Source organism: Lissotriton helveticus, chromosome 12 (genome assembly GCF_964261635.1).
Source record: "Lissotriton helveticus chromosome 12, aLisHel1.1, whole genome shotgun sequence".
In the NCBI taxonomy this organism is placed as follows: domain Eukaryota; kingdom Metazoa; phylum Chordata; class Amphibia; order Caudata; family Salamandridae; genus Lissotriton; species Lissotriton helveticus.
The window spans coordinates 24851541-24922667 of record NC_136073.1 but is presented as its reverse complement, the minus strand read 5'-3'; the positions used below and the strand labels follow the sequence as shown (position 1 = coordinate 24922667).

At 46.2% G+C, this 71127-nt stretch overlaps 3 protein-coding genes across 4 annotated transcripts; 2 read left to right on the top strand and 1 right to left on the bottom strand.

Annotated features, from left to right (window-relative positions):
• Window positions 1–5221: 5221 nt before the first annotated feature.
• LOC144798786 (transmembrane protein 221-like) lies at window positions 5222–18831 on the top strand. Its single transcript, XM_078669834.1, has 4 exons — window positions 5222–5486; window positions 8759–8776; window positions 11411–11496; window positions 18024–18831. The coding sequence occupies exons 1-4, from the start codon at window positions 5224–5226 to the stop codon at window positions 18575–18577; spliced, it is 921 nt and encodes a 306-aa protein (XP_078525960.1). The 5' UTR covers window positions 5222–5223; the 3' UTR covers window positions 18578–18831.
• Window positions 18832–26632: 7801 nt separating this feature from the next.
• LOC144799902 (BLOC-1-related complex subunit 8-like) lies at window positions 26633–39114 on the bottom strand. Its single transcript, XM_078671515.1, has 4 exons — window positions 39029–39114; window positions 34065–34177; window positions 33641–33705; window positions 26633–27440 (listed from the first exon to the last, which is right to left on the bottom strand). The coding sequence occupies exons 1-4, from the start codon at window positions 39063–39065 to the stop codon at window positions 27329–27331; spliced, it is 327 nt and encodes a 108-aa protein (XP_078527641.1). The 5' UTR covers window positions 39066–39114; the 3' UTR covers window positions 26633–27328.
• Window positions 39115–42794: 3680 nt separating this feature from the next.
• Window positions 42795–61597, top strand: LOC144797829 (DNA-binding protein RFXANK-like). Of its 2 annotated transcripts, none has more exons than XM_078668636.1 (9): window positions 42795–43016; window positions 48585–48812; window positions 49927–50007; window positions 51132–51197; window positions 52310–52410; window positions 54736–54861; window positions 57601–57667; window positions 59364–59444; window positions 60623–61597. In XM_078668636.1, the coding sequence occupies exons 2-9, from the start codon at window positions 48596–48598 to the stop codon at window positions 60673–60675; spliced, it is 792 nt and encodes a 263-aa protein (XP_078524762.1). In that variant the 5' UTR covers window positions 42795–43016; window positions 48585–48595; the 3' UTR covers window positions 60676–61597. The 2 variants fall into 2 exon arrangements, with proteins under 2 accessions (XP_078524762.1, XP_078524761.1); XM_078668635.1 differs by having other exon boundaries at window positions 49924–50007; window positions 60623–61594.
• The last annotated feature ends 9530 nt before the right edge of the window (window positions 61598–71127 follow it).

The following is a 71127-nucleotide window of genomic DNA, read 5'->3' as shown; positions in this document are numbered from 1 at the left end:
TGAAAATAGCGAAATTAATAGCTTTGTTATTTACAATGCCAATAGTTTTATCTTTCGCAAATGTGACACCTATTGTAACACAATATGTGTTGTGAGGGTGAGTGAGGGTGAGGGGTTGAGGGTGAGTGAGGGTGAGGGTGAGTGAGGGTGAGGGTGAGGGGTTGAGGGTGAGTGAGGGTGAGTGAGGGTGAGGGTGAGGGGTTGAGGGTGAGTGAGGGTGAGGGTGAGTGAGGGTGAGGGTGAGTGAGGGTGAGGGTGAAGGGTTGAGGGTGAGTGAGGGTGAGGGTGAGTGAGGGTGAGTGAGGGGTTGAGGGTGAGTGAGGGTGAGGGGTTGAGGGTGAGTGAGGGTGAGGGTGAGTGAGGGTGAGGGTGAGTGAGGGTGAGGGGTTGAGGGTGAGTGAGGGTGAGTGAGGGTGAGTGAGGGTGAGTGAGGGTGAGGGTGAGGGGGTGAGGGGTTGAGGGTGAGTGAGGGTGAGGGTGAGGGTGAGTGAGGGTGAGGGGTTGAGGGTGAGTGAGGGTGAGGGGTTGAGGGTGAGTGAGGGGTTGAGGGTGAGTGAGGGTGAGGGTGAGTGAGGGTGAGTGAGGGTGAGGGGTTGAGGGTGAGTGAGGGTGAGGGTGGGTGAGGGTGAGTGAGGGTGAGGGGTTGAGGGTGAGTGAGGGTCAGGGTGAGGGTGAGTGAGGGTGAGGGGTTGAGGGTGAGGGGTTGAGGGTGAGTGAGGGTGAGGGTGAGTGAGGGTGAGGGGTTGAGGGTGAGTGAGGGTGAGGGTGAGTGAGGGTGAGGGGTTGAGGGTGAGTGAGGGTGAGGGGTTGAGGGTGAGGGGTTGAGGGTGAGTGAGGGTGAGGGTGAGTGAGGGTGAGGGGTTGAGGGTGAGTGAGGGTGAGGGTGAGTGAGGGTGAGTGAGGGTGAGGGGTTGGGGGTGAGTGAGGGTGAGGGGTTGAGGGTGAGTGAGGGTGAGGGTGAGTGAGGGTGAGTGAGGGTGAGGGTGAGTGAGGGTGAGGGGTTGAGGGTGAGTGAGGGTGAGGGGTTGAGGGTGAGTGAGGGGTTGAGGGTGAGTGAGGGTGAGGGTGAGTGAGGGTGAGGGGTTGAGGGTGAGTGAGGGTGAGGGTGGGTGAGGGTGAGTGAGGGTGAGGGGTTGAGGGTGAGTGAGGGTCAGGGTGAGGGTGAGTGAGGGTGAGGGGTTGAGGGTGAGGGGTTGAGGGTGAGTGAGGGTGAGGGTGAGGGGTTGAGGGTGAGTGAGGGTGAGTGAGGGTGAGGGGTTGAGGGTGAGTGAGGGTGAGGGTGAGTGAGGGTGAGGGTGAGGGTGAGTGAGGGTGAGGGTGAGGGGTTGAGGGTGAGGGTGAGGGGTTGAGGGTGAGTGAGGGTGAGGGGTTGAGGGTGAGTGAGGGTGAGGGTGAGTGAGGGTGAGGGTGAGTGAGGGTGAGGGGTTGAGGGTGAGTGAGGGTGAGGGTGAGGGTGGGTGAGGGTGAGTGAGGGTGAGTGAGGGTGAGGGTGAGTAAGGGTGTGAGGGTGAGGGGTTGAGGGTGAGGGGTTGAGGGTGAGTGAGGGTGAGGGTGAGTGAGGGTGAGGGGTTGAGGGTGAGTGAGGGTGAGGGGTTGAGGGTGAGTGAGGGGTTGAGGGTGAGTGAGGGTGAGGGTGAGTGAGGGTGAGGGGTTGAGGGTGAGTGAGGGTGAGGGTGAGGGTGAGTGAGGGTGAGGGGTTGAGGGTGAGTGAGGGTGAGTGAGGGTGAGGGTGAGTGAGGGTGAGGGTGAGGGGTTGAGGGTGAGTGAGGGTGAGTGAGAGTGAGGGTGAGTGAGGGGTTGAGGGTGAGTGAGGGTGAGGGTGAGGGGTTGAGGAAGTGGTGGTGGATGTGTTGGATGTGGTGGTGGATGTGGGGTGATTGCGGCTTGCAAGCTTATTCCGCTCACGTTATGCAGTTTGAAACATGATTGCCACTATTACTCTCAAATTCACTTGGCAGCAAACTGGTGAACTAATTAAAAGAAAGTCGCATTCAGCGTTATGGCCGGTACTTTATTCCAGCAAAGTGGCAAGCCAGTACACACCAATGAGCTAGTAAAGCTAAAAACACACCACATGGCACAATTGCTGGCTGAGCGAGCAGAAGTAAGCCAAACAGCTTTCCCGTAGCTAAGGAGAGCTGAGCTCTTTTTGTAGCAGCACGCATAAGAAAAGTCCCGTATTTTCACCAAAACACTCTCTGATAATGATCAGCCGAATTCAGAAGGCTTCCTGCCCTCATATATTCCCAAGAGAGCAGTAATCTTATAAGGAAATGCTGTCATCACACCTAAAGCTACGGATGAGGAGAGCTTGCTGGAAGACATTCAATTAATGAAAGAAAAAAAAAGAAAAGGAGACACGGCCGGCCGGCCGTGAACTGAAAGCACGGCCGGCCGTGAAAAAGCCTTTGATGCCGCAGGGGGTAATTAGGGAAGGAGAATGGCTGGGCTGAGGCACAGCGCCAAGCCTTTGATGCAGCAGGGGGCGGAGCGGGAAGAGCTGCTGGCGGCACTAAGCTGACGATTTGATGCTGTGCACGCGCATTTTAACTAATTGCGCTTGCGCATTGAGTTAAAAGTGCACATGCACTTCATCAAATCGCCAGTGAATCGCCAGTGTAGGTAAGCTTTGTTTAAGCCCCCATAGTCTCGCTCTGCTCAATGCGCATGCGCATTGACAGGCGAGACCTAAAAAATGTGTCATTTACAATACCAATAGCTCAAACTTTCCTAATGTGAGACCTATTGCATTGCAAATGCTTGTGTTAGGAGGATATGTGCTAATGTGATCTATGTGGTGCTAGGAAATGTGATTGCTCTGCTATAATTTATGCACCCAGTTTTACGCCTCTAAATGTGGTTTTATGATTGAGGTTTTGCATACTAAGTGTATGTTTGAGTTAGTCTCTACTGTGGTTTAGGTATTTGGTTATTTGGCTACTGTGGTTTACGCTAGTGAGATTATTCCCTAATGTGAGTTATGCTTAGGAGGTTATGGTCTAATGTGTTTAGATTTATGAGATGATTGTATAATAGGTTTAGACTTATGAGGATGGCGTGGGATGTATTTTACGCCAAAATGTGATACTGTGCATAATATGGTTTATGTTACAGGTTGATGCTGGGGACAGTGTTTGCCAGTAATTACTGGTTGTGTTCTACGTCTATTATATGTTCTACATTTACTATCTTTACTAAGTGATGGTGCTGGCAGTGGACCAAGTGGCCCTGTCAGGTGTATATAATCCCCTGTAAATTTTTCCCGTGCCAGTTGGCACAGTGTATATTGTGTGATCACTATTCTGATGTGTTTTATGATAATACAAAGGCTATTTTTGATCTAACCTTATGTGGAATTCCTTTTGTGGTGCGCCTAGTATGTTGTTGCTGTGTGTGTGTGTTGGGCAAACGCTTTACACATTGCCTCTGGGATAAGTCTGACTGCTCGTGCCAAGCTACCAAGGGGGTAAGCAGGGGTTATCTGTGGCGTGTAACTCCCTTGCCCTGACTATAGTGGTGGCTTCTTCCTGGCTTAGGCGCAAGCCTTAGCCAACCAGAGATCCCATTTCTAACACTCCTCCAGTGGCCTTAGTTATGGTGGACGAGTGCACTAAAGACCCTGACCTGTCCTTCTGGGAGCTAGGTTAAAGCGCCTCACATTTCATTCGTGGATTTTAGGCATCTGTTTAGTTCTTCTGGCTGTGCCTAGGCTCGCACCGGTGCCCTGCACTCAGTTATTTATTAAACTTTAAATGAGATGCAGTGACTCTTGGATTAGTTGAAGTCTCTGGCGCATCACCCATATTTTTTTGCACCCACCACTCCACCCTCCTGCTGTGGTAACCCCCTCCCCCCACCCATGTTCCTTCGCCCCTCTGGGTTGACCTTTGACTGAGACGCCTTTGCCCCCCCCTGTGTTGAATACCTCCTTTCCAAGCACAGATGCCATCAAGTGCGTTAAAAATGGGTCACTATTGGATAAAAAAATGCTGTTTTGAAATGCACCTGCCGCTGGGGCGGGGGGCTTCGAGCGCCCAGGGCCCCCCCCTCCTTTGCTTTCAGTTTCCCTTGTGCTGCTGAAAGGCTGAGCCCCTGCCCCCCCTCCCCGGAGCCCCCACCGCCTGCTCCCACATTCCAGAGAACAAAAGTGCCGTGGGGGCGGCGGTAATCCCCCCTCGGAGGGTCACATGGGCTCGGCCGGGCACCAGGAGGAGGCAGGACAGATCCACCCGGGAGCAGCACGGCGCCGGGGCCCGCTCTGCCTGCTCGACCCCCGGAGGATGAGGAGGGGAGAGGCCCGCACGGCCCGGAGAGAGGGGCAGCCGGAGCGAGAAGAGGAGGCGGGGTCTGAAATCAGGGCTCGGTGTTAGAAGAACCTGAAATCAGGACACGGTGTTAGAAGAACCTGAAATCAGGACACGGTGTTAGAAGAACCTGGCGACGGTCCTCGGAAGAGAGCGAACTTGGACAGCGCGGAATTCATAACTTTGCGAACTTTGAGCGGGCGTTTCGCGAACTTTTACGCATCTTTCCTGCGCTGTGATATCTTTCAATCGGTGGTACATCTGATGCGCAGACTTTGGGCTCTTAACGGCGAATACAGTGGCGTCATCGTGCCCCACAGCCCCCGTGTGCCCAGGCATTGAAACCTCTGTGCCTGGGGGGCTGTCACATGTCCCCCGAGGAGGGCACCCCCGCGCCGGTGCTCGCTGCAGGACTTTCCCGCGCCCCGGCCTTTGTCCTGCCTGCGGACTCTGAGTGGACACTGGCCCTGGAGTGAGGGGCCCGGGGCCTGCAGCTGGGGGTTTGATGCCCTCTTAGCACCTCCCACCTCTGCTCTCCTAGGACTGGACCCTGCCCCCCCCCCCCCCCCCCCGGGCCTTGGCATCGGACTGACCCTGCAGGACTGACCCAGTCTCCAAAGCAGGCACACCTTCCAGAACCCCTGATTTCCGCATCTCCTGGGGCCCGTGACTGAAAGGAGTGTTTCTGCGGCTGGAGTTTGGCACCCTGGTCTGTGTGCCCCCAGTCAGTGCCCTCCCACCCCTGGCCTTGGCACCTGACTGACCCAGTTTGCAACACTTGTGAACTTTCCAGAACCTGTGACTGTGCTATTTTTCCGCATCTCCTGGGACTAGTGACTGAAAGGAGTGTTTGTGTGGCCCCTCTGCTGGACGTTGGCACCCTGGTCTGTGTGCCCCTGCCCCCAGTGCCCCCACCATCATGCCCTCCTCGGGGTACAGCCAGCGCTCCCTGACCGTGCTGCTGCTCCTGGGGGTGCTGGCCGCCATCATGTCGGTGCTGGCCGCCACCCTGGTCTTCCAGATCCAGGCGCAGCAGGGGGCGGTGAAGGAGGCGCCCCCGCTGCCCCCCGGGGTGCTGCTGCCCGCCTGCACCGGCCTGGCCGCCCTCTGCCTGACGCTCAACGCCTGCTGCGTCATCGTCTGCCTGCTGCATGCCTACTTTAGCACCGAGGTGTGCCGGGAGCAGGGCCCGGGGCCCGAGAGGTGAACACTGCGACCGCACTGCGGCGGGCCGAGCCGAGCCCGTGTCCTCATAGGGGTGCACCGCACCGGGGTGACAGCCAGGGACAACTGAGCTGGGCCCAGCGCCTGCTCAGGGGGTTACACAGGGAGTGATGAAATGCACAGGGAGTAAAGTCACATACAACATACTACAGGTGTAGAATTACACAGGGAGTGGAGAAATACATAGGGAGTAAAGTCACATACAACATACTACAGGTGTAGAGTTACACAGGGAGTGGAGAAATGTGTAGAGCAGATCACAACATGATAGTACATGCATACAGTACACAGGTGGTTTACACACCATTCTTCTACCTGTAGTAATACAGTGCTGAATTTGACCGTAGGCCAGCCACATCTACAGTTACATAGGGAGTGGTGAAATGCATAGGGAGTAAAGTCACATTACAGCATTCTACAGCCGTACAGTTTACACAGGTGCTTTACACTCCATCCTTCGACCTGTAGTAAAACACAGTGCTCATTTTTACTAAAGGCCAGCTAGGTCTACAGTTACATAGGTAGTGGTGAAATGCATAGGTAGTAAAGTCAAATTACAACATAGTACATGCGTATAGAGTTACACTGGTGGTTTACACACCATCCTTCAACCGGTAGTAAATCCCAGTGCTGGATTTTGCCGTAGGCCAGACAGGTGAACAGTTACATAGGCGGTGTACAATGTATCTTTCTATCTATAGTAGAACACACAACACAGTCGCATGTGAAGTTTGTATAGGCATAGCTAGAGGAGCTTGGGTTACAACTGTACTCACTGTATATATAGGGAGGCTTTGGGTACCGCTCTACTCCCTATATATATAGGGAGAACTGGGGTACCGCTCACCTCCCTATATATATAGGGAGAACTGGGGTACCGCTCACCTCCCTATATATATAGGGAGAACTGGGGTACCGCTCACCTCCCTATATATATAGGGAGAACTGGGGTACCGCTCTACTCCCTAGATATAGGGGGGCTTGAGGTACTAATGTTGTGTTTGTAGAGGGGCTTCGGGGTACAGCTGTAGTTCCTATAGGTTGGGGGTACAACTGAACTCCCTAGGGAGGCTTGGGGATCCACTGTTCTCTCTATATATAGGGATGCTTGGGGTACCATACTCAATAACCTTCCCGGGATCCCATTGGCCAGCTCCTCATTTGGGGGGTTCTGCTAAGAGGATGGAAGTAGTTACTATAAACACATCCACCTTCAATGACGAAGAAGAGGCTTTGGTTGCTCCTCAAGGAGAATTTAGGAGTGGACGCGACACTGAGTTTGCGGTGGTCTCGGCACTGGGTGGGTCAGAGGGGCTGGGTCTGAGGAGGTCTCTCCTCTTGGGGTCGATGGACCTTTAGAGTGGCCCTAGAAATAGTCGATCGTTCCATGTCTGTCGATTGGCTATCTGCTGCAGGTATCGGAGATAAAGCGCCATATTGGCATGCCTCGTATGGGCTAGCGCTTGTAGGGAGTGCGGAACTGTTGTTTGAATGGTTTAATGTGCATGATGTGGTAGTTAGGAGGGGGTGTTCAAGAGGATGACTGTGTGTGATCTGTCCAGTCCAGGGGCGGGGGTTGGCTGGGAGTAGAGTGATCAGAGTAACTTCGGCAATTTCGCATTACTCTTTGATCGGAATTTACCATTAATAATGTATTTACACCTACTAGCATAATTAAGAGTAATTTTGGGAAAAAAATCCTACAGTGAGAGCACATTTATCGAATGTGAGTGGCTACTCGCACTGCTGTTTATGTTCTGTTGCATGTATTGCTATATTCTTATTGCAAAATGCATCCTCGCATTCATTTTGGGGGCCATGTTGTATCTTGCACTAAGAAACTCGTGCTAAATGCCGGGAGTAAATTGGGGGAAAATCCTAACCCAAGTGCACCTTTAACGACAGCAATCGCCTGCCAGCGCTGCTATCCATGTGCTATCGCAGTTAGCGCTGCTTCTTTGTGCAAAATGCATTGTCGCGTACGTAATGTCGCATGACTTTACTACATGGAATTACGAAAGTTACGCCCACCCCTAGTACTGGGGGGCAACAGGGGATGAAGGTGAATACGAAGCTGTGGGTCCTGGGCGACACATGCTGCCTGATGTCTTTGGGTACAGGCAGGCCCCCCCTGGAATTATGCGATTGTGCGGCTGCGGCGATTTACGCATAGTTATAGATTTGCAACATAATTCATCATCTGCCGCATAATCTTCTGATTTTAACAAAAAAAAATGTTTCTACCTCAAACAGTTCAAAAGTTACTAAAAATGTAGCAACACGTGTTGCAGCGCAGAGGAAGTCCCTTTAGCAAAGCTACCCTGGCCACCTTTCTGTAGCTTAATGCTATATTTGATTGTTAAACGGGTACTAATGAAGTGCAACTTATACCCAGACAGTGTTACCAATTTAAAAAATGCTGAAAAAATGAAGTCATACTATTACAAAATGTGCAGCATTATGCCGCATATTGGCTTTTTCTGGCTGCATAATTTACTCAACCCTGCCGCATAATTTGGCCCTACCCTGCCACATAATTCCAGTGGCCCTGGCAGTCGATGAGTGCTTCTAGGTGCCAACAATGCATTTGGAGACTGTGGGTCACCTCACCCCACACCTGACACTGAGGGTTCACTGGCACTGAAGGCGGGGTGGACAGGCCTGCTTGAAGTTACTCAGAGACAGTAACACATTCCAAAGCTGTGATGCATGCTGCTGTCACACTCAACGGGGGAGTTGTTAAAATTCAGCAGCTGCAGGTGTGGCATTCGCACCTGTGTGGTGTGACGTCACACTGCTTGTTGGAGATGCCGGCACCAGGTTCTTGATAATACCATATATTTGGCAAAGAGGTTCGGCTGAGATTCTCAACTCCTGAGATGTGGGACACACACAGGTATGTTGTGCATGAATGTGCCCTCAACAGGTGTGTGGGAAGATGGAGCCGCCTCTAGGCGCTTTCCTGCAGAGCCGCCAGTCTCTGCCAGCTTCGGGGTGCATGTATTTACTTTACCGGGACGCCCCTTTGCTGGGGCAGCTGTGCGCTATACAAGTCCTGATAACATAACATAACATACATAGATTTCGGTGCTAATGCAGCCGGGTTCTGGTTCACCGGTCTCTCCAGTGGTTCTGGTTCACCTGTCCCTCCAGTGGTTGTGGTGTTGCCTGGCTCCTACACTTATATGCGAAGTCAGGCAGGGGTGTGTGAGGGCACACTCATGGGTGAGCAGACCAGAGTCTGGGATGCACTCTTCCCTTTCAGAAGCTGGCTGAGTTTTTAGGACCCGGCCCAGTCCTCTCCACGGGCACCCAGCGAGCTCTTCACCCAGCCTTGCATCCCTAACAATCCTCAGCCATAGGCATTCTAGAATGCTGCTCTCTTCAATGACCCCGGGTTGGGTTTGACAGCTGTGGTGACATCATTCACCTGATGGGCTGTTTAAAAGTTAATATCTGTTGTCAAGTTTTCTCCAATATCTTTCGCGTCATCTGGTTGACTGCAGCACTACACGTCAGGTTTAGAAGCCAGTTATATATGTTGCGAGGTTACATCAATGCTATTTGTATAGTACATGTTCTTATTTATTTATTTAGAAAGTTTTATATAGCGCAAACATGACCACCAAGGGTATCGGAGCGCTTTACAGATTATGCGTCAAACGGTATAAACATACAAAACACTAGGGATGTATGACGTTACAACGCACACTTTTACAACGCATACCTTTACAACGCATTTTCTACAACGCAACATCCATTACAACGCATTCCATTACAACGCATGCTATTACAACGAAATTTTAAAAACTACATTTACAACGCATTCCATTACAACGCATAATACCTTTACAACGCATACCATTACAACACATAACATTACATTGCATGTTTGGTAAGTGTTGGATAGTGTAGGGGTAAAAATTACTATTCTAACTCCAGGGGGTGCAACAGTAGGGTAAATGTTGGATAGTGTAGGGGTAAAAATTACTATTCAAACTCCAGGGGGTGAAACAGTAGGTTAAGTGTTGGATGGTAATGTTATGCGTTGTAATGGTATGCGTTGTAATGACTGAGTTGTAATGACACGCGTTGTAGTGGTGTGCGTTGTAATTGCATGCGTTGTAATGGATGTTGCGTTGTAAAAGTTTCATTGTAATGGTAGTGCATTGTAAAAGTTGCGTTGTAAAGGTTGTTTCCCAAACACTAGCATTGCTTCAGTGAGGTTTGGTAAGCCCGGGGAGACTGCATTCAGTCTTCTGATTTTGGACATTACTTCTTCCATATGTTTGACTTATGTTCGTTACATGGCCTCCATATAGGGGGTTTTGTATTGTCACCCTGTGGTGTCCTGGACAGTTTTAGAGGGACTCACCCCTACTTGCTTCATGGCATTGATTTCCCTCTGTTTCCACAGAGTGGCAAAAACTGCACCAGCTCTAATGCAAGAGCCAAGGGGCAATATAAAACACATGCGTTATTGTAATGGTAAGAAAGTGAAACACTGACTTTAGAAGCACCAGGAGAGAAGCCTCCCCCACTCTCTCATCCAAAGGCCCTTCAATGGGCCTGTCAGCGGCAAGTGACTACCCATAAATCTGCATACATTACCCTTTTGCTCCATTGTGTCGGCCATGTTTGAGTGGTGTCTTTCTGGAGAGGCCTGCTCTCGCGGGCTCATTAGCCTCGCCGCTCACGTCGGCCCTGTCGTTCCCACGTCTCCTGTCTGTCACACTGAATTACTGGCCTACATTTCTGCGGCTTTGGTGAATATACTGGGGAGAGAGTTGCACAAAAGCTGATCGCTGTTCGATTGTGCGACACCGCAACAAAACAAGCTGCTGCTCCGCTGTCCTAGGCAGTGGTGCCAGAAACTACAGCTGACGCAGAAGGGGTTCAGGAGTCCCAAAAGTGTATTTAATTGGAAACCCCTCCATACACAGGTGTTCGTATAAAAATATTCTGTGTACAATAGTTCCACAAGACTTTTTAATCTTTGTCTAATGTTGACACCTTTTACGCAGGTCTGACCTGGAGAAAAACAAGTCTTTTTTTTTTTTAAATATCACATCATGTGGTTAGTAATGAAGAGAACTGGTTTGGGGGCCACTCTCTTAAATAGTCCTTTTATTGGGGGTATGGATGCACGCACCAATTTTCGTTGAGATGGTACAAACCTGTTTTAAAAAGGAAGCGTGGAGTGTGGCCATCCCAGGAATTGGCTACTTTTAAGATTGCATGATCTTTTTTGCACCTTGCAGTTACTTACAAACATATCTCGTGTAAAGCACAGGATTTCGAGTCAGGTTCTAGTCCCATGGGTCCAGGTGACGCTACGTTACCATAGATACCAGTTGATGGACCTTTGGTGGACGCGGTTGGACGTCTCGCTAATGACTAGCTCCACGATATGTGCTTGAAACAGCAAATCTTTTCTCTAATCTCTGCCTCGTTAGTTATTCCTTCCTCCTGAAAAGAGTGCAGTCTCTGTCGAATGGTTGTCGGCTCACCTCCTGAAGGTTGAGCGCCGGACCAACGACACTGTCCTTGTCATCATCTTCAGGGCTCCACGAAAACTTCAACAGAACATTTCTTGGCCAAGAAATAGTTGTACTATCATACAGTCAAACATGCAACTACTTTTTCAATTCTTTAGGGGGTGCTGTGCTCCCTAATGTTGTTAGAATGGAGCACTGGCATTTGTAAAACAGGGACCCTCCACGCCGCTACATAGTTCACCAGCACCACCTCCCCACAGCGATGAGTTCCAAGTATATGCTACAGACCACTTTGTTTATAGCTTCATCATTATATCTGAGAAGGGAAACAGAACTCAAAACAACAAAATAATTAAGTTTTTCTTCTTTGTTTCAATGTTTTAGGGGCGACTGGTTCCTTTTGGACACTCGTATTATTCGACACGTAGCGGTCGGCCTCTTCTGCTTCGGCGTGGCTGTGTATTTGGCAGGTAAAAGTTTGTTAATTTCAAAGACTTGCACTGTACAATCCCTTTCAAACCAAACAAGAGATGTCTGAATGGCAGGAAAGAGTGGTACTGGGCATGGAGAAAGATGTCCACGTTTAACGGTGGAGAAAGACGGTCACTCTTTGAGACTGACCTGTAGGAAAACAGGATGAGACGTCATTCAATTTACTCCAAAGAAACACTGTTGTCATTTAGAAACACCATACCCACTGGTGTCTCTACATATCAGACCATATCTTTATGGAACTGATGGAACACCAATGAACCAGTCATCTATTTCCTTTATTGCTTATAGTTTCCATATTCCAAAGATTCTTCTGCACAACATCCAACATGCTTTAAAGGGGCCTTTCAGTGAAGAGAAAAAAAGGCAGTTCCATTTAGCCACTCCTAAACCACCCACAATCCCTAGGAGAAGGGATTCTAGAGTGTGTCTTTAATTGAAGATGTCTTCTTGGGTTCTGGACCGACTGAAGCCTTACTCTTCCATTAAAGGCCATTTCCGCTTGTCTCATTTGTTTGTTACTGATCTTGTAAAATTTATCACAGAATGACCAACTTTATTTGAAATTTCCTGCAGTAGAAAATTCACATCTTAAAAAGTTGGTATCCGCTAAATCCTAAAGATATATTTTTCAACAATCTCTTTCCTTCCTTTAGGAATACTGCATAACATCATACACTGTTCACATCCCGCGTGGCTAGAAACATACATTCTTTGGAATTTCTATGTTCTAATGATCTCTGAGGTTTCATTGTAAGATTTCTCCTTCTAGAGATAAGCAACATTCTCAAAAATTGCTTCCTCTGTCTCCATGAAGATGAGGACACAACGTCTTGAAGTTAGTGAAATTGCACATTTTCCGTGCCTATATTTGCCAGATAATACAATACACAAAATTGAATTTTCAAATGTATTATTCATAAAATACTACTACTAAATAAATGTAAAGTTAGTTACTTAGTAGTTGCAAGCTAAATTCGGACACTTATCCTGTTGGGCAATATGTTGTTTTGCCTGATAGTAAATGCTGTACGTCATCTCCTCGTCTCAACGTATTAACTCTTCAAATGGTCTCCGTATGGTGATCTTCCAAAGCCATCTTGAGTACATGGCGGCCATTTTCAGATCTTGAAATCCCTATGCTTTGTTTTTTGCTGTAGATGGTGTCAAGAATAAACCACAAGAGTTAACTACTGCACCCGCCGCCTCGTCTGAAATGTATGTGCACCCAGATTAAATCTGGTCAGAACTGCATTCTGTAACACTGCTTTTTATTTAGCAGTGCTGATCAAAAACCCTTTTATGTCTCTAAAATACTTCCAAACTATGTAAATTGAGGTGCGCTCACACTCTAAGCTCACATAATACAGACAAAAATCCTACTAATAAGCTCTGCTTTTGGTTAGTTTTTTTAATACCTTTTTTTAAAAGTGGAGGACTCTGTTTCCAGTTATCATTGCATGCTTTTTTACTCCGTTCTTGCTGGCCGTATTGTGAGGGTCAGCTGCTTTCCGCTATTCCATGCTGATCTTAGAGGCCATATTTTGAGGGGAGCAAAAATTTAGCAGGACATTCCTTATTTGTAGAATTTTTGTAGATTCAGGCTTTCAGGTTGAGTAACATAAACCCGGGGCAAGATGCACGATGAAAGTGGCCACTTTAAGAGATTGCAAAAACAACATTTGATGGACAGAATGCAGAACAATCATACATTCACCCCAGTACAGAGATCTGGGCCTAAATCCATGTTTTTTTTGCACCCCACACCACCCAGTTCAGACATGGCCATATGCAAATCAGCCTTGACCCTGTGCCTCATGGGAACAGTCCAGCCCGAACTGCCAAGCCAGGCCTTCCCTGGACCGGATTCAAGCATCCTAGGACCGGTTTCTGGCTATCAGCCCTCTTCAGCCAGGATAGCTTGACTCCAGTGGTGTGAAGATCTTGTTTGTTTTACTTGAAGAGATTGCACATTGCGGACCGACTTTTGCGGCCAATATTTTCAATTGTAAATTCACCTACGTGTTAATAGGTCAGTTCACATAATAACGCCTTCCAAGGTGTCGCAGAATGACCTGCCTAATTAATATTCATTATGGAGGCCACAATTTGAGACCCTGTGCATTTTGCTACAATCAGAGGTATGGTGGCCTGCATGGGACAGAATACCATCACCCATGCAATTGCATTCCCTTAAGAAACTCAGGCTGGTTTAAAAACAAAAAAAAGTTTTCCATTTTGGAAAACCTCAGTGAGGGCAGGCAGGGCTCCTGTGGCCCCCCTAGAAGATGCCACCCAGATTAATAAAAGGTGAAAGGGTGCAACAGGTTCTCCTCCCCTTTGTAAATCAGTCACCACATCCACTCATGAATCGGTGAGTGATCAGTCGTTTGTGACTGGAATGACAAACCATTAATTCATAGGTTACCGATTAGCAATTTGGAAAGAACGCCAATAACATCCTAAATTGCGATTTGATAATTATTCCGAAACGCATTTTGCGATTTGGAAATACTTCTCTGAATCGCTCTCCTTATATTGATTCCAAGCCCCACACATCCAGTGCACGTGGCTCCAGTGCTTGATACTGGCTGTTTATGTACCTGAAGCCCCTCCTACTGACTGTCCACATGCCCAAAGCCCCTCCCCCTGCCTGAGCTACAAGCTCACCCACACTAACAGTGTTTGTTCATCGGCGACTACCTCCTACGTTGCCGGCCAATGTGCCCCAGGCCCTCACACTGCCTGTCCATGCGCCGCAAGCGCTCACAGACCTGTACATGCGCCGCAAGCGCTCACAGACCTGTACATGCGCCGCAAGCGCTCACAGACCTGTACATGCGCCGCAAGCGCTCACAGACCTGTACATGCGCCGCAAGCGCTCACAGACCTGTACATGCGCCGCAAGCGCTCACAGACCTGTACATGTGCCGCAAGCGCTCACGCTGCCTGTGCATGTGTTACAAGCTCTCGCACTGCCTGTGCATGTGTTACAAGCCCTCCCACTGCCTGTGCATGTGTTACAAGCCCTCCCACTGCCTGTGCATGTGTTACAAGCCCTCCCACTGCCTGTCCATGTGTTACAAGCTCACACTGCTTGTCCATGTTACAAGCCCTCCCACTGCCTGTCCATGTGTTACAAGCCCTCACACTGCCTGTGCATGTGTTACAAGCCCTCCCACTGCCTGTCCATGTGTTACAAGCCCTCACACTGCCTGTGCATGTGTTACAAGCCCTCCCACTGCCTGTGCATGTGTTACAAGCCCTCCCACTGCCTGTCCATGTGTTACAAGCCCTCACACTGCCTGTCCATGTGTTACAAGCTCTCACACTGCCTGTCCATGTGTTACAAGCTCTCACACTGCCTGTCCATGTGTTACAAGCCCTCACACTGCCTGTCCATGTGTTACAAGCTCTCACACTGCCTGTCCATGTGTTACAAGCTCTCACACTGCTTGTCCATGTTACAAGCCCTCCCACTGCCTGTGCATGTGTTACAAGCTCTCACACTGCTTGTCCATGTTACAAGCCCTCCCACTGCCTGTGCATGTGTTACAAGCCCTCACACTGCCTGTCCATGTGTTACAAGCTCTCACACTGCCTGTCCATGTGTTACAAGCGCTCACGCTGCCTGTCCATGTGTTACAAGCGCTCACGCTGCCTGTCCATGTGTTACAAGCTCTCACACTGCCTGTCCATGTGTTACAAGCTCTCACACTGCTTGTCCATGTTACAAGCCCTCCCACTGCCTGTGCATGTGTTACAAGCCCTCCCACTGCCTGTGCATGTGTTACAAGCCCTCACACTGCCTGTGCATGTGTTACAAGCCCTCCCACTGCCTGTGCATGTGTTACAAGCCCTCCCACTGCCTGTGCATGTGTTACAAGCCCTCACACTGCTTGTCCATGTGTTACAAGCCCTCGCACTGCTTGTCCATGTGTTACAAGCTCACACTGCTTGTCCATGTGTTACAAGCTCTCACACTGCTTGTCCATGTGTTACAAGCTCACACTGCCTGTCCATGTGTTACAAGCCCTCCCACTGCCTGTCCATGTGTTACAAGCCCTCACACTGCCTGTCCATGTGTTACAAGCTCTCACACTGCTTGTCCATGTGTTACAAGCTCACACTGCATGTCCATGTGTTACAAGCCCTCACACTGCCTGTCCATGTGTTACAAGCCCTCACACTGCCTGTCCATGTTACAAGCCCTCCCACTGCTTGTCCATGTGTTACAAGCTCACACTGCCTGTCCATGTGTTACAAGCCCTCCCACTGCCTGTCCATGTGTTACAAGCTCTCACACTGCTTGTCCATGTGTTACAAGCTCACACTGCTTGTCCATGTGCCGCAAGCGCTCACACTGCCTGTCCATGTGTTACAAGCCCTCGCACTGCTTGTCCATGTGTTACAAGCTCTCACACTGCTTGTCCATGTGTTACAAGCTCTCACACTGCCTGTCCATGTGTTACAAGCCCTCGCACTGCTTGTCCATGTGTTACAAGCCCTCGCACTGCTTGTCCATGTGTTACAAGCTCTCACACTGCCTGTCCATGTGTTACAAGCTCTCACACTGCCTGTCCATGTGTTACAAGCTCTCACACTGCTTGTCCATGTGTTACAAGCTCTCACACTGCTTGTCCATGTGTTACAAGCTCACACTGCTTGTCCATGTTACAAGCTCTCACACTGCTTGTCCATGTCACAAGCTCTCACACTGCTTGTCCATGTCACAAGCTCTCACACTGCCTGTGCATGTGTTACAAGCCCTCACACTGCCTGTCCATGTGTTACAAGCTCTCACACTGCTTGTCCATGTGTTACAAGCTCTCACACTGCTTGTCCATGTGTTACAAGCCCTCCCACTGCATGTCCATGTGCCGCAAGCGCTCACACTGCCTGTCCATGTGTTACAAGCCCTCGCACTGCTTGTCCATGTGTTACAAGCTCTCACACTGCTTGTCCATGTGTTACAAGCTCTCACACTGCCTGTCCATGTGTTACAAGCCCTCGCACTGCTTGTCCATGTGTTACAAGCCCTCGCACTGCTTGTCCATGTGTTACAAGCTCTCACACTGCCTGTCCATGTGTTACAAGCTCTCACACTGCCTGTCCATGTGTTACAAGCTCTCACACTGCTTGTCCATGTGTTACAAGCTCTCACACTGCTTGTCCATGTGTTACAAGCTCACACTGCTTGTCCATGTTACAAGCTCTCACACTGCTTGTCCATGTCACAAGCTCTCACACTGCTTGTCCATGTGTTACAAGCTCTCGCACTGCCTGTGCATGTGTTACAAGCTCTCACACTGCCTGTCCATGTGTTACAAGCTCTCACACTGCTTGTCCATGTGTTACAAGCTCTCACACTGCTTGTCCATGTGTTACAAGCTCACACTGCTTGTCCATGTTACAAGCTCTCACACTGCTTGTCCATGTTACAAGCCCTCCCACTGCCTGTCCATGTGTTACAAGCCCTCCCACTGCCTGTGCATGTGTTACAAGCCCTCACACTGCCTGTCCATGTGTTACAAGCCCTCCCACTGCCTGTCCATGTGTTACAAGCCCTCACACTGCCTGTCCATGTGTTACAAGCCCTCACACTGCCTGTCCATGTGTTACAAGCTCTCACACTGCTTGTCCATGTGTTACAAGCTCACACTGCTTGTCCATGTTACAAGCTCTCACACTGCTTGTCCATGTCACAAGCTCTCACACTGCTTGTCCATGTGCCGCAAGCGCTCACGCTGCCTGTCCATGTGTTACAAGCCCTCCCACTGCCTGTCCATGTGCTTAAAGTGCTCCCGCTGCCTGTCCATGTCCCGTAAGCGCTCACGCTGCCTGTCCATGTGCCGCAAGCGCTCACGCTGCCTGTCCATGTGCCGCAAGCACTCACGCTGCCTGTCCATGTGCCTAAAGCGCTAGCGCTGCCTGTCCATGTGCCTAAAGCGCTAGCGCTGCCTGACCTGTACATGTGTTACAAGCCCTCACACTACCTCTTTATGTGTCTGTAGTGCTTGACAGTGTCCCTCCATGTGCCCCTTTCCGTCACACTGCCTGTCCATGTGCCACAAACACTCGCACTGCCTTTCCATGTGCCACAAACACTCGCACTGCCTTTCCATGTGCCACAAACACTCGCACTGCCTTTCCATGTGCCACAAACACTCGCACTGCCTTTCCATGTGCCACAAACACTCGCACTGCCTTTCCATGTGCCCCAAGCCCTGACGTTGCCTTCAGGTGTGCCACAAACCCTGAAACTGGCTATCCTTGGGCCCTAAGCCCTCACACTGCCCCCACGTGAAAATGTCCCTCAGGCGGCCTCTCAATGTTTCTGTAGTGCTTGTCACTGTCTGCTCATGTGCCCAAATCTCCTCCCATGACCGGTCCATGTTTTGGATGCACGTACAGCTAGTAAGGACTGTGTACAGTCATGTTATGTAGGACATAAAACGCACCCCTTGGCCTCGAGAGGACTGATGCTGTTTTTCTTATCTTCCAGCCCTGTCCATCTACATGTTGCTTCTCTTCGAGATGGAGACGGGCGTCACCAGTGCCTGCATCCTGTCCTCCGGGATACTCGTCCTTATGCTCACAGTCACCCACGCCATCTTTAAGGCCTCCCAGGCTCGGCGGCGAGGACACAATCAACTGGCCAACACTATGTACGAGAACGACTCTGCACACGGAAGCGAGACCCCGGCCAATGGCCTCAACAACATAAAGGAAACCCCAAAACCGAGACCTCGCCCAGAGATCCACAGAGAATTCTCCTATCCACCATACATCGAGAAGGCACAGCCCACCTCACCCGTACTCAGCGACGTGACATCCGCAAGTAGCCACGGGACGGTCCCCCATGGGACGGTCCCTCGCCACCAAAGCAGCATGACTGAGAAAGATGGCTACACCATCCCACGCATGCACCGCACTTTGTCGGCCGAGTCGGGGCTGCTGCAGTCCCACAGTATGCCCTGGAATGGGATCACCCAAGAGATGAGGACCATGGTAGGGCGTAAACAGGGCGCCACCGCCAAGGACTCGACTTTAGTCTAACAAGTAGCAACAATCCCCTCGATCACCTGGTTGAAGGACCGGACAGAAGACTTGAGCCTGAAGCAGGACTCTATATCCTACTATGTGCCAACAGCACCAGGCCATCTTACAAGCACAAAATTGTGGGGGTGCTAGCATTTAGTGCAAGTGTACCTTTAGTACAAGTGCAAGACTTCTGGCTGAAACAAGCCGCACAAAATATCCTAGAAGTCCATGGACATGTAAATCCACCATGATTGTTGTAGATGTACAAAATACCGGTATTCGAATATAGTTGAGCGGAACTGCATTCTTGTACATACAAGTGCAAAAATCCCTGATAGTACACAGGTGAGCAAAAACCGCCTGCTTGTGCACACAGGTGCAACCATCCTATAAGGACATGGAGGTGTAAAATTGCTTGCTTCTACAAAGACTTGATAAAAAACATCCTATTAGTACACAGATGAGCAAAACTGCCCGATTATACTTGGATGCGTAAAACTCCCTATTAGAACTTATGCCTCCTAATCTCCGCCTGGACTCATCCGAATCCAGCTTTCGGAAGAACTTAAAAACATACCTATTTTCAAGATAATCGAGCTCTCTTCTTGCTTCTGCTCCGAGTTTTTCTTCAGTTGTAGCGCGGGGACACGCTTTCAGCGTAACCAAGCGCTTTACAAGCTTCCCTTATTATTATTATTAGATGAGCGAAACTGTCCACCTGCACACTGGAATGCAGTGAAGACTGTTACTACGTAGATGAATTCAACCACCTGCTGCCAGATAATCTGCAAAACATCCTGTGAGGACGGAAAATCTAACACTATAGTTAATAGATTGAAATCTACTACATCTACAGCAATTGATGAGCAAAGCGGACTTAATACACAAACCTGAGAGCATCTTAGAGTATCGAAACCTGCAAAACACCCGCCTTGAACTCCGACGGGCAAGCCCATTGGCTGATTTAAATGGGGTGAACGGTGGAAGTCGACTGCAGAAGCGGGTTCCAGGAGGCTCTGTCCACCTCCGCTCCAAGCAGCCTGGACCAGAGCTTTTGACTTATGGCAGTAAAAAATCTTGAGCTAAGGCATCAGTGATTGGTCGCTTAATAGAAATCTTTCAATAAACGTGTCTTCTGCTAATTTCCTGTTTGTGAAGTTTATTGGAGGAGGCCTTATAGAGAACAAAGTAACTTGGAACACTTCAGAAAGGTGATCTCAGTCGCACAGATAACACAATCATTATTGACATAAAAATCTGATCTATTTCTTAACACATTTATTATAGCTCTGAGTGGAACAGGGTGATCCCATTTTTTAGAAGGAGTAATCAAGTTTCTTTGAATGCAGTAATCTGGTTCCTTTGAATGCAGTAATCCGGTTTCTTTAAATGCAGTAATCAAGTTTCTTAGAATGCAGTAACCAGAATTCCTAGAATGTGGTAGCCAGGTTTTATTATGCAGTAACAAGGTCTTAGAAAGCAGCAATCAGATTTCTTAGGAAGCAGTAGTTGGGTTTCTTAGAAAGCACTATTCAAGTTAATTACATTGTAGTAATCAGATTTCTTAATATGAAGTAATCCAGTCTTAGATTGCAGGGACCAGGTTTCAGTAATTGGGTTTCTTAGAATGCACTTCTCAGGTGACTTTCTTTGAACTCAGTAATTAGGTTTCTTAGAATGCAGTAACCGGCTATCTTAAAATGCAGCAATCTGGTTTCTTAGAACTCAGATTCAAGATTTCTAAAAATGCAGTAATCCGGTTTCCTAAAATGCAGTAAACATGTTTCCCGGAGTGCCGTAATTTAGGGGTAGATGTATCAATGTACCCTTTTGCGATTTCTAAATTGCGATTTTTAAGGAATCGCTATTTAGAAATCGCAAAATGGGATGTATGTAGAAATTCGCTATTTTTTAGCGATTTCTTATTCTTCCTTATTTGTGAATTCGCAATTTGCGAATTCGCAATTAAGGAATAATTTCCCATTCATTCCTATGGGCCAGGAGGCCCATAGGAATGATTGTGAAATAAATCACAAATTGAGAATAATTTCAAGGGTGCAGGGGTGCAGGGGTGTCTCAAGAACACCCTGCTGCACCCCTGAAATGTACATGTGTGTGCATATGGCGCACATACATGCCCTATGGGCATGTATGTCCGTAACATGCCACCTTCACAAATGCCAAATTGTGCATTTTTAAAAGAATTTGCAAATTACCACCAACTACAAGTTGGTGGTAATTTGCGATTTCTTAACCTAAATTCGCAATTCCAAAATGCTACATACATAGCATTTAAGGAATCGCAAAATTGCGATTCCTTAAATGCTTAAGCAAAATAAGGAATCGCAAATTTTTGCGATTCCTTATTTTGCGATTTTTTGTTACATGTCAAAACATGCAAAAAGACCATTTGCGATTCGCAAACGCCGGAATTCTGAGAATTCCGGCCTTTGCGAATTGCAAACAGCTTGATACATCTTCCCCTTAGTTTCTTGCAAAGTGACAAACAGGTTTCTTAGAATGCAGGCACCAGCTTTCATAGAGTGCAGTAATCTGGTACAGTAACCAGGTTTTTTAGAATGCAGTAACTGGGTTGCTTAGAATGCAGTAACACTGATTCAGTTTCTTACAATGCAGTAACCAGATTTCATAGAAAGCAATAACCAGGTTTCTTAGAGTGCAGTAAACAGCTTTCTTTATACTCAATAATTTGGTTTCTTACAATGCAGTAACTGGGTTTTTTAGAATGCTGTAACCGGGTTTCTTAGAATACAGAAACCAGGTTTATCCGAATGCAATAACGAGGTCCCTTAGAATACAGTTACCCAGTTTCTTTGAATGCAGTAATCAGCTTTATTAAAATGCAGTAAACTTGTTTCTTTGAACTCAGTAATGTGGTTTCTTAGAATGTAACAACCAGGTTTTTTTGAATACAGTAAACAGCTTTCTTTGAAATTAGTCATTGGGTTTTTTAGAATGCAGGAACTGGGTTTCTTAGAACGCAGTTACCAGGTTTCTTAGAATGCAGTAATCAGGTTTCTCACAATGGAATACCAGGTTTGCTTTTATGCAGTAATCAGGCTTATTAGAATGCAATGATCAGGACTTGAGAATACAGTAATCAGATTTCTTAAAATGCAATAAACATGTAATTTGTTTTCTTAGAGTGTAGGAACCAGTTTCTTAAAAAGCAGTAATCGTGTACAGTAATCGGGCTACTTAGAATACATTAACGAGATTTCTTGAAATGCAGTAATCTGGTTTCTTAGAATGCTGCAACCGGGTTTCTTAGGATGCTGCAACCAGTTTCCTAAAACGTCCTAATCATGTTTCTCAGAACGCAGTAACTGGGTTTCTTAGAATACAGTGACCGGGATTCTCAAAGTGCTGTAAACCACTTTCTTTGAATTTAGTAACCCCCTTTCATAGAATGAAGTAATTCGGTTTCCTAGAATGCAGTTACCAAGTTTCTTAGAATGCAGTAATCGTGTTAAAAAAATGCAGTGCCGGGTTTCCTAGAATACAACAATGGTGTTTCTTTCCTTTCTTTGAACTTAGTAATTAGGTTTCTTAGAATGCGGGAACCAGGTTTCTTACAATGCTGTAATCAACGTTCTTACAATACAGTAACCAGGTGACACAGAATGCAATAATCAGGTTTCTTAAAATGCAATAAAATATTTCTTTGACCTTGGTAATTTGGTTTCTTAGAGTGCAGAAACAACGTTTCTTATTAAGCAGTAATCTGGTATAGTAACCACGTTTCTTAGAACGTACTAATCATGTTTCTCAGAATGCAGTAACTGGGTTTCTTATTACACGGTGACCAGGATTCTCAGAATGCTGCAAACAGATTTCTAGAATTTAGTAATTTGTTTCTAAAAATGCAGTAACCCGGTTTCATAAAATGCAGTAATCTGGTTTTCTAGAATGCAGTTACCAAGTTTCTTAAAATGCAGTAGCCAGGGTTCTTTGAATTCAGTAATTGGGGTTTTTAGAGTGAAGTAGCGAGGTTCCTTAGAACACAATAAGCATTTTTCTTAGAATGCAGTATACAGCTTTTTTTAACTTAAAAATTAGGTTTATTTGATTGCAGGGAACAGATTTCGTAGAACGCAGTTACCAGATTTCCTGGAATTAAGTTACCCGTTTTCTTACAATGGAATACCAGGTTTCCTTTTATGCAGTAATCAGGTTTCTCAGAATGCAATTATCGGGGTTTGAGAATACAGTAATGAGATTTCTTAAAATGCAATAAACATGTAATTTGATTTCTTAGAGTGCAGGAACCAGGGTTCTTAAAAATGAAGTAATCTAGTACAGTAACCAGGCTCCTTAGAATAGATTAACGAGGTTCCTTAGAATGCAGTAACCAGGTTTCTTAAAAAGCATTAACCGGGTTTCTTAGAATGCTGCAACCAGTTTCCTAGAACGTCCTAATCATGTTTCTTAGAACTCAGTAACTGGGTTTCTTAGAAAACTGTGACCGGGATTCTCAAAATGCTGTAAACTGCTTTTTTTGAATTTAGTAACCTCGTTTCATAGAATGCAGTAATCAGGTTTCTCAGAATGCAATTATCGGGGTTTGACAATACAGAAATCAGATTTCTTAATATGCAATAAACATGTAATTTGAATTCTTAGAGTGCATGAATCAGGTTTCTTAAAAATGCAGTAATCTAGTACAGTAACCAGGCTCCTTAGAATAGATAAACGAGGTTTCTAGGAATACCCTAACCAGGTTTCTTCGAATGAAGTAATCTGGTTTCTTAGAATGCATTGTCCGGCTTTCTTGACTGGCTTTCTTAGAATGCTGTAACCAGTTTCCTAGACCGTCCTAATCATGTTTCTCAGAATGCAGTAATTGGGTTTCTTAAAAATCAGTGACCAGGATTCTCAAAATGCTGTAAACCGCTTTCTTTGAATTTAGTAACCCTATTTCACAGAATGAAGTAATCGGGTTTCCTAGAATGCAGGAACCAAGTTTCTTAAAATGCAGGTACCAAGTTTCTTAAAATGCAGGTACCAAGTTTCTTATAATGCAGTAATCGGGTTTATTAAAATGAGGTGCCGGGTTTCCTAGAATACAATAATACGGTTTCTTCCCTTTCTTCAGACGAGTAATTAGGTTTCTTAAAATGCATTCAACAGCTTTCTTTGAACTCAGTAATTAGGTTTCTTAGAATGTGGAAACCAGGTTACTTACAATGCAGTAATCAACTTTCTTACAATGCAGTAACCAGGTGTCTCAGAATGCAATAATCTGGTTTAGAGAATGCAGTAATCAGGTTTCTTAAAATGCAATAAACATGTTTCTTTCAGTTTAGTATTTTGGTTTCCTAGAGTGTAGATACCAAGTTTCTTATTAAGCAGTAATCTGGTACAGTAACCAGGTTTCTTAGAACGTACTAATCACGTTTCTTAGAATGCAGTAATTGGGTTTCTTTGAACACGGTGACCAGAATTCTCAGAATGCTGTAAACCGCTTTCTAGAATTTAGTAATTTGTTTCTTAAAATGCAGTAACCCGGTTTCCTAGAATGCAGTAATCTGGTTTCCTAGAATGCAGTAATCGGGTTTCATAGAATGCGGTTACCAAGTTTCTTAAAATGCAGTCCCAGGTTTCTTAGAATGCAGTAATCAGGCTTCTTAAAAACGCAGTGTCGGGTTTCATGGAATACAATAATCAGGTTTCTTTGCTTTTTTTGAACTCTGTAATTTGGTTTCTTAGAATGCAGTAAACCGATTTCTTTTAACTCTGTAGATACATTTTTTAGAGTGCAGTAATGGGGTTTCTTGGAGTGCAATACTGGGCTTCTGCGAATGCCGTAATCGGACTTCTTAGAGTGAAGTAACCAGGTTTCTTAGAAAGCAATAATCAGGTTTCTTAGAATGCAGTAAACAGCTTTCTTTGAATTCAGAAATGTGGGTTCTTGGAATGCATTAACCAGGCTGCTTAGAATACAGTTACCAAGTTTCTTAGAAAGCAGTAATCCGCTTTCTTAGTATGCAATACTAGGTTTCTTACAACGTAGCACCTGGTTTCTTTGAGTGCAGTAACCAGGTTTCTAAGAATGCAATAAATGGGGTTCTTAGAGTGAAATAACGAAGTATCTTAGAACACACTAATCATGTTTCTTAGAATGCAGTAACCAGCTTTCTCTGAATACAGGAATTAGGATTCTTGGTATGCATTAACCAGGTTTCTTACAATGCAGTAATCAGCTTTCCTACAATGCAGCACGAGGTTTCTTAGAGTGCAGTAACCGGGTTTCCTAGAATGCAATAATTAGGGTTCTTAGAGCGAAAGAACACGATTTCTTAGAACACACTAATCATGTTTTTTTATAATGCAGGAAACCGTTTATTTATATGTTTTATTTAGTAATTAGGCTTCTTGGAATGCAGTTACCAAGTTTCTTAGACACACCGGCCAGGGTTCTTAAAATGCAGTAATCAGCTTTCTTACAATGAAGCTCTGGGTTCTTCGAGTGCAGGATCCGGGTTTCTAAGAATTTAAATGGAGGTTTTTAGAGTGAAGTAACGAGGTTTCTTAGAACACACTAATCATGTTTCTTAAAATGCAGGCAACCTGTTTCGTTGAGCTCAGTAATTTGGTTTCATAGAGCGCAGGAGCCCAGTTTCTTAGAGCGAGAGAATCCGGTTTCATAGAGCTCAGGAACCAGGCTTCGTAGAATGCAGTAATCTGGGACAGTAGCCATGTTTCTTCGAATGCAGATATTGTGTTTTTTTAAATGTTCCAAGAACCAGGTATCTTAGAATGCAGCAATCAATTTTCTTAGGATAGAGTTACCAGTTTTCATGCAATGCAGTAACCAGGTTTCTTAGAATGCAGTGAACATGTTTATTTGAGCTCAATATTTTGGTTTCTAAGAGTGCAGGAACCAGGTTTTTTCGAGTGCAGGAACCAGGTTTCTTCGAATGCAGGAACCAGGTTTCTTCGAGTGCAGTAATGTGGTAGAGTAAACAAGCTTCTTAGAATCCAGAAGTTTTAGAAGCCAGTAACCTGGGACAGAGGGAGATAGGTGACAGGGGCAGTGAGACCGGAAACTGGACACCGAGAGACAGGTGCCAGTGACAGAGAGACCGCTAAGGAGGCACCAGGGACCTAGAGAGAGGGAGACGAGGAGCACCACAGACACCAGAGGGGAACAGTTATAGCTTCGTCCATTGGGTTTGAACCCAATGCTTTGGGCTAATTGATAAGGAGCAAGTCCCAAACTTTGGTGCACAGTCTGAGTCATTTGACGTGAGTCTCAGTTCTTGCAGCCTCAGTCACTGATTGCACGTCCCCCTTAGAGCGCAGTCTCACTCCTGGCCGTTCACAACAGTCTGAATATAATCGTGCACCGGGGTTTTGGTCAAACACCCTCAAATCTTACTTGAATGGGCCCTTGTCTTAAGATCTCTGCTGTGGCTTGTCCTGGGCCCTGGGTGGCCATGGGTCTAACTGTGGAGTGGAAAGAAGTACAGCAGCTACAAGGACAGAAATAAAAAACACTCCTGCCATGAATGGCGGTTTCGGTGTGCAGGACCCGCCATGAACAGCCTATGCAGAGGGGAAAGGTGGCTGGGGGAGGCACAGGTAAGAAGAGGCGGTGGGTATCTGAGGAAATCTATAGAAAGAAAAAAAGCAATAGAGAGCGAGGACAAACCGACACAACCAGCAGGAGGGCCACTGACCACAGAACTTCTAGTCCGCGGTAGAGCAAGCGTGGCAGAGACCCTAATGCCCTATAAGGAAAGTGGGCTCCCCTGATAATTTGGTTGGGAAATAAAAGACAGACATTACCGGGGTGCACTGGGCTCCCCGTGTCCTCAGCCCCCAGTGCCACTGCACCGGCTGCACTAAAGATAGCTAGGTCTCTGGACCCAGCACGCTGGATGCCAGGCCGCCGGGGAGCCACGCCACATGGAGTGTGGAAAAATGATAAGTAGGTGGTCATCAAGTTTACAAACCAGATTGTGCAATGCAAGCAAAGCTGTCCTGGGCTTCTTGGCTCTATGTTCACAGTCGGTCAGCCACACATCAACAGCTTTAGAAACGGACTAAAATCCCCACGTTTATTGGTTAAAGTCAAAAAATCAACAGGCGCCTGAGTTAGCAATTCAAAGTAAACCGTGACAAATACAGTTATACAGCTTTATACACTTCAATGAGCTAATCTAGGATAAAACCTACCCTTGTGGTCAACACGGTCACCCACGAGCCGAAGACCAGGTCGCGTTGTGCAGAAATGGCATTTTTAGGAAGTGTAGCAGACGGACTGCGGTCTACCAAGTCCTTACTGTTTATTACTCATGCGGAACGTTGAACATGTTACCTACACTTGCAAACAGTTACTCCCACTGTGTGGGCCAGCTGCGCGCTGTGCTTTCTCTGTCGTTCAATGCTTTTTGTTAAGCGACCAGACAGTAAGCGCATAGTCCATGGAAATGAAAAATATAAAAAGCTTGCAACAGCCGGACAGCAAAGGGATGTATGAACCCGACTCTTTTCGAGGTAAAAACACTGGGAATATTCACATACAAAGGGGTGGGTTTTTGTTACTGCGCATTAACAGATGATAAACAACTTGTCTGTTCTACAGATCTTCACGCTCTCTTCTCAGATCAAGTCACCACTGTGCATTATAGGCAAGCCTTTCATTGTGCATTACACACTCATGAGGTAACAGGCATTTATATGCAGTCCACCATAATCAAGGCCTCCGCTCTAACAGGCGACAGGTGAGTTCCACGTGGTCTACCTGTGGCCGGGTGTCGAGCCCATACGGTCCTTGAGGCTTATGGCTTGCTTGAGGAGACCCTCGATGCTCCGGAAGTACGCGCCGCTGTAGGTCATGCTGCGGATGGCGCTGCAACGAAGAAAGAGTCAGATGTGAAAAACATGACAGGGAACAGAAGTAGTACAAATGTTCCCTCTAACCTTCAGCATCAGAGACCTGGGTTACTTTATCCTGCCACTGACCAAGAAGTCTAAAAACAGCTTCTCTTCCTCTCTTAAAGGCTTTCTATTGCAAATGATTTCATGCGCCATAGCAGTGAAAATAATTGTGAGGTAATTAAACACGTAATTTGAACAAGTGGATTATTTAAAAAAGCTTCCGACATGTATTACTACAGTGCAAAGGTCAAATTCTTGTTTATGCCACAGTAGAGCTGCTTCAGGACCAGAATCATACTCTAAAACTTCACTGAGGCATGGAAGGGGCATGGCAACTCAATGGAAGTTTCGCCTCGCTTTCGTCATGACCCTTCCTCAGGCTCAGAAAAGGTTACAAATAGCATGTTACGCTCTATGCATCTGCTTAGAGCCTCTAAATGAATATATATATATTTTTTTTATGTTTATACTGAAAAACACAGTTAACAGTTAGGCATGGTTCAGCAAACCCAAACCAAAAAAGCCCTACGAATTGACGTTTGTGGCATGCAACGCACACCACAACTCACCCCACGCTCGTTTTGCTCTTCGTAGACAGCTTCTTCTTCCTATGCCACTGGCAAAGTGGTCTAATCAGCGTGCTTGGCAACATGGTGTGCGTTGCCTATCATAACCTGAATTTCACAGTTGTTCTTCTTTGTGTATCAGAACCATATCTAAGCTTTAACTGGGGTTTTTCAGTGTTTTTTAACCCCTTCCATGCTCATGACAAGGTCAGCGCGTCATGCAGTACACTGGAGCTGTGCTTATGACGAGCTGACCTTGTCATGAACAATGTAAAATCAGACTAGTCAGCACCCAGCGGGAATTGCCTTAGCACCAATGTGGTTAAGGTGTGATGTATGCACCTAACATGCACATATTTGGCGCTGCTCGCAGCCTTTGGCCTAAGGTTAGCTCTGTGCTGGACTTTTGTTTTGATGCATGAGGTGGGATTTGTTAGTGCATGTGGCTGCCTGTGTGGAGTGGTCATGGTGGTCCTTGGGTTTACCCATCATGATGGGTGACTTGGTGCATGATGTTGCTTGTGTTTACGTATGATGGTGGGTGTGCAGGCGCATGATGTTGGTTGTATAAAACCTATGATGGTGGGTGTCTTGGGATACGAGTGTGGGTATGCCGGTGTATGGGCCCCCACCTCCTTGAAGTCAGTCTATGGGCCATCCGGCCCCACCACTGGCGACTCGCTGTCTCCCCCACCCTGTGCAGCTTCTCTCGCTGCTGCCCTGGCCTCACTCCTGCTGCCCCTCTTTGTAGCCTTTTCTTGCCCCGGACCCCCTGCAGCCGCCTCACTCCATGTCTCCCCTCTATGTGCCCCTGCAGCTCAAGTGCTCTATCATGCCCACTCAGCATCCTCTCTGCCTGCAGCTCTGCCATCCCTCTGCACCCATCATGGTGCCCCCAGCATGCAGCATTCAGAAAGCCTAAAGGCTGAGCTTCCAACTTAAAGTGCCAGATAGTTCTATTGGCTTTGCTAATTCTTTCAATCTCTCCCAACGTTCACAAGCATTGAGAGATTTAAAATAAATTACCACAGTGTTCGGTGCCGTAGTTCTTTCAAACCCCTCCAGTCCCTAGGCTAATGTTTAATGCCCCTTCTCGCTCTGGACAAGGCGAGAGGGAATGGTGCAAGCATTACCCACGACTGTGGCAAGGCAGGTGTAGTACTTATTGATTACATACCCACCCTTGGGAAAAGCAAACAATGGTGTCTCTAATGCTGCCCAGGGATCTGTAATAACTCCCCAGAATATATATTTTATATCTCTCATATTGTTCCCAAACTCTGTAAGAGATTGTTGTTGTTTTTTTTTTTTACAAACCGTGTGCTAGCATTGCAAAAGAAATGGAAAACTACCTCACCAATCCTCAGGCTCATTCTTTTTAAATCTCTCCCAATGCTCATGAGCATGGGAAGAGAGTAGCCAATGGGCCTGGCTTTTATTTTAAGTGACAATGTTGAATGCTGATGGGCACACCGAGTGGCTAAAAGTGGAATCACAAGTATCTAAGCCCGCCAGAAATTGGCTGCTTCTAGCTGATGTAGGTCATGGCTGCAAGGTTTCTTTTCGGCTTCTGAAATCCTGACTGTGGCCCTCTGTTATATGTTGACGGTCCGGCCGTTGCACCATCAAAGCGAAGGAGTAAATACCTCCTCTGCCCCGAGGAAGGTCCCCACCTCTGAATTTATAAATGACCACCAGGCACACAGGCATTCATTAATGTATTGTCAGGAACAGCTGTCACGTCGGTTCCTGTCAACGCAATCCGCGGTTTGGTGCAGGGCTGCATCAGCATGATGCAACCCTGCACCAAACAGTAGTCTTTGCTTTTTTTCAAAAATAAAACCTGAAACTGAATTTTCTTTCCGAAAATAAAACAAGTAACGTTGCCCTTACCCACTGGAGTCATCTCTTGTGTCAGGGGGAGCATTATTTGGGTTTTACTGTTCCTCCGCTGTGACAGGAAGTAAAACAAGCATCTGCAATGCAATAGGTCTCACATTCCTGAAAGTTTGAGCTATTGGTGCTGCAAATAATAATGCAACGCCAATAGCTCAAACTTTCAGTAATGCGAGACCTATTGCATTGCAAATGCTTTTTTTTTTTTTTTATAGGCACTGGGAGGATAAGTGATTTGCCCAGAATCAAAAGACGTCTAGCATCCCTGCCGAGACTCAAAGCTGGTTCCCAGGCATCTAAGTCAACCGCTCTAGCCGTTAGGCCACATCCTCTCCTACAACTTCAAAGATATTCCAAGACAAACAACCCTTTTGAACCATGTTCAAAACCGGTTAGATGCTTATCAACATATAGGTGATCTTTGACGCACCAACTGAAATTAAATTTTAAAGCAACAATGTTATAATTAATAACATAGGCCTGCTTTTTAAAATATCACATTCTTGTTGATTCAACAATTAAAAGGGGGTGTCATAGGTTTTAGATGCAGATCACGTTTTACTGCTCTAGCGACACCTACAATGGCTTAAAAATGACGTATTTGTGAATTTTTTACACCTACAATGACTTAAAAATGGTCGGGAAGCAAATTGTGAAACGTGAGGAGTATTTTTAATGACCCCAGCAGAAACGCAAATAACGTTGGGCCGCCGTATAGCAATAAAAAAAATTTCAAAAAACTAATTGTCACATATCAAATGTAATTTTACACATGGGAAAAAAAGCAGCTGCCATACACCGATCCGACCCGCTTCAAAAAAAATCTTAAAGCAGCAGGCAGTAATTCACCACGTTGCAAGATTGTTGCTTGAAAGCTTCGCGGTTTCTTCCAGTCTCGTTGCCAAGAATGTTTCGTCATTTGTGAGACTGCCTGCGTTAGAGCAATTTGTCTGGTTTTAAAGTGGCTCCTTGCTAGAATGGGCCTTTTTTCCTGTTTACATCAGACTGAAAATATTTTAGCCACATTTATGGTTGCTCTGCAAATAAATAAAAAACATTAAAAAGCGCATGCCATTACTGAAGCTAGCGTCCCGCCAATTCTCTTTAGATAAAGTGCAGACAAGGAGGGACTAACAAGCCTGTTAACAAATCAGAAGCAACCATTTGGAAACGACAGCAACAGGAGCCAATTGAAAAGATGGGCGGAGAGTGTGCAGAGCTTCAAGTCCATACCGAGTACCCCATGCCTCTCAGCAGTGCCTGCGCTGCCCAGGCTCGACCTAAAAAGGCTTATATGTCCCCCATCCTGATTGGGCAGGCAGACATATAGCCATTTCTCGGACGGACTGTCAGAGAGGTTTGGCTATGGAACTGACAGAATAGTCGCCGCCATAGCCAAACCGATTGGACCTTAATGCTGGCGGTACGTATACTTTGTTGCGACAAAGTATACATACAGCCAACATATAAATGAGGCTCTATGTTTCCGCAGTCTGTGCTCTCAACATTGGCTCATGGTCAAAAAGTGAGTCCTGATCAAAGCACTAATAATTGTGTGTAAATCAACTGTATTTAAATCTATCACCACAAGGCCCCTGACTTTAGGAAAGCAAGTCCTTGCCTGGCAGAAGTGAGGTTAGCTCACCTGGCGCAGATTTAGCTACCGGTCATTCAGTCAGCAAGAATGGGGCATTTGGCATTTTTTGTGGTCTTGGAAAGGACGAGACCCTGTGGTCCAAACCTATACGAATATAAATCGAGAAATTAATGTAATATGGGCAGTTAATTTAGGCTCCATGAAACATCAGTAAAAGTGTGATCAATAAATAAATTATCACAATGTAATATAATTTGAATGTTTTTGGGGGGAATTGCAACACCCAATATGCAGGGCATTGCAAGTTCTTTTTTTTTTAATGTTTCAGTAGGGAACTGGAAGCTTTCTTCAATGACATAAGGGGCTACAAAAACGCTCTTAAATGTGAAATGAGTCCAATTTTGGAGGAGTGGAATCTGATGAGAGAGAACTGATAATTATCCCATCAGTATGCACGGTTACCTCTTACTCATCACAAATGGCCTCCTGCTTTCTCCATATCAGTTTACCTTTGTATCCTGTCCTTGTTTTTGGGACTTGTCTAAGACACTGTATGCGCGGTCTGCAGGTAACATATTGGAAGCATATAGCCTGCTCATTGCTTACCATTGGCTGTCATTCTTGTCACTCTCATTTGCTTGCCTCTTATTCGCTAGCTGTGTGGGTTTTCTTACCTCTGTGTCCGTTTGTTCCGCCCCTGGAGCATGCACCCATTATTGTCCTCCCACTGCTTGCTTTTTCAGGCGCTACTTTTTCTTTTTTGTCTAAGCAGCCTACGAGATTGCATAGGTTTCCCTTGTGTCTCCCTCATGTGATCCTCCCCCACATCCCTACTGCGGTCTGGTTTCCTCTCGCTCAGACATGTGCTTCTCCACTCCCGCAAGTTACCTTCTCACCTCTGCTTTAAAAAAATAATAGCATTCCCAACAAAACTGTTTGATAATATTTCAACAGTGCAGTTAACGGACACTTGAATTCAGGAGTGAGGTGCAGAGCAACAGAGGCCTACAAGAAACACAGCTACATGACATTAGGGGCAATGCCTGGGCCAGAATGAAAGCCATATGCAGCAATTGAATATGTTGTAATACAAGTGTCATACCTGCAAGTGAGTTTTATTATCTGCGCGAGTTATTTGGGGAGGGGGAGAGGCGGTTTTCACAGCAAGCCCATTGTGAAAGAAATGTTGAACAACAATACAAAATCTAAGCAATATTATCAATGAATACAACTGGTACAAAAAGAAAGTAAAACCATTGTTTAAAAATAAAAAAATATACAATCTGGCTTGCCTTTTCAACCTATTGGCTTTTCCAGAGCTGGTTGCTGATGCTGTGAAACAGCAACAAAAAAAAGCAATTAGTGGCAACCCAGCATGCCTCGCCATGCATGTGCTCATAAATGGGATGATGCAGCTATCATTTTGTTTCTTTTAACTAAGCAGGCTGAAAGCAAATGGCAGCTGTAGGGCTCTCCCAAAGAATTGGAACCCCAACCCCACCCCCCCTCTTTTTTTTATGGATGTGTGTCATGGGGTTTAAGGAGGAGAGAGCAACACAGGAGCAGGTGGAGGGAGCAGTGTAGCAACCGGGAGTAGGCGGGGAGCAACGAAGGAGTTTGGGGTAGGGGATAAAGGAAATCAAACAAACTAAAAAAAATGTACTAGCCGAGTTGAGGTAAGCAATGGACCAGCTGGGGCGGGAGGAGGGAGCAATATGGATTTCGTGGGATTGGTCATTTGAGAGGAGAAGCAGGGACAGAACAAGACAACATATGCACTGTCGTGGAGGACTGAATCTAAATGAAAAAGAAAACACAGCAGTTCCCTGAAAGTGAAGAGTGGAAAGATGCAAGTCATCCAAACCAATAGGATGGTAGGGAAACTATGACCCAAGGTAGGGGCAAACACGAGTAGAGGAAAGAACGCCATCAAATAAGAAGCAAGCAATTTATACTGACAAGAAACCCAACCAATTGTAAGCAGAGATCTGGCTATACACCCACTGTAGGTTTTGGTGTGGTCCACAAAAAGCCTATTTGATGGTCTCTGTAGGCAAGACATAAAAAACAAAGGACCATGCAAATAAATTCCTTCCATGCCATTAGTTGTACCTGCAGGCGTACTCCACCGAGTAGATCGCTCCCTGGGTCTGCTCCTCCCAGCTCTGCATATCGGCCTGCAGCGAGACAAGAGATCAGAAATACACTGGATTATAAAATGTCTTTACTACTTGAACACATAAATGAAGGGGGAACTTTATATCTACCCTCTAAAACAGGGCCCCATGTATCTTGCTGTGGTGATCAGGTACCCTTTATGTGTCAACATGACCTCTAGTTAAGCAAAATTAAAATGTGGTCAATTAAAATCTATGATTGCGTCTCGGTCAACGAAAAACATTGTGCAATCAAGAACCCTGTCCATGCTTTAGTCAATCAAGATTCTATACTATGTTTTCATCAATCTGGTTATCCATAGACAGAAGCAGTCGACCTAAATCCAAGATGTAACACACGGGTACCAAAGTGCACTTACCTTGTGCTGTGCTAGCTCTGGGAGGGATCGGCGGACATGCTCCTGAAGGCGATACAAAGCAACCGATGGTTCATTTGCCAACACGTACATGCTCTCCGTGAACTTATCTGTAACTAAATTCGAAGACAGAGGTATGAAGAAAAGTGTGTTCCGCAAACTCTACCAAGAAAACCATCAATCAGTAACAGTTACAAGAACGATAGATTCGGGAAAAAAGTCCAGCACACTAGCAGCAACAGCTCGGGTACAGTTAAATCACAAGAGTTAAGAGAGAATTAATTGAGGCATAGAAACTGCAAAGCCAGTGGTTGTATGGCAACATGATTTGTACCACATCCCACTCAAACTGTTGCTATGTCCAACTTTGTTGCTTGTCATATAGATGGACCATCCTGTTTCACGTCCCAATTGGAAAGACCCTCGCCTGTAATATGCAGAATATAAATATAATCAATGAGCGAGCCTCACTACGTAGCAATAAGGGGCGGGAACTGGATTTCTTATTAGCACTTGGGCAACATGATGAACCCTTGTCATTAATCTGCTTGGAGAGGGCCAAACTACCAGCCCATGTGAACAAGCCCAATCATTTGACTATATGAGACTAGTTAAATTACCTCTAAGACACCTGGGAAGGAGAAACACTCTTCCATTTAGTTATGAACAACAGGCCGAGCAATTTAATCGAAGAGGAGTGAACCGTACTGTTTCCCTTCACAGGAGAGTACAGGACCCACTTTTTGGACAGTTCTCTCATTTGGATTCTGCATCAAGATCTTCTGATTTTCACATTCCGATCCTGAAGTCGCACAGAAAGTATCTCCGTTTTACGGTGGGTTCGCATAGTTCGCATAGATGCCATCCTTCTTGGGGATCAGGAAATACCGGGAGTAGCATCCCTGACCCCTTTCCTGCTCCGGAACCACCTCTATTGCACCCTTTCTGAAAAGAGCCAGGACTTCTTCCCACAAGAGAAGCAGGTGGGCCTCTGAACAATAACCTTGACATCTAGTTCTCCTCCATCATGGTGACGAGCACATGGATTGTGCTGTGCGGGGCAAGCACAACCTTTTGGCCATACAGGCCTGCCACCAATACTATAACCAACACACATGATTTATTTGGTTGACACAAAGACAGAGATGTTCAAATGTAGAGGCGCGAGTGTGGCTTGAATGAGAGCTAAGAAAAAGAGAGGGGGTAGGAAAGTGAGTAAGGGAAATGCCCAAGGGTTTCCATTAGTTTGGGGTGACTGCTGTTCTTAGCGAAGGCATTTAATGGGGTCACTATTGTGTTGGGACCCACCAGATTCCATCCACGCCCGCGGTGTGGTGCATGCACGAGGGCCTGTGCCAGGTGCAGTCTCCACAAGCCAACACTTGCACTGCTCTGCTGGGAGACTCGCCAGTCTCACATCCCGCATTGGCAGCCCCCGTACTCGAAGCTCACTTCTGCCAATGTCCTTGGAAGGATTTAGGTCTGGGCAGGGATTAGGATCGGAGGGAAGCGGTGCCCACGCTGAAGGCTGAATAGAGGCCTTTGTCACTTGCAGGTTGCATGCTCCAAGCTCAAGCAGATAGCCCAGGGGCTGAGTGTTTGCAGCAGTGATCTGTGGCTGGTCACGTTCCAATGCCATACGATGGCTTGGTTGGGTAAATCACCTATTAAAAGAGAGAACAAACCTCCACCTCAAATTCATTCTATTTCATGCTTCAAATTCTATATTACATCATGTGGCAAAAAAGATGCCTGGAAAGCAAAATATATCCCTTATTCAAGTGTTGCACTGAATCAAGATATTCCGTTTAAATGACCCTCGAATTGGATTGTAGACAAAAAGCAAAATGTTTTTTTTACAAAAATAACGTGATTTGCACTTGTGACACTATATTACTGTGTGAGAGGCAATGAAGCCAGGAGTGAGAGGGTTCAGAGGTGTCAGGTTCAGCTCCCCAGAGAGATGATAGAGTTATTGTGTGCATCTGTAACTACAGGCATCAAAATGGGTTAAATATTCTACTCATATATTTCTTAAGTTCTGATCATTCTTTCCATCAGACATTAAAACCACTGCTGACATTCCGAGTGCTCTACAACTATAAAATTAATAAATGCTTCTCCTGCCGCCAGCTCATCACCCCCTTAGCAGAAACTTGCAGGCTCCTGTGCTTATCAGTGACATTCAGTAATCCCAGCATACACCAATGTCCACCCCGTCAATTAAACTGAGACGCTCTAAGGGCAGGGATGATAGTCACTGTTTGTTTAATTTGAGCGGGTGGTTTCCGGTGCTCAGCACCAGCACTTAATTGTCAGCAACGGTACATAGGACAGTCTGCCACGTGGTGGCCGTTTTTTTTTTAATTTAGAGATCAGCACAAAAACTGTTGTTTATTAATTCAATGTACATTAAGAATGACTAATACCTGCTGCAAAAGCCATGTTTTTTTCTTTGGGGTCCTGAAATGTTCAGATTTGTAACACTGGTAGGAGTGTAACTTATCAGTAATGCTGTTATTGTGATTGACAGCGGCAATGGGCACTGCAAGCGGAGGTGGGCTGCTGACTAGAGCCCTGGCACTTATTTTTTAACAAAGTAAGCTATTTTCAGAGGTTGCATTGTCGTTTAGATCTGTATGCTATGGCTGCTACGTTGTACAATGATACGAAAAAATAAATAAAAAACTTTACAACACATAAAGATCACGAGTACGCCGAGTCTTCCACTCTTTGTGAAAGGTATGACTGTATTCGAGGTGTCTTTTTATTCCACCTTTTCCTGAATTTCAACAGTGTTCCCAACTGTTTTGCTGTAGCATTGAAGCAAGTATGAACAATTGAGAACATGGCAGAAGAGGGCAGGTTTTAGGTTTCTATGTAAGAGAAGAGTGGGGGTTAGATACAAAGGATCAAAGTATGAGAATTCCAATTTTTAAAGGATGCAACTGGATAGCACTGATTTGAAGCTTTCATACTTAAGAGATGATGGTTTAAAGCATTGGGGATGTTTTGCTGCGGATCTTCCAGCATGCTGAGCAGTTCAGGGATCTTAGGGTTTTCCTGTTCTACATCTGAGTAGCTTATCTAGTCCAGGTTTTCTTTATGTACACCCTATGGCTTGGAGTCCTGACCTTGCATTGGGCTCAAAAAGAAGACAAATCCCAGGATGCAATGAAAAAACCTGGACTGAAAGGGCTATCACACCTCGAACTTGTAAATATGAGAGCTGCATGCGTGGTAAAATGCAAGTGATGTGCGTTAGTTTGAAATTGGTTCTGGTCTCAAAAGAGAGGAAATGAAAATCTTTAAAGTCGGGGGTTGTCACATTCTTGGTATATGTGGTAAACCCGGCAACCTATCGGAAGACTGCACTTAGAATAGATGGGGTAGGTTTGGGAAGTTCTGAAACGAGAGAAAGATCAATGTTCATGCGGGACATGAACAGATATTGCATCCCGTCGTTTGTGCCAAGCCAACTTTAGTCCCCTTTCCAATACTACTCATCCTCTTTTTCATCTCTCATCTTCTGCTGCTGCCACACATTTCCCCTTCTCTTTTTTAAATAATTTCCCACTTCATCTCCTGGCCCTGCCAACTTATGCTTCCCTTGTCTCTTCTTGACCCCTCTTTGGGCCTGCCCTAAACTCAGACACACTTTTTTTGGGCACTGCGCCGCCTTGTTATTCACAACTGCCTCTTATTGTTTGTTCTTGGGAAGTACTACCCGTCCTCCTAGGTCTAAAGACAATGACTTGTGTGTTAGTATGTGTATGCGCTTTGTATATGTTTCCTTTTTAAACTATGGGATTACTTTTAATGTGTGTATCTTTTATGATCTTTGTGTTGAGATCGAATAACGATTTAATTGAACTGACAAAAACTTTCATATAACGCCCCTCTTCAGGGTTCAATGCAGCTTTCTAAGGTTAGCTGCTGCTCCACTAGGTTAACCTATTTTCTCTGCGATCCACTGCCCAGAGTACTTGAGCATATAATCTAGTTCAAGCAAGCCCCATCTAGAGTTTGTCACCCTCTTTTCAATGATACTGAATAATGATATAAACCTGCACTAATGATGTAAAACTGCACTACACCCATAACGGTTTTATCCTCCATTCACTTATCGGGATCACTCTCTTACATATTGGAATGCCACCCCCTCATCCGCGAGCCAGCATCTGGAAAGACAGGTGTGCTATATTCAGACATGCCAACCCTCCCGATTCAGGCGTGAGACTACCGATTTCAAGGCTAGTCTCCCGCCTCCCGATCCCTGAAAGCAAAAACCCGATTCCTCGGGGTTTCAGCTGACAAGGCTTGGTATTGTGTAAAGTACCAATTGTTCCAGCAATAGTCAGAGCGGCCATGCAGGGGGTCTAGAAGGGGTGAAAAACCAACAAAGCGTCATGAACAAGGGAATGGTCTTTTAAATACCTGTGAAGTATTGGGGAGGGGGGGGGGGCTGTATGTGTTCACAGGAAGCTGTTTCAGCCCCAGCTGTCAGGGTGGTGGTGGGGCGGGGGGGGGGGGGGAAAGGGTGGAGCATGCACTGCCAGCAACCTGCCAGGCCAGTGCACAACACTTGCATCACCCTCTCTCTGCCTGCTATTGCGCTCCATGCTTCTAAAATGTAAGAAAAAAGAACGTACATTTGTGTTTCAAATGTCCGATCCTGCAGCAGCCACTTCCAAAGCCCATACATGACAGTAACCCGATTCAAGGCCCCATTCTCCCGATTTTTTTTTTTATCTCCCTCTTTGCTCTTCTGAAATGTTGGCATGTATGCATATTTACAATCACTTTCTCTGATTTTCTGCCCTTCTATTTAGGCCTGATGTCCTTACCCCAGGCAAACTAGTTTACTGCCTCCTCTTATGTTTTTAACAAGTTTACTACCCGCCCTGCCTGGGTTTACTGCTCGCCTCCTACGTGTCTTTATTTGTCCCTGCTTCTTGCCCCCTCACCTCTCTTCACTTTCAGCTGCATCTCTTGCTCCTCCATGGCTGCTCCGGGAAGCTGGGATAAAGGCTGACACTGTGCACTGGATACAGTGTCCACTGATGGGAGCAGGAGCTGCTACAGCACTGACAGCCTGATGCACGTCACTCACGCGCGAAGGGAGCCAGCGCCATCTTGGAACGGAGCCGTGTCTGTGAAAATACTGCGAGAACTCAGTAACAAGACAACAAAGGTCCTCGAGTTCTCGTGATTTGTATTATTTTGAGAAGTTACGTAATTCTATGTAGTAATGCGTCAGTTAAACAATGAGAACTGTTTAGCAGATAGATGCTTTTCAATCACCAGTATTTTTTAGTTATTTAGACTTTTTATTCGGTAAATAGTAGCGTGTTAGCTTAGGTTTATGTTTCAGTCTTACGTTGTGGCTCCGTTCGAGGCAAAATCCACGCCTTCTTGCTGTTGTTTACACGACCCTTTCCCATTCTAAGATGGGCGCTAGAACAGCGGAGGTCCAGGCAGGTCACGTCGGTTATCTTTCCCGGCAGCCTCCGCCTGAGTCCGGCGGCCATCTTGAAATGGGCATTCTTAAGGGTTTTCTCCGATAGTGCGAACTTCTGCCTACAGCAGTCGTTCTTGTCTGCCAACGCTTATATTTATGTCCTTTAGGACTTTGCTGCAACCAAAGGCGGCGCTTTAGTTTACAACCCTTCGCATGTGCTATTTTATGTGCATAATACTCATAACCATAGTACCCATATGATTGCTTTACTGATGCTAAATGTACATTGTCCTCTTGTCAGCTCTCCACTTGTGAAGTAGTTCATCTCTGTGTCAGTGCATGAAGTTGACATACAGAAGTGCTGGTGCATACATGGCAACATTTTAGAAGAGGAAAGAAAGAGAGTGTAATAAAATAATCAGGAGAATGTATTTCCCCCTTTGACTTCTATTGAAGTAGAGGCAATTGCAGGCGGGAGACAGCCAAAACGAAGTAATTTTTTGCTTTAAAAATTCGCATTATCCCGCATGAATCGGTCTATTGGCATGTATGTTGTACTTACAATTCAGTACACCTGTCTGCGCCCATGAAGTACCACTACTGTCCCATCGAAATGAATTGCAGCAGAGCTGAAAAGTGCAGATACTCTCTCTTTCAATTTAAAGAATTGAGTGTACTTAGTATCGACAGAATTGGCCCATATAAAGCACAGCGGTACACAGTCTTATCTTTTTCAGACCACACGTGCAGAAAAAGGCACCTTTGGACAGACAACTTGAGCCTACAGTTAGAGACAACAGCCACACAAACAGTAGCTATCTTATAAATCATTTTTTTAATGATCTCAGCTGATGTATTGCAGTGATCTCCAACAGTAAACTGAAGTAACGTTTTAGCCTTTGGGCTAAAAGGTTGACGCTCTATAAGTTGAAATACCGTTAATTTATAAACGGTGTATTTTCCTGAGTAGGGTAGCCATCTTTCTTAGAAAAAAATACCGGCCATTTAATTACATTTTGCTATTCTGGAACAGGCAAGCGGTAGCAGGTGAAAAATGATATGTGTAAAATCATTTGGATTATTTATTAAGATAATATTGATTCCTCTGTTTGCTCTAATAAACATTCTGAAACCATGAAGACAGCTGTAAAAATACTTTCTAAAAGATTTAATCATGTGTTTGCTATTTTAGGTTTATGTTTCAGATGGGTAAAAGCACCAGATTTCACTGCTTATCTCAATATTTTACCAGCCTGGAGTTAAAAAATAATGGCTAGGCGAGTAAAAAAAACAACCAGGTGGCAACCCTTTTCCTGGATGAAACCTTCAGTAAGGTTATCAGCTAACGCCATGTCAACAGTGACAGTGTTTCAGTCCTGGGCTTACCTTGTAGAAATCTTTGTTTTAAGCTGCATTCGTCAACTGGTGCAGTTGAAATGAGCCAAGACAACAACTACCAGAATGCACCATGTTGTTGACAAATTCCTATGACTGGGAATTGTTGTGCCTTGTGAAATGGGGTCATATGATTTATCTTCAATCCATTATGGCTTTTATCAAATAGCACTTTGCTCTCCAGATCAGGAGAGACATGGCTGTCATGGGAAATAAGAGCCTTGCATTTGATTCGCATTCACCAACCTGGGATGTATACATTTCACTAGATTGGTGTGTGAACAGGGATGTAATTTATGATGCGACCCAAGTACTAACAGGTTGCTATGAAAATTGACCATTCACAAGGGGGCTGGAAAAGAAACTGCCTAATGAAATGTGCTGCTTCCTGTGATTGGTTGTAATTGCGAGGATGGAGGCCTGCACGGACAGCATACCTATGTCCCTGTACGTGCATTATCTAATGGGAAACTTTTGTTTTTAAAGCAAGATGTGTTCATTAAAGTGATACAGCCTGCTTTAATAAAAAAAATGTGTCCATTTGGTACGAAAGCACCCATCTGAGGCTACCCCCTATGATTCCCAAATGGAGAGCTGTCCAATGGGGACAGTCTCCCCTTAGTGAATCAGTTACCTCCTGCTGTGGGTCAGTCCCCGGTAATGGTTTGCCACTGCAATTGCGATCACACACTGTAGATACATACTTTCTGACTTGCAAAAAGGGGGCTGCCTCTTTCATGCCCCATCTAGTTCCTACTTGGAAAGAGTTGCAAACTCCCTTTTACAAGTCAAAAATACTTCTCTGACTCATAAAATCACTTTTGTTCATTTTAAAAAGCCATTTAGCAGTTGCAATCCTGTGATTTAGCAAATTGTAAGATTTGCAAGTGCAATGGGGCTTTCAAGAGGACCTCTGAAACTACAATACTGGGGAAAAACAGGTCCGGTCAAGGGGCTGTTCGTTAACTATGTTAATTGAACCAACAACAGTTATCACACAGATATTTCTATAAGCTTTCAGGATCTCAGAAGTAAGTTCTTCGGGAAAGAAGTGCTGATATTTCATTTTATGTGGAAAAAGTTAATGTACCACCAGAAAAAAATGGCAATCCCCATGTGCGAGACTCCTAAAAGTTCCAAAGGCCACAACTGACGTTGGCCACGAGCCAGACTGCGACACAAATAAGGCTCACGTTCAATGAGCGAGACTCTAAGTATGCAGACGTGAGTAGCTCACAAAATCCGCTCTTTTGATTTGTATTCTGTAATATGGATGTTTGTCCCTCTACCATTCAGAACTAAAAGTACCAAGACCCACAGAAAAAAAAAATCAGCCTTGCATTGGCACCTAACCACTACCTATTGAGGTTGGAGGTATATGGTTTATTTATTTAATGCATTTTTATATAGCGCAGACTTCAACCAATGGTGTCAGAGGGCTTCACAATAGAACCAAGTACATTACATGAGGAGAATTTTACACATTACAGATACAAAGGAGAAGCAAGAAAAAGTAAAATAAAACAATAGATGGCAGTCACACAAAAAAACACATACTGTAACGTATTAATGGCTATTTTACAACACATAATGGCTTTATCCACTCTCAGATGTCTGTCACATGTCATGTTCGCTTCAATGAACATTATTAAACTCTACAGTTCTTCCATTCAAACACTAGCAGGAGAAATGTGTAACTAAAACAGACAACATTGATTTTTATATGCAGCCAATCAGAGCGCTCGTGACCCTCTATTAGGCATAAGAGCAGCCAATAGCAACTACGGGACGCAGTCACAATCACATCGCCGCTGGCGGCGGCCAATCAGAAGACGGGCTGCCAGGGCAGGGGGCTGCCCTTTAAACTTCAGCAGCCAGACCTGCGTGGACGGATGCCTGTCCCTTTAAACAAGGCGCGCGCCCATTGGCTGCATCCGCTGGCGGCCATTGGCTGGAGGCTGCCCCAAGTCAGGAGGGTCGGATAGAGTTGGGGTCCTGCGGCACCCATGGGACCAGGGGCCCTTGGTGGGTGCGCCCCTGTATCCTAGGGCAGGCACTGCTGCAACCCCAGCTGCACAGCGCCTAGAAGGCTCTCTCGGGTAGGTGGGCGCTAGATGGCTACAGGGAAGAGGTGCATTGTGGGAATCCAGCCGGAAGAAGTTATTTATTCTGCAGTATGAGTTTGTAGCTTGCACAGCTGAGAACCAAATGTTCCCCTGGGGGTCTGTGGACAGAGCGATCGAGGTGGGAGGGGGGCTGGCCTATCCGGACCGGCCTCTGGGAGTGTCAGCCAGGCACCTGGAAGGGATGGGGCAGAGTCAGTCACAGCCTCATAAGACTGACTCCTCCCCAGCTCTGCATGTTTATCATGAGCTTTAGGTCGTCTAAATTCCATATTTTCCAGGCAGTCCTAATTTAGAACTATGTTCCCTCTTTGTTGATGCACCACACAGGGGCACAGCGTGAACGTTTAGTAGTAAAACCTGAGCAGAGAGGGTGTTCTGTCCGTGCACAGATCCAGTTGTGCACAAGTGCGCCTGGAGGCAGTGCTGGCGCTAGGGGGAGGAGCCTCTGACACGCATATGGCCAGTGCTCCAGCACTTACTTGCATCCTTCGTGGGCCAGCAAAGTGGCCAGCTGTCAGTCACCAGAGAACCACTGTGTGTTTTTTGCACAACCTTTTATTCTGACGTCACAGGGCGCACTTTTAAGCCCTGGGCAGTTTCATCTGCCGTTGTCCACTCCCAGATATAATTCTTAGAGACATTACTGGCTGCAGGCACATTAAAATACACAAAACATCGCCCTAACTCGCCTCGACAGTCTACCTGAACCAAAGCCTGCAGTCCCCAAACCACAGTCCCAGACACGAGCATAAAACATACTGTCTCTGGCCTGTCAGAAGGCCCTCAGCCCAGGGCCTGGTCACCCCAACAAAACCTCCCTAAACACCCTCGAGCGACGGAGAGCCACCCAGGGGCGCAGCCTCGCCAAGTCCTAGAGGCTTGAACCCAAAGGAACTGCTGGAGAGAGCCCAGTTCTGAACACTTATAATCCTGCCTCATCGCTTCCCTTGCCTCACTCTGTGTGATCTGCGTCTCATCGCTGGACTTCTTCCGTGGATGCACCTGAAACTCTTGCACTAAGTGCCATTCTTATCTGCTAATTGTGAATGCTACGTTGATTTCCACCTGCAGCTACTAAAACTCTTGTGCCCCATTTCTTCTACGCACTGTTTTTTTTCTCCTCGCCTCAACCGTGGCAAAGGCCTACTCACGGGCACCATATTGCAACCCTCACTGGTACAACAAAATCCCACCTAGCTCCCCTCAAAACAACACTCAACGCAGCAGCCAGAATGGTCACTGGAATTAAGAAATACGATCACATTTCACCAGCACTCTTAGAACTAAAATGGCTCCCAGTCGAACTGCGTGCCAGCTTCAGAACTGCCTGTCTCTCGCACAAAGCCCTACACACAGGAAAACCCGACTACCTGGCCGCCAAACTCAAGAGGGCTGGTCAGACAAGAAACCTCTGGGGCTCCAATACCCTACTTCTCATCCCTATGAAAACACACAAACAAAAAACCGCTTAACGGTCCTTCGCCGGAAACGCGCGAAAATCTGGAACTCATTCCCAGTAGATATCAGAACTATCTCGTCCTTCACAAAATTAAAAAAACACCTAAAAGTCCTCTTCCTCGACCGCTCCCTCCCGAAAGGAGAGCTGCCGCCTTAACGCAAATCCCTACTCCCCGTTGCTCCCTGACATTGTATCACAAAGACCTACCTCCTCCCTGCTCTTTAACTACCTCCTGTTCCTCCCCCCCTTCTTAAACGTTCATCCCAAGACAAAGTGCACTAATCGAGGTTATCTCAGGACTTCCGTACTACCTCAATACTGCATAGCACACTCGGACTTCTGAACCAATATGTGTAACACTGCTCTATTTTATGACTCTTGCGAAAAACTGCGGTAAAGCGCTCAGATACCCCCGGGTCCGGCCAGCGCTATATAAAACTCCTTAAATAATATAATTGCAGTTAGTGCAACACTCTATACTGCTCATGAAGTGCTCTTCTGTTTATCCCAGGACTCTGATCACCCCAGCCCGTCTGCTCATACACACCACACATAAGGCCACCAACTGGAAATTCGTTGCTCTCCAAGCCACACTTTTATTCCCTGCCATCGTAGGGTTACCCACCTTTCACAGAGCCCAATTCTGTGCGAACCCCCTTTCTAAAGGCTCCTCTCCATACACATGTACACCAGCATGTCATCCCTGTTACTCTAAAAACATACTAACCGAAGCACCCCAATCCCTGGACTCAGACTTTTAATCCTCCCGGCCTGTCTTGGCAATGTGCAGTCAAGTGTCCCATAAATGCAAGGTAAAGCACTTTTTGGGCGCCATTAACCCGTGCATCTCTACAGATCATGAGTGCCCAGAAGCCATTCGACTGGCTTGTGTGCTATACAGGGGTGGAGTGCAGTGAGGCCCTCACCTTTCAAGGGGGGCCCTCATTCATCCTCAGGATCAGAAATCTGTGACAGGGAGACTAAGGGCTTATCAGCACATTCAATCAATCAATCAATCAATCACAGCATTTATATAGCACGCTACTCACCCGGAGGGTCTCAAGGCGCTTGGGGGGGGGGGGGGGGGGGTCCGCTACTGCTCGAACAGCCAGGTCCTGAGCTGCTTCCTGAAGGCGAGGTGGTCTTGGGTCAGGCGGAGGTGGGTCGGGAGGGAGTTCCACGTCTTGGCGGCGAGGTAGGAGAAGGGCCTTCCTCCTGTGGTGGCTCTTCGGATGCGGGGGACGGCGGCGAGGGCGTGGCCGGTCGATCGAAGCTGGCGTTTGGGAGCGTAGAAGTTGAGGCGGTTGTTGAGGTATCTTGGTCCTTGGTTGTGTAGGGCTTTGTGAGCGTGGGTGAGGAGTCGGAACGTGATTCTCTTGTTGACCGGGAGCCAGTGCAGGTCTCTTAGGTGTCCGGAGATGTGGGCGTGTCGGGGGATGTCCAGGATGAGCCTTGCTGAGGCGTTCTGGATTCGCTGGAGTCTCTTCTGGAGTCTGACAGTGGTTCCGGCGTAGAGGGCGTTGCCGTAGTCCAGTCGGCTGGTGACGAGGGCCTGGGTGACCGTCTTCCTGGTCTCGGTGGGGATCCACCGGAAGATCTTACGTAGCATGCGCAGGATGTTGAAGCATGACGAGGAGACGGCGTTGACTTGTCTGGTCATGGAGAGGGAGGAGTCCAGAATGAAGCCCAGGTTGCGTGCATGGTCTGTTGGTTTGGGTGCGCTGCCCAGGGCAGGGGGCCACCAGGAGTCGTCCCAGGCGGAGGACGAAGATCCTAGGATGAGGACTTCCGTCTTGTCGGAGTTCAGTTTCAGGCGGCTGTTCTTCATCCATTCGGCTACGTCTTTCATCCCCTCGTGTAGGTTGGCTCTGGCGGTGGCGGGGTCGTTGGTGAGGGAGAGGATCAGCTGGGTGTCGTCGGCGTAAGAGATGATGCTGAGGTTGTGTTGGCGTGCGATGGCCGCAAGGGGGCTCATGTAGACATTGAAGAGGGTGGGGCTCAGCGAGGAGCCTTGAGGAACGCCGCAGATGACTTCTGTGGCTACTGATCTGAACGGGGGGAGGCGGACTCTCTGTGTCCTTCCGGCGAGGAAGGAGACGATCCATTCTAGTGCATTCTCTTGGATTCCGACGTTGCTGAGGCGCTGCTCTAGGGTGCGGTGGCAGACAGTGTCGAATGCCGCGGAGAGGTCCAGGAGGATGAGGGCCGCTGTTTCCCCGTTGTCGAGCAGGGCTCGGATGTCGTCAGTGGCTGCGATGAGGGCGGTCTCGGTGCTGTGGTTGGCCCGGAAGCCGGACTGCGAGAGGTCGAGGGAGCCGTTCGTCTCGAGGAAGGCGGCCAGCTGCTTGTTGACTGTCTTCTCGATGACTTTGGCCGGAAACGGGAGGAGCGAGATGGGGCGGTAGTTTTTGAGTTCGGTGGGGTCCGCTGATGGTTTCTTTAGTAGAGCGCTGAGTTCGGCATGCTTCCAGCTCTCCGGGAAGGTCGCGGTGTCGAAGGAGGTGTTGATGATGTCCCGCAGGTGGGGCGCGATGACGGAGTCGGCCTTGTTGAAGACGTGGTGAGGGCAGGGGTCGGTTGGAGATCCGGAGTGGATGGAGTTAATCGTGCGTAGGGTTTCCTCGGTGTTGATCGGGGTCCAGGCGCGGAGGGTGGTGGTGGGGGGGTGCAGGTGCTGTCGTGGGGTGCGCTGGCTGTGTGCTGAAGCTGTTGTGTATGTCCGCGATCTTGATGTGGAAGTATGAGGCGAGGGAGTTGCAGAGGTCTTGTGATGGGGTGATGTTGTTGTTTCCGGCGCTGGGGTTGGAAAGCTCTTTGACGATGTTGAAGAGTTCCTTGCTGTTGTGGGCGTTGTTGTCCAGTCGTTCCTTGAATGCGGTTTTCTTGGTGGTGCGGATCAGTTGGTGGTGTTTTCGAGTGGCGAACTTGAGGGTGGTCATGTTGTCTGGTATTGGGTCTCTGCGCCAGGCTCTTTCGAGGGTTCGGCAGTTCCTCTTGGAGCTCTTGAGCTCGTCGGTGAACCATGGTGCTTTCTTGCTGCCGGGTCTGCTGGGCGGAGTCCTCAGTGGGGCTAGGTCGTCTGCGCAGTTGCTGATCCACTTCGTGAGGTTGTTGGCGGCCTGGCTGGGGTTCGCTGAGCTGGCTGGGGGTCCCGGCTCAAGGAAGCGGAGAGCTGGTCGGCTGTGATCTTGTTCCATCTGCATTCTGCAGGGGGGGGGTACCATTTTCCATTACGCCACAGCCACTATACAAACTACAGAGGCGTACGTCACCAGAGTCATTAGCAGAAGGGATGTCTCATGAGGGTTCTGACACAAATCCACCTTCTACACTATTTATTTGGTTCTGTTAGTGCCTGGATTCTACTGTGGATTTTCCAGCTAGAGATACACAAGGGGTCTGCCTTCCCTACTGTTCTTTAATTAAAGCTTTCCCTGTATTTTTAGGTCTGGCGTTAGCCAACACCTTGTAACATTTTTTTTTTGTACTAAAGCTACACATTTAACATAGTTACTTATAGGAGCTTTCAGCCAGCTCTGTACGTCCATTGGTTAATTATTTTGTCATTCACATGTTCCTTTCACCCACTACAACATACAACATACAACATGAGGCAGTGGGTCTGCCCACTTCAGTGTGAGTGACAGAATTCTTCCCTTTACAAGCAGTGGAGTAGTTCCATGAAGTTTAAGGGACTACTAAACCAAAGTGTGCTTGGAAGACCAACAAATATGTTTGGTTTTCGCCATTATATTCAAGATTGAGGGTCTGTCAGCCTTTTTGAGAAACAACATTTTGCAAAAACCATGGCAAAACAAGCACTGACAAATACAAAAGGCAAGCAAACAACATGAAACTACCTGTGATTGCCAATGTTTGTTTTAACTTTGCATATTAGTGGAAGCTTTTTATTTGCTTAAAAAGTAGTTTGTTTTTTAAATGCAAGCATCTCCTCAGCAGTATTCTCCAAAAATACACAATCTCATCTCAAAGTTCCCCTTCAGCTCTGACCTGAAACATTTAAGGCAGACATTGAGTAATTGGTGTTTGTTGACCGAGCCTTTAATCTCCTCTTTCGTTAGGATCCGGACTCATGGAGTTAGCAGAGTCGAAGGAACCCCCAGATTCAGAGGGTGCTGACCTCCACATCGCCAGCTCACCGGCCTTGCAGGACTGCAGCCTTGAAGCAGCCAGTGACGACACAAGCGACGACAAGTCTTCTGCGCTCGAAACCATGATCCTTCACCTGTATCCGTGCACTCTCGATCAAGGGGCAGAAGACGTGCACCCCAGCGTGAGTCTGCCCAATGGTAAGAGGGGGCGTAAGGTCCCAGAAGTGCCCCAAGTCACCGTTTACAAAAAACCCCATGAAAACGTACATTTCTAATTCTTTTTTACTTATACCTCATGGTTGACTATGCACCAGCCCCACTAGGAGTTCAGAGGCACCAGCCTAGTTGAAAATTATTTGTAGTTTATTGCTGCGCCGATGGCCCTGAGCGGCACTGCTTTCCATTGCAAGCTGTGCTCTAGCGTTACCCCTCACTTGCCTACTCTAGGTTTTAGAATGTCATGATGATCACTAATTTGCCATACCTGTAGGCCATCTGGTGAAAATCACAAGCATTATTAGTGTCTAAAATATGAATTTCTTCACTTTATCATTCAGAGCAATTTATTATTTAGATAACATTTTGATTCCACAGAATCATATCAGATTCAAATATAGGTTTTCATTTTCACTCCAGAAATAAACATTTGCACGTCCTCTTGTGAAAATCACAACCATCATTAGTGTCTACAATATTAATTTCTTTACTTCATCTTTCAGATAAATTTACCATTTAGATAATCTTTTGATGTACCGAAATTCTATATCGGTATAAGAAGGTGTTTCCCTTTTCTCCACAAATTCAGTAGTCGATAAAACAGTAGTGCAACACACCCATGCAGCGTTTCTGGAAATTGGATGTGAGATTGTTGCTAGCCAGGATTATTGGGACTTATAAAGAAGTATGAATTTCTTCCATTGTTATTATAAAGGACTGTTGCATTTCTACAGGAAAACATTTGTTATTTTAAGAGCTATATTTGAAAAAGTAGTACGTCGCAGAGCTTTGATACGGCGACAGGACCGCAAAACACTTGTCAGCTGTATTTGTGGAATGAAAATAAAACCTCATATTTGCATCAGATATCTGATTCTGTTTTATTAAGCTCAGATTGAAATAATTCTTATTATAGAAAGTAATACGATTTGGATTAAAATTCAGTTGTTGCTTCTACTATATTTGAGAATCCTAATTATAAAAGTGCCTCCATTCTAGTATTTATAATTTTGATATTTTAACTACACCAGTGTGGTAACTGAGAGATTCTAAGAGTTCTGACTGACTGCTTTTCCCCCCTCCTCCCCATCAGCAGGCAGCTCACTGAAGCATTCAACTACTCTGACCAACCGACAGCGTGGGAACGAGATGTTTGCCTTGCCCGCTACTCTCGACTGTGAGTATCAGACCACAGTGTTAATTTCTGCATGTGTGAGGCAAGAAAAAACAGCAGGGGATGAGGTGTGAGATGTATTAACAGGAACAGCAAGGAACCGAAGAGTCATTTCTTATATGAAACAAGTGCATGTCGCAGAGCATTGCTCATTTTCCTTCCCAATTTGAGTTGCTCAGGAATGTAGCACTCTGCGTTTTCTTAGAACTGATTATGAAGTGACCATAAAGTCTATTTTAAAGTATTGGAACGCCAGGTTAAAAAGAAAGGACATAACCTGCTTTGCAAAGACCGGCTTAAACAAAGTAGTAAATGTACTCCAGCGTTTCCTCCTGTGTGTAGAAGGGAAACAACCTTTACAACGCAACTTTTACAACGCCCTACCATTACAACGAAACTTTTACAACGCAACATCCATTGCAACGCCTGTCTTTACAACGCAACCATTACAACGCATGACACTACAATGCATACCACTACAACGCATGTCATTACAACGCAGTCATTACAACGCATACCATTACAACGCATAACATTGCCACCCAACACTTACCCTACTGTTGCACCCCCTGGAGTTAGAATAGTAATTTTTACCCCTACACTATCCAACACTTACCCTACTGTTGCACCCCCTGGTGTTAGAATAGTAATTTTTACCCCTACACTATCCAATACTTACCAAACATGCAATGTATTGTTATGCGTTGTAAAGGTAGTATGCGTTGTAATGGAATGCGTTGTAAAGGTAGTTTAAAAATATTCGTTGTAAAGGCATGCGTTGTAATGGATGTTGCGTTGTAAAAAATGCGATGTAAAAGTATGCGTTGTAACGTCATACAACCGTGTAGAAGGCACTGTTGACTAATGAGGATTCACAGACCCTTGGAGGAGCACTTCTGGTCATTCGTGAACGGTGTACAGTTCGGAAGCGTTCCTACTTGCTGGCATTTACCCATGCTTATTTTCCAGTTGGAAGTCTGCATGCATAAGTAAAGTGAAAATGTGTGCTTGCACTATTTATTGTTTCCCCTTTTTTCGCCACAGTGAATCTACTTTTCCTTGTGGACACCCCCCTCCTTTGTTCCTGACATGTTGTGTTTTTAATTTTAAATTTTTTCCATTAACAGCCCTCTCCGTCCACCAGCTGGCAGCGCAAGGCGAGCTCGGCCAGTTGAAGGAATACCTGAACAAAGGTGTGTTACCTTTAAGCCTTTTCTGTCTTTGTCATTTCTGTCTGGGGCGCCTTTCGAGTAGCTGGGTGTCCCCTGTCCTACAGTTTCTTTAATAATTTGTGGTTTGGCGCACACTAAAAGTACACTCCTTAAATCAATGGTTTATCCAAGTAATATTCTGATATGGCTCCTGGCAATACTCGCATGTCGCGTCTTTCAGTCGTTGTATAGTGTGTACCATTTACATTTAAACTGCACCCTCCACCCCCTTGAACTTGCTCACCCCTTCACAAAACATGGCTCCTTAAATGTGTGTCTGGCAGCCTGTTTTTCATCCCTTATAGGTAAGTCACTCCACAAAAACAATTTTTTTAGGGTTCAAACGGTTATGCAGGAGTCCGCCCGAGTCCATTACTGCAGCTCCTTAATAATAAAAAGAATGACGCAGTCGCAGCTGGTACGACAAGAAGGCATTCTCTTATTGTTTGTTCCTTTTCTGAAGAAGGTGTTTGAGCCACAGCAGCCAGGCGTCCTGATATAGTGAGTAGTTCCAGCTGAGCAGTTTAGGTTCACGATTACTGGCACAGCAAATTGCCCTAGAGCCCATGTTCACATCTGTCCTCACTCATTAGCTGGTAAAATGTGCATTTCCTTTTCCATTGGGGATAACCACAAAAATGCATGTCTAATATCTGTTAAATGTCCGCCACAATATCTCTTAGATCTGCATTAGTCTTTCTTTCTCATCTGTGAGTGTTTCTTCTTTACACACTTCCTGAAGGCCTACTTCTTGTTTTTATTTGAGAATGTGGTCAGTCTGTGTAAGCCACAAAAAAAATCTTTATGCTTATTGGTATACTAGCTACAATGAAACTATGAATTTCACAAAACAGTGTTGTTTTCGACCAATTATATTTTTGTACTTTTAATACTAAAGCAAGAACAGGAGTTATTGTTTTAATCAATAAGAGAACGTTTTTACTGAATTTTTAAAATTATTGAGAAAAATATTCCCATGTGAATATGCCATTTGGAACCCTGACCGGTGTACATTTTGGCTGGGATGGGTCTCCCTGTAATGAGACTACATTGTATTTTTTTTCTTCTGTTTTTTTAATTTTTCTTTATATCAGACGGAGGACTTCTGGACCGGCCTGATGAGCGAGGCTTCACGCCTTTGATGTGGGCCTCTGCCTTTGGAGAGATTGAAACAGTCCGGTACCTGATAGAACTGGTGAGGAAACCACATTAAAAAATGAACACTTTGTTTTAAATATATATATATATATATATATTTGATACATTTTTTATTATTTTAGAACTAAGGTGATTTGTTGTGAGCTGGGTAGCACAAAACTGAACCTTAGCCACAATTCTTGCTTTTGTATCTTTTTTTTTCACTACTAAATCGTTTGGTGGCACATTCTTTATTGAAGAACCAGGAGACCCGAGTTGTAATTGTCTCCTCTTTGCTTTATCAAAATTGTGTGATCCTTGGCAGGTCACTTAAATCTTCTATGTTCCATTATTTGAAACTTGGAATGCATACGATGAGATTGAGCAGCAGTATTGGAAGTAAATGAATGTTTAGGCCTATGCAATGGATTACATGGTGAATTAACATGCCTAGCCAATGAATTACATGGTAAATACACATGCCTAGCCAATGCATTACATGGTAAATACACATGTGCATTACATGGTAAATACATATGCCTAGTCAATGCATTACATAGTAAATACACATGCCTAGCCAGTGAATTACATGGTAAATACACATGCCTAGTCAATGCATTACATGGTAAATACACATGCGCATTACATGGTAAATACACATGCCTAGTCAATGCATTACATGGTAAATACACATGTGCATTACATGGTAAATACACATGCCTAGTCAATGCATTACATGGTAAATACACATGTGCATTACATGGTAAATACACATGCCTAGTCAATGCATTACATAGTAAATACACATACCTAGCCAGTGAATTACATGGTAAATACACATGCCTAGTCAATGCATTACATGGTAAATACACATGCCTAGCCAATGCATTACATGGTAAATACACATGCCTAGCCAATACATTAAATGGTAAATACACATGCCTAGCCAATGCATTACATGGTAAATACACATGCCTAGCCAATGGATTACATGGTAAATTCACATGCCTAGGCAATGGATTACATGGTAAATACACATGCCTAGCCAATGGTTCACACAGTAAATATTTCAAACTATCCAACGTCTCTATTTATTTCCCAGGTTCTGGCACCAGAGCCGACTCTCGATTTTTAAAACAACATTTTTATTTTATTGTATTTCACACCCAAGACCGGTCATTGTTGCTTGTGGCATGAGGGCATCGGGTAAAACCTTATAATTGTGGCCACTGAAAAGCCATTATTGTGGCAACAACGTTTCAGTATAAACATGCCATACTTGTGACATAATCCCTCATCTTCTGCATAATATTCAGATTCTAACCAGCTCAAATAGATCAACAGTTACTAAAAGTTTCTGCACAATGTGTGCAGTGCCAGCCAGAGATGTTACAAGAGTTATCATATCGCCTTTTTGCTGTAAAATACCTATTTACATAAGTGACCACGTGGTTAGGATGCTGTAAACACCCCTTGTCCGTTTCAAGTACACGTGGAAGTTTTTGCTATGGCAGAAATTAAAAACACGACACATTGAAAACTACTGTTAGTTTAACGTGGCAGTCGAATTTATAAGAATAACAAATATGTTGCATCTCTTTTTAAGGTCCTATGTCTTGACTCCTAAAGTACCTCCTGGTGAGATCCAGGTGGTAAATGTACCTCCCTGTCCTGCAAAGCTGCTTTATTGAAAAGAACTACTGGTGGATTCCAGTGGCCCTGCTCGATAGTCCCCTAGTCACGGGGCCCTATTCCTGTTCATAGCTGGCTCTACAATACCCTTATGTTTACTTCAAACTTCTGAACACAGAGGTTAAAAATTGGTCCTCAACCAACCATCCCATCCAAACTTGTCTTTGGTTCCACTCTCTATTTTATTCAAATCATCTCGTCCTCTTCACGCGCCAAGAGGTGGTCGGTGCCTCCTCTATGGCCTTCAAGAACCACAGGCTCTCTACTCCCAAAACTCTTTAACCCCTTTGCCGCTGGGGTAATTCCCCCGCGTGCGGGGGGGTGGGCGTGCGCGGTGCTCATGACGAGTCCAGTTCGTCATGCTGCACAGTGGAGCTTTGCTCATGACGAGCTTGACTCATCATGACTCCGCCCACTCCCATAGAACGCCCGCATAGGTGTGGAATTCGCTGCACGTGGGAGTGCCACGGACGTTATGACGAGCCCAGCTCGTCATGAGCACAGCTCCAGTGTGCCTCATGGCGAGCTGAGCTCGTCATAAGCATGCAAGGGGTTAACTTTCCAGCACATTGAGCAGAAGGCCTGTGGATCCCCAAGCAAGCTGTGAAGAACCTCTCCTGAGGCCAGGCTGACTGCCCAGGAGCGCAAGAGGTGTGCGTTGTGCGGGTCTCATTCTACTTTTCTTTTGCAGGGCGCCAACCCCCGCGTGCTGGCGATGGAGCGAGAGAGCGCGGTGTCTCTCGCCAGCTCAGGAGGATTCACAGATATCGTGGTTCTGCTGCTGGACAAGAAAGTCGACATCAACATCTACGACTGGGTAAAGTAGCGGTTCGGAGGACGCGTTTGACTGCGCTGCCTGCGAATCAGAGCGAACGGTTATGTTCATGAATTGTTTATTAATATATTGAAACACTGATTCGCAATGTGACAAAAGTTAGATTTTTTTTTTAGCTCTGAAACAGGGCTTCCGTGTACACACTGAAAGCAGCAGAGCTGAAAACAAGACACCACTCGTCTCTGCAGGATAAATTCTTAAGATGTATATACAGCAGACCAGATGTGCTCAGTGCTGACTTGTCTGGCAGGTTTATCCTTCCAAAAGAAGACGCAAGTGTTGGGATGTTTTCCTAGGTCCACGAGTGTTGGACCTAGGATAGCCTGGTTACATAGGGTAGCCTGGCCTAGGGTAAGACAGTCACCAAATAGAGGCACATGTGTAAAGGTTGCACACCACCCAGCGGTAACTCAATGCAATTCCACTCAAAAATGACACTATACCTTAATTTTTATAAAAGTAGAAAAAGCTTTATATTTTCTCTTGTTGTCAGTTACTTATTTTCTTAGGTTCATTTGTTCATTCAAAATCACTTTTACAATACAAATTAAGGGTCACACTTCTTTATCATGTAAACTCTTCCTCTCCTCCTTACTCAGCTTATTACTGTACTTTTGATGTTACATTAAACATTCACTTCAGTTGAAAATCTTCAGGCTTATACACTTAAATTGGCACCTTGGCACCCAAAGGGTGACACTCCCTCCCTTAGAACAGGTGACTATTTTAGGGTTCCAATGGACAGGTTCAGTGCACAACACAGCTTATTTGTACAGCCTAAATACTTTTGGTCAAGCAAGCCCAGAGGTTCTTTCCCCCCTCCCGCCTCTGAAAGAGAATACAGATCTTTAGCATAATTCCCACTCTTGGCGGCACACAGGGGTTAAAGTAAACGTCACTGGGCAGTTGCCCTCTTTATTCACACTGTTTCCTCACTTTGCAGGGTCAATAGACCTTAGTCTCAGTCTCCTCTCCTTCAGTTTCTCAGTTTACCAAATACTGGCTGACTATGGAGCACCACCCCTCCTTGGTGACACACGGGGGTTGCCCAGTGAATTAACAGCCCCTCCCATCTCCACCTTACTTGGGACCAGAAGCGGTAACCACAGCAGCCAGGGCTTCACTCTTCAAGTCGATGCCTTCTTCATAGGCCAGGCCACATGCCCAGCAGCCCCACAACTAAGGAAGGCCTCCTTGGGGCATCAGTGGCCTGGAATTGCCACTCGCGTCCACTCTACCCACACGAGTGGTCGCGCTTCTTCTCAGGCGCGATGGGTGGTGTCCCCGCGGGCGCCGCCTCCCTCGCTGCCTCCTACGCCACCCACCTCACCTCTTGGTAGCCGCGCCTCCACACAGGCGCCACGGAGCAGGGGCGCCGCTGCACACGCTTTCTCCTGCGCTTCCCACCTCACTCCTTGGGCAGCCGCGCTAGACAACAGGCGCGAAGGAGCAGTGTCTCCGCCCGGCGCCGCCTATTCACGATCTCCGCGCCTCGGGGCATGCGCGAGAGAGCGGTGTCTCCCGCCTCAGCTGGCGCTATTCACAACACTTCTCCAGGGGCGATGTACCTCTTCAGACCCGCGCGGGGTCCCAGGGGCTCCTCCTCGACTACAGCTCCTCAGGGCCCCTCGTGGATTCGCGCTGCACTACTCACAAGGCTGGTAAGTCAGTCTTTTGGAGCCTTATCAAGGGGGGTTAGATGAATGTTCAGGAAGGACCTGAGGGGGGCCAGCAGGAGCTTGAAGGGCCACTTCCCTCAGGGGTAATGAACCACACCGGGGCTCAGTCAAAGGGACTCAGGGGGGAGCGTCCTCAAGTGGAAAGTGTCAGCCTTAAAGGTAACTAATTACTAATTGTGCGCCACCCTCCCCAGGTCATAGCCTCACTCCTCGGGTTCTATGGTCATCACAAAATGGCTGCCCACACACCAGCCTTTTTATAGGCTGACCTCAAAAGGTCCAGAAGGGACCGGAAGGTTCTAGAAGAATCCTATTGTGCCCTATGGACCCAGTCCCAGTGGTGGCAGTTGTGACAGTTAATAGCCACCATTTTGTATGTCAGAAAAAATCCTGTCAGGAAGGCGCCTAGGCCTAAAAAAACTATGAGGGCAAAGAGCACCTAACCCCTGTCAACACCAAAAAAAAGTCAGTGAACACAAAAAGATAAAAAGGGTTTGAGGGGCAAAAAGGGGACAAAATAAATAATTAATTAGGAGGGACTACCCAAAGGCAGACAGGTCTAACAACGAGTCATAGCCGAGGTTACAATTATCTAAAATTAGGACATGAAATTTGTCGTTTCTTCGTAGGTGGATGGGGTACGAAGTCTGACTCTTCAGAGAAAAAGTGACTAGATGTTACAATTTTTTTTTTTTTTTACCACTTTTAACAATACTTGAGGGATAGATGAAATCAAGAGGTTTACATAATGAGGTTTCACCAACGTTTTGGTTTTCTTGTACAAGAAGTGTTATTCTGCTTCAGAAATCCAAGGTTGTGCTGATTGATGCTGTTGCAGAAAATGGGCGGGTTGTACGTATATTGTAAAAAAAAAAAAATTGTACAATTGTGCACCAGTAGAAATCTCTGTTATACTGCAAAAGATAAACCAAAAAAGGCTATGAGTACACCAAAAGCAATGGAGCTGGGAACAAAACAATTATTTTAAACAAATGCAATGTTGGTGTGTTAACCTAGATGTACATTTTATTTCTCTTGACAGAATGGGGGTACGCCACTGCTGTACGCCGTGAGAGGGAATCACGTCAAGTGCGTTGAAGCCTTGTTAGGTAAGGATAAACCACTTTGTTTATAAAAATAGCCTGCTATGCGCTGGATTCGTTGCTTGGAACTAGTTGAAAGGATCTTTTTTGGTGGCTCTTAATGCACCCACTGCAGGCATCTGTGGTTGCCCCCTTGATCACAGGTTCATATCTGAGCCCACTCAGCCTTTCATTCTTCTGAGGTTGATAAAACGAGTAATATTGAGTTTGGTAACAATAACCATCTGCTGGTGGTCAGTTGCACCAAGAGACCCTCTCAGGCTCTCTATAAACACTCCTGTTTTGGAAAATACATGCGTTCCATCTCTCGCCTGTGTCGTAAACCGCAGAGACCTCCTGGCTGGGAAGGTCTCTTTGGGTTACCCTGGGTTTATGGTTTTACTCCATACAGTAATCTGCTTTTAGTTAAAGCGCCGCCGCCATCTTGGGCGACTCCTGGCGAGTTAGAATGGCGCTTCTTCATTCCACATCTGCCACGTGAACGGGGCGGCTCGGGCTCTGTGGTTGTGCCCACCAGGACACGGGAAAGCCATTCACCACGAGTGAACAGATCATATACTTCAGATTACGTGTCAGCGGTATTAGTGTCTAAAATATGAATTTCTTCACTTTATCATTCAGAGCAGTTACCCTGAAGGGATACATATGCCAGGGGTTTGTACGTGTGTTTGGAAGGTTCAGATCTGCAGAGGTGAATCAGTTAGTGCAGTAGTTGAGAGAACAAGGGCAACTCTTGGAAACTCCTCAGTGTAGCTGCTCTGACACCGGGTGTATGATTGGTTTAATTGCACAAGACACCACTTCCTGCTTTTGAGTGGCCAGTATTGTGTTTTACACAGTTAAGATAAATTGTGCTAGGGCAGCTCCCTGTTCTGCACAGTCATGAAAATTAGCACCCTGCCGGACGTGCAAAATCACAATCTACTGTCAACATTACGTTTAAACTTACTTCCGCTTCTAAGCCAACTTAAATATTTCCTCACTTACGCCTGCACCAAATACGCCATCAGACATACACTCTCTTTCATGTTCAAGCTTGCACTTACTGCAATGGAAATGATACGCGCACATGCTGCCAAACGCACTTTTGTACCAAGTTAGCCACCAAACCTGCACACATTGAAATGCATGCATTCAAACTTGGACGTCCTGCGATGCATGAGTCGACACCCACGTGTGTCATAGGACGTCACACTGATGGACACACAGCCCGGCATACATTCTTGCTTGTACATAATGACATAAAAACAAAACACTCTTACAGACTGATATTCACTCACATATACTGCATATACTGACGCAGGTGTCCCCCATACGCCCAGCCACATATATGCCAACACACTGTCATGCGTGCTCATGGTCACCCTCATACCTACTGCCAGTCTTAGTTGCACAAACTATCACATGTCCTTAGTGTTCACATCTGCCCAGGTCTATGCTTTTGCTCACACACATGCATACATTAGAGATGTTCACACTGTGGTACACCTTTGTGCAAAAAGACACTGCCACACAAGCCCATATTTCCACATTCTACTACCGTGCCTTATATGCACAAGCTCAACCCTGTGCGGAGCGCCACAATTGTGCAACTCACAGGCCTCTTGCTGCGTATATTGCCATGACCCAGCCCCACACCATACCCAAGCACACTCTTTCTTCAACCTGTAAGTCCGCCTGACTTCTGCCTTTCTTCTTCCAGCCCGCGGGGCGGATCTAACCATGGAGGCGGACTCCGGCTACACCCCCATGGACCTGGCTGTGGCCCTGGGCCACAAAAAAGGCAAGTATGATCACCCGCTTTCTGGACTATGATGACCCTACATGTCCAGGCTGTTTGCCGGAGGTGCTAATAATACTCGCAGGCAACCTCGCTTTGTTACGAATAACAAAGAACACGCTTGGAAACCTGAAACCAAGGGGCGTCTCATAGAGGTCTTTGTGTTCCGTATTTGAGCCGAGCGCCCAGTAACATATCTGTAGCCTACCTTCATTGACCAGTCAATCTTGGTCAGGCAATTGGAAAGGTCAGAGGTACAGAATGACATTTAGTTAGTCCACTGGAATTATGCGGCAGCAGAGGACCAAGCAGGGTTCACTAAACAATGCTGAGATAAAATTCAAATTATGTGGCACAGCATGTAAAAAAAAAAAAAAAAAAAAGAACTGACCCAGTTTAGTATCAGTTTTGAACACCTAAAAAGAGCACTGAGCAACCGAAAGATAAGGTCTTCGTTTGCAGCGTCTGCCACTTGTCTGGTTTTGAATGTCTATTAATTGCTATATGTACCAGCTTACTTGTCTGAGCCTCACGATACTACTATTTTATTAAATTAAGAACTTTTTATATGTTTTTCTTAAATAAAATCGTTTTTGTTTGTGGGCCGTACTTTCTATTAGCTTCTTGATTTTCACTATTAGATGTTTAGGGTTGTTTGATCTAAGTATTTGTGATTTAAATATGTCTGTGCTATGATAATTCTGTGTACACTGTGAACCACTGTTTGGAGAAAATACTGATTGCCCCTGGTTTAGGTGGGTAGGGCTGCCCCTGTGGTGGTTAAGTGAGCTAAATATGGAGCAGGTGGTGGATTATGTGGCAAGTGTGGCAAATACAAAATAATCAGAAAACCCAGCAGGCCCATAATACCAGTGGCCTGATTATAAGTTTGACAAAGTTCATTTAACTTTTGGAAGTTTGGAGACCTCGCAGAACAGCTTGCACAAGACGTTAGTCGCAACCTGTAAAGTTGCGTGCAGACACTCCTTTGAATCTCCGGTGTGCTTCTGTAAGACTTGTTTTTTGAACGGAGAGAACACACAGGTCATGAAACTGTGTGATGCAATGAATTGCTAAATATCCGCTGCGGCTTGGTCGAAGCTGTGCTGTTTCTAGATTGTCCTTGTTGTAAGTTGTACACCGCAAGGTTCACGCACACTCTTGTTTTCTCCTTCTTCTAGTGCAACAAGTCATCGAAAACCATATCCTGAGACTGTTTCAGAGCAAGGAGTGAAGACGAGGTGGGTGGCTTCACAGGAAGAGAAGGAATTGTGAAGCCAGGTGGGGACAGTTCCTGCGTTTGTCCTGTAGTGAAGGCCAGCCCTGTGCCGTCAGATATTGTCCCACTACAGGCATGCGTCTGGGACAAGCGATCAGTGAACTATATACAGAATCGCAAGTGAATTCAATACTCCGTTTCAAGATGGAATTGACAAGACTTGAAAAAGCACAACTTCACCCGAGGCCTTGAGGAGAGCATGGGAAGGGCAGCTTGCTTCTGGATGGGACCCGTGCAACGGAGATGCTTCTCGTGGGCTTTAAGCTTTGGCACGAGGTGGGCTCGGCCCAGGCGAAATACTGGGTGAAGGTATGAATGACTAGTACTTCTCTTTGTATTACCTCTGAGGTGTGTTACCAACACCGCTGCATTCTAGGGTTTCCGAGCCTATCTTGTGCACACTAGGAGTATGCATCCACTGGTGTCAGAGTGACATAAATTGAAACAGGCGCATTTCCCAATAAGGCGATGTCGCTGAGACCGAGATAGTGATATGTCCAATAATGTTGGGAAATGTCTTTACTTCCTTTTTTTCCTCCAGGCTGCCTCCAGCTCAGTGCCGTAAGTGGATAAGTCCGAAGGGTAGGTTGCTACAGCACTTGATGGAAGTACGTAGCACACCAGTCGCGGTTTCTCTTCGCCCACAAGCTCAGGCTCCTGCCTTCGCTGTAGGTTGTGCAGTCCCAAGCGGTGACCTTTGCATGGTAGCACACAGGCTTATTTTATTCACAAAGGCTCAGGTATGGCATCTGGACAGTAATATGTGACTCAGTAAAGTCATTTTTACTCTCGTTTAACGTCACCTGGGTCATCCCAAGGTGTGGGCATTAGCATTTCTAGACTGTTTTGCTGGAACTGTATTGCGCTAATCCAGAGATCGGAATGGGGGGGGGGGCGGGGGGTTAGTACACCAAATGTGCTCCGTTTTCTCAGGGATTTGGGCTGAGTGTCTGTGGCACTATTGCCAAGGTTGCCTCTTTCCTTGCTGTTCAGCTGTATTTCTTATTTAAGCTGGTTACGTTGCTATAAGTGGGTTGGAGGCTGCTGGCAGAGAATGATAACTGGGAGTAAAATGTGCCCTTTTAAAGCGGTGTGGAACCCCTTCTGTAATAAGCCAAAGCATTACCGACCAGTCTCTGTGACGCCACTCCACAGCCGGCAAACTTCAGGGCGAAGTAGGAGGTCACTCGTTGTACGCGTACGTACGACAGGTTTCTGTCCTGTGTCCTGCTTGTGTCGGAAACTCAGATCTACCTGGTCTCCAGTCATGCTCTCAACTCCACATCATCTGATGGTGGAAAACAAAATGTTGGCTGCACATTATACCAACCACAAACTGAGAGTCCCCAGGAGTGTCCCATGGGGGCTGCTGCAATATCCTGGACCCATTGCCCAGAATATCTTACAGTGCCTGACCTATCATGTGGGTTGTGATCTGCTTTAGGACTTTGCACACCCTGGCCACATCGAGAATTTTCAGCTGGATTGGGCTGCATCGATGGGCGCTTCCATGTGTTGCCGAAAAGGTCCCTTGGATCTCACACTGGCCAGCTGTTTTGTAAACTCACTTGACCTAGAACCCAAAATCTTTTGAATCTAATAAAATGCATTAAATCATTAAAACCTTCTGTATGGTGCACCATCCCTAAATCACCAAGACTTTGTTAAGTCCCATGGTCAATGAGTGGAATTCCATTTACTCAGGGGCTCTAACGTGACAGCAGCATCTCTGACCTTTTGGGAAATATTGGCGACTGCATCGAAGTTTGAATTTGTGCTCCAAGAATTAGTATACTCCGCCGGGAAGCATTGATGTGAGTCTTTGCTGAGCCATGGGCTTGACAGCGGCGGGCAATCGATACGTTGCGGACCTGCAAGGAGTCTTCACCTGGTGGATACTTGGCAACCTTGCTTGGCTGCAAAGACCTTATTGTGCACAATCCCTGGAACCCCTCACAAGTGCTGCTGTTGGAAAAGGCCGGAAGCTAGACCATGCATCCCTCTACGTGCAGTCGACGCCGTCCTCTTTGTGCTTCCACCACCATGTCCTTTTATGAAATGTATTGCATAACCAAATATTTACACGTTTTAGGTCAAAGTGATATCTTTTTATTCTTTCAAATGTTAAAAAATATATATAATTTTTAAGAAAAATAATGTCTGTCTCAGTTATTTGCCAACTATAAGTGTCGTGCCTGTGCAGCAGGAAGTAATGACTAGAAACATTTTTAGAAAATAAGTAATTACTCCCACCTTCCCTTCTAGGCGCTACAGAAAAGGACAGTAATTACAAGAGCCCTAAATACGCAGCGGGTTGGACAGGAAGGTACTCATTGTATACATCCAAGGATACAGGGGTGCTGAACCTTAAATCCAAACAATTGCTGTGCTTTAACTGTGCACACTGCAGCCAACCTTGAACTCGCTTCCTCTGTATGCGACTGTGCGGCTGAAGAGTCACTCGCTCCTATGCCCGGACCCTGCAGCCCTGTCATGTAGATATGCACTGGAGAGGCCGGTGCATGGTATGTGTGATGCTTATAAGTGCATTATTTACTCTAGCTATCTATTAGTGAAAGTGATAAACACACCTTCCTTTTAGGGAAAGCCGCTGCCTTCGGCGAGACTGTTCTGTCCCTGGTGGAACTGCCTGTTCTTTCTAGCCCTGGAGTGCATTTTACATCAAAGCCTTCTTTCATCATCTTTCAGTACCTTTGTCACCTTCCAGACCCCCCACCCCCTCCGTCCTGGACATCTCTGGCTTTGACCTCCTTTCTGGAGGCTTTGCCTGTTTTCCTGTTCTTCAGGCCTTTCGTAGCCCTGAATCCTTGCTTGATGTTGGTCTCCTGACGATGCCACCAATCTCTGCTCCTGGCAGCTTTTCCAGCCATCAAACCTGGAGCTGGACATTTGGATGAGAAGGCGGTCAGACACTGAGACGTTTCTCGGAGGTCTGTAAGACTTTAGTACTGAAGGGGGGCTGCTACTTTATTAAAAGCGTTGGTTCATAACAAGTATACCGGTCTGGTCGCAGACTTGTTTTGTGAGTTTGTGAAGGACTGTTAGCGGGGTGTTTGGGGTTTTTAATGGCACTTTTCAGAAAACAGCCTGCAGGTCTATAGAACACCGAGGTGGGTTTCTAGAAGGTCAGAAAAAATGGCACGGTCCACGCTGATGAGAAGACCCAAACGGTGTATTCCAGAAGAGATCCAAGGTGGTACATCTGAGTTCACTAACCCTAAAACCATGTCCTTAATGAGTGCGTACTCATGTTTCGATCTTATTTGAGTAAAAGCTACCATTATTTCGTAAAGGTGACTAAATTTAGGGTGGTAAGTTGGGGTTAGAAGGAGAAAAGGCAGGAAACATAGGTTGTTCCTAGAGGTGGACCTTTGATGTACGGTTCTAGTGCTCCTGTATGTTCTTGCAGCAGACCCGTAAGGCCAAAGCCACTGGACGACTCTTTGTCTTCAGTAGAAGTCCAGGAAGACGCCAACATGCCATTGAAACATTGTGGGCAGCAGCATATCACTGGTAAATACAGAAGACCATGTAAGCCGTCATGTAAAGTAGGGGCCAAAGCAATGTCAATGTTGACAAATAACAACGAAAACCTTTGTAGCCTCAAAACGTTAACAACGTTTTCTGTTCTGCCCCATAAAGAGTGTAAATTGTGACGTTTAAAGCTGTTTATTTTATTTGTGAAGCGGGCACCGCAGAGCTAGATTGCTTTGTCTGTAATTGACAAGGAAGATTGGTAGACTTTGCTTCTTACATTTGTAGGAGTCCCATTTCGGAAGTGAATTGAAGGTTGGAGGTCGAAACTAGGTCGGATGTATGACGGTACAACGTGTACCGTTTCAACGCGTGCTTTTACAACGCGTCTTTAACAACGCAAGTCGTTACCACGACTTGCGTTGGGGGGGCGCGGATAGTGAATAGTATAATTTACTATTCTAACACCAGTCCCCGTGGATAGTAGGGATGGTGTTGGAATAGTAAATATACTATTCTTTATCTTTTAGCGCCCTCCAGCGCAAGTCGTGGTTACGACTTGCGTTGTAAAGGACGCGTCGTAAAAGCACTGCGGGGTAACATCCGCGTTGAAAAGGATGTTCCGCACCTAGTTGGGTTGAAACTGTCCAGGTAGGTTTGGTCATGGTTATTATGTGGTCGAAAGCTGGGGTGGAGGTGTAAGTGAGCCAGTTCTCGATGTAGAGTAGGTGACTGAGCTTGGTATTAACGATAGGATTGTCCGTGCCAACGGCACCCCTTATTGACAGGCCCATACTGATCCTGGTGAAGAACTTGGCCATGGGGACCCTGGTGGGCAAAATTGAAGGGAAAATTGCAGAACTTCCCCTTGAAGGAAAATCATTAAGTTCGAGTATGCAGCTATACCCCATTAGATAGACACTCCTGACCATGGATTATCTGACTTAGACCAGCTTAAGTTGAGCCCCCCCCCCCAACTACGGGCATTGCACCGGATATTTATGTACAAACCTCGCCGCCAACTTCCAATGATGTAAAAAGAACAAAGTTGGAGCCAACGGAATCCTGCTGGACTTTGAAGGAACTATGTCCAAATGGACTCCATATGACGAGCAAAGTCCCCAATTCAAGCTAAGCTGGGATGGGGGGGGGGGCATCGTGCTGAACATTCACAGCTTTTTTTTGCCTGCTGTCCATACTGGAGTATTTTATTTATGTTTGTCCCTGAAAGTTTCCATGTATTTTTCAACCACCAACTCTATTGGTCCCCAACGGATGGGGTGCGTTGGTGGGACAAGGGGAACACCCAAAGGGTGACCCGTTCTATCCCTAAATCGGGCACCCCTTTCACACCATTAATTGTGGGTACTGGCTGTTGACCGTGCGTTTTGGGTGTCACATTGTGGCTCTACCACCAAGGCATATCTACCACCCCCCGCCCCATGTAGAGAGCAGTAATCCCTTTTCCCATGTGTGGAGTGGCGTGTATGTGAGCCCTGTGGTCTTTGTGTAAGAGAGATTTAACTGTGATTGTCCCGAATTAAAAAGTTTTATTTATTGAATATCAACTCTAAATAGCATGCCATTTACATTTTTTGTCTACACAGTTCATTAAAAGGCGTCCTTAAAACGTGTTTTCATTTTAGCTGAATGCACCGACCCTGGTCCCTCCACCCTATGTGTGCACACTCAATGTTCGGTCCCCAAACACTGCTTCTCTATACATTTTAATCTCCCCCACCCCAGCTCCTCTTTTAATGAGGCACTAATCTTTGAATAGTTTGTTAGCCTTTCCATGACATTTTGTTTGTACATTTTCTTTTTTTCAAAAATGTTAGTCCTATTTCAAGCCTATGCTTTTTAGGTTTCGCCTCGACTAGTGAAACCACTGCGGTTTCTTCACAGTGCATGTGAGTCAAAGCGGGTCACGTGACCACACAAGCACGAGCATCTCCCTAATCCTTTTGCCACACTTCTCCTCCCCTCGCTCACATTCCCGCCCCCCCATCAGGCTCTCCCGCCCCCATCCGGCTTCCCTCCGCGCATCTGCCTGCCACACTTCTCCTCCCTGGCTCTCCCGCCCCCATCCGGCTTCCCTCCGGCCATTTCCATTTTTGAAAGAAATCAGCCGGGCTTCCCAATGCGATGTCTGCTCTCCTTAATGTGCATTTAAATCTACAGTTGCGGTGATCTGGGCCTCATGATCCGGCAGGCCACCCACTGTCGGTGGGGGGATGGAGTGGTCACACAGTCCTGTTCAGTTTGGCAGCACCCAGTAGCGGCCGCCGTTCCTGTTTGCTGTGCTGACCCTGTCCCAGCCCTCCTGGCGCCACAGACCGACAACACTTTTCAGACGCTACCCCAATTAGCCTGTTGATAATAAATGTGTGTCTATTCAAACGCAGTAACCGCATAGCAGTACAGCGCCCAGTACCTTGTCGTTGCCTCTCCGGTCTCAGCCCCGTAGCATCGCTCCAGCCCCACAGCGCTTCCTCGGCCCCACAGCACCGGCGGAACACTGCAGCCCGCGCCCTGGTTGCGCCCGGATCCCTCATCGAAAGAACTCCCAGTTTCCAGTCAGGGAAAACGCCCTTTCCTGTCCAGTGTACTATAGGCTTCAATCCGTTTTTCCTTTCACTGAGTCGGGAAAGCCCAAGGCACCAGCAGATATTTTGAACGCCTCTGGAGTCTACTGTGACACAGCAACAAGAGGCGGTGCCCTCCGGAACTCGCACACAACAAGTGTCACGTGCGAATACAAACACTGCAGGGACGCCGCCTGGACATGGGACGGACGGTCTATAGACGTAACAACAAGCAGAAATCTATCTCTGTGTATCTCTCACTGACACGCGCCCACTCTTGATCGCTACCGAAACACACAAGTACTTACACCTGCAAAGACACAGCAACACCATCACCTTCATAGAATGCGAACACTCGCACAAATATATACATGGACACACACTATACACACACACAGATATGCAGAAATATACATTTACGGAGGCATGCTTACATTCAAAAGGCATACACACATATGGACAGGCACAAACAGGCACACAAAGAACAGACAATCACAAAGGCACATACATACACACGCAGGGCCAGCCACAACATTCAAGCATTCAGGCATATATGTAGACAAAGAAACACACACAACACAAAACACCAAGGCACAGACCATGCACACAGACACTGTCAAAGAAGCCCGTGACAGACACACATCATACCACATTCTTAGAATGCTCTGTTCTCCCTGTGTGGTGTCCTGAGGGTAATGGAAGCTTGCACTTTTGTGCTGTAATGTACCTTTTGTGACTGAAGCTTATGTGCTGTTGTCCGTGTTGCTTTTTTCTGTGTGTGGTGAATTAAGTTTCCACTGATGCTACCTAGACTGCGCATCTCCCTAATCCGCCTCCTCCCCTCGCTCGCATTCCCGCCCCCCCCCCCCAGGCTCTCCCGCCCCATCCGGCTTCCCTCCGGCCATTTGCCAGCATACACTCTCCAAGCGCATCGCGCTTTCGCACACAGGCTAACCCTGCTAACTCTTTACCCTCTGTTCTGCGAGCCCTACTTTCTCTCTTCACTCATCTCTTACCTCTCTCGCGTTGGCCTTTCACCCCAGCCCTTCTTGCCCTTTCCCCCACTCTACTCGGCCCCCTTCCTTCTCTCTGTCTTGGGTTGTTTCGTTATTTCTAGATTATCCTCTCACTTTTCGCCTTGTTCTCTTTTCTCACATCCCTAGCTTGACTCCGCCTTTCGCCGTTTCCTTCCTTCCTCCCACCATTTCCTTCACTCCCAGTGCATTTCCTCACCTCCTTCCTTCTCTGTCCACCTTCCCTTCTATATGTACTCTCGCTCTCCTCGCTTCCTTCCCTTTTGTTACTTTTTTCACCTCCCCGGTGCATTTTCCTTTCCCTTCCAACCTTCTACTTTTCCTCCTTTCCCACAAACCCGTTTTACAAGTTCCGTGTTATTATTGGGCACAACAGTCGGGCACTGTCCGTTATCTTGCCTCTCTCCTCTCAGGTCGTCCCATTCCTCCTGCACACACTCCCGCCCCCTCCCAATAATTCCCTTGCACATAACATATCACCACGGCTCGGCCTAAACTGGTTATTGAATATAAGCACCGCATCACTACACACTGTATGATACCTATTAATGTGATTATTGTGAGTGTCGGCGTTATTCCTGTTGTCACGGTCACCGTGATGCGAGTTACTTTCAAAGTTACAATTGAGTTCTATGTTGAGATGTTTACAGCGCCGTGCCGCCATTAGTGTGCCTCGCAGATCTGTGCTGCGTACTGTTTTATTATGGTCATTATTCGTATTACTAATTCAATTACTGTTCTCCTGTTCATGTGGTATACCATTATAATTAGTATACTGTAGTATAATATACTGAGTATTCTTTCAATATTTCTGTTAAGTTTTTGCTTCCACTAGGAGTCGTAGTTTCTTTCTGGGGAAGTATGTGTCCCTAAGTCCGCTGAACTTGCCCTAATGATACATGTAGGCTTAAAAGCAAGGCTACTGGAATTATACCATTGTGCGGTCGCGTGATTTTCGCATAATTATAGATTTTCCGCATTTACAACATCGTCTGCATATTTTAATAACAATATTTTTTGTTTCTTGCGCAAACGGTTCCAACAATACTAAAAATGCAACAGCGTGGTGTTAGGTCCTTTTCAAAAATTGTTAACTGCGCTAACTCTTACATATTCACTTGTGCAGAGCACTGTTTTCACCGATCACTTACGTTCACCCGTATTTACCTCTTTAACCAGCAGGTTTTATGTGCGGCATCACTTGCACTGATTGTCGTGCTGTTTCTTGTTAAGCTAGGTTAGATTTTACTAATGTTTGTTTCCACGTCCATAGGTAAACAGGACCATCTGCTCGTGAATGCTGGCACATGCATTCTTTTGTGTCAAATTTTTTTACACCCTTGCGGCTCCCATTTCACCGCCACGTTTATGCTCTTAACGTTTCCCCACAGCTCTCACTTTCTTCTTAGACGCCGCGGCAGCGCGTTGTCTGTTTTCTACTTCTTGTGACCCCGGGGCTGCATTCCGGGTTTTGGAGTACTTCTTGTAGTCAGCACACCGCTAACTTCACCCCCAACGGCGTTTACTAAACACCAACATGGTTGGCTTCGGCAATGTGAGCTTCAAGCACTAAGGTATGCCAGACGGCCATATTTCTCTGAACTTTTTAACTGCGCTAACTCTTACATATTCACTTGTTCAGAGCAATGTGTTTTCACCGATCACTTTCGGTCACCTGTATTTAACTCGGTAACCAGCAGGTTTAATGTGCGGCATCACTTGCACTGATTGCCGCGCTGTTTCTTGTTAGGCTAGGTCACATTTTAATAATGCTGGTTTCCACGTCCATAGGTCACTTTTTTTTTTGTCCGTGTCACACATCTAAAGACACGTTTGCTTTTTTCAGCAAAATTCCTTCTCTTTGTTTCGAGAGCTCACTCACTGATTAGTGTCACAGATCCATTCAAGTTCTTAACCCTCACGTTCGTGTGTCCTAAGCCCATTACTTTTTCTCCTGTTTTCCGTGCATAAATGCCTCTGAACACGTGAATTCACTCGGGTATTTTTTAGATCTAGTATTTTCACCCACACGCTTGGCGCATCACGGGGCGCCCTACTCTGCACCTTCTCCTAGAGTCTTTTACTGCTGTAGTTTTGTTTTCTTCACCCCAGACTTTGCATTTTGCTACAGTTGAATATTTTTGTCTTGCTCGCAATCTGTCTTCTTGGATTCAGACACGTATTTCATTTGTTTTACTTCCCAGAAAATCCCCCCCCCGATGAATTAGCATCAACACATGTGATGAACTGTCCTATGATTTAATCGGGCTGTATTTACAAGGATTGAACATTTACGTTTACATTAACTCCCACGAGCAGAAGGCAGCTATAGAGCGACGTCTGGCATCCATCAATGAGGCCTGGCAAAATTCTTGCTGGTGTCATCTTATCTCGAGTGGTTGCTTGTCACTGTAATTCACTTTCGAAAGTGCACACACACCGGCACAGCGTGAAGGATGCAGAAATCAACTGCCAAGGATAGAGGATGTCCATGCCAGAGATTCAGGTTACTACTACCATATTATCCACACACACAGTTTGCCACTGCAGCACCCTAAGTGTTCTTTCTGTGTTTAAAGTTGTTTGTCCTGGCCCAAAAAAAATGATGTATCATGAGTCGGATCAGATGTAAAAAGAACCGCCATGGAATACGGTTTAACAACTAGTATGTATTGTGGCTAGATTAGTGTTGAACTATGTGATACTAGGGTTCAGCTTGACAATGCCAATAACGATATATAAATATAAAATGTAATTTACAAAACCAATAGCTCCAACTTTCCAAATGCGAAACCTATTGGCAACGCCAGTGCTTGTTGTACTTAACTTTCTTACTGTGCAGCTTCTTTTTTTTTTTTTTTTTTTTTGCACAACAGCCTTTTCCTTTCACATTTTTACAGCCAACCTTGGATTCACATAAGAGAAGATACTTTATCGCACTCTGCATGCCACCTGTCACCTTTGGGCTTCTGTGTGGCCATGAGCCATCTTGGGTTTAGGAAGCGTTCTTTGTGCAACTCTGTCCTGCGCCTATCCCACAATTCTTCCTGCTTTCCGGCCTGGGTGGAATTCAGACCTTTCCATCAAGTTGGCTCAACTCTAAGGGAGCTCCGTCCATCATCCCCTTTTGTATCAACTCTAAGGGAGGCTACAAATACTACGCAGCCGGACATTTAGAACTTATTTCACACAGTCCATTCAGCTCTCGACACTCCAGGGAGATATATTTCAACCCCTTTGGCTGAAGCCAAAATCTTTCTTTATCACAAACTACCTGCTTAGCATAAAGAACA

Bases quoted from the DNA above. Each gene is read 5' to 3' on its own strand.
- LOC144798786 (XM_078669834.1), top strand. From the start codon at position 5,224: ATGCCCTCCTCGGGGTACAGCCAGCGCTCCCTGACCGTGCTGCTGCTC. The intron at 11,497-18,023 runs GTAAAAGTTTGT...CTTATCTTCCAG, and splicing joins CGTGGCTGTGTATTTGGCAG to CCCTGTCCATCTACATGTTG.
- LOC144799902 (XM_078671515.1), bottom strand. From the start codon at position 39,065: ATGGAGGAGCAAGAGATGCAGCTGAAAGTGAAGAGAG. The intron at 34,178-39,028 runs GTGAGGGGGCAA...CTTCGAATTTAG, and splicing joins GCAGCTGAAAGTGAAGAGAG to TTACAGATAAGTTCACGGAG. The intron at 33,706-34,064 runs GTAAGTGCACTT...GTCTCGCTGCAG, and splicing joins CAGAGCTAGCACAGCACAAG to GCCGATATGCAGAGCTGGGA.
- LOC144797829 (XM_078668635.1), top strand. From the start codon at position 48,596: ATGGAGTTAGCAGAGTCGAAGGAACCCCCAGATTCAGAGGGTGCTGAC. The intron at 52,411-54,735 runs GTGAGGAAACCA...TTTCTTTTGCAG, and splicing joins TCCGGTACCTGATAGAACTG to GGCGCCAACCCCCGCGTGCT. The intron at 54,862-57,600 runs GTAAAGTAGCGG...TTCTCTTGACAG, and splicing joins ACATCAACATCTACGACTGG to AATGGGGGTACGCCACTGCT.